Source organism: Brassica rapa, chromosome A03 (genome assembly GCF_000309985.2).
Source record: "Brassica rapa cultivar Chiifu-401-42 chromosome A03, CAAS_Brap_v3.01, whole genome shotgun sequence".
In the NCBI taxonomy this organism is placed as follows: domain Eukaryota; kingdom Viridiplantae; phylum Streptophyta; class Magnoliopsida; order Brassicales; family Brassicaceae; genus Brassica; species Brassica rapa.
Window position 1 is genome coordinate 35,079,876 of NC_024797.2, and position 72,089 is coordinate 35,151,964.

At 41.0% G+C, this 72,089-nt stretch overlaps 5 protein-coding genes and 2 non-coding genes across 8 annotated transcripts; 4 read left to right on the top strand and 3 right to left on the bottom strand.

Annotated features, from left to right (window-relative positions):
• Positions 1–8,694: 8,694 nt before the first annotated feature.
• LOC117132695 lies at positions 8,695–10,166 on the top strand. Its single transcript, XM_033287510.1, has 2 exons — positions 8,695–9,555; positions 9,666–10,166. Exons 1-2 carry the CDS (start codon positions 8,695–8,697, stop codon positions 10,164–10,166), a joined length of 1,362 nt encoding a protein of 453 aa, XP_033143401.1.
• On the top strand, positions 10,122–16,349 carry LOC117132853 (rho GTPase-activating protein gacO-like). Of its 2 annotated transcripts, XR_004456507.1 has the most exons (3): positions 10,122–11,140; positions 11,219–14,161; positions 14,232–16,349. XR_004456507.1 is itself a non-coding variant. In XM_033288231.1 (2 exons), exons 1-2 carry the CDS (start codon positions 10,173–10,175, stop codon positions 11,331–11,333), a joined length of 1,083 nt encoding a protein of 360 aa, XP_033144122.1. In that variant the 5' UTR covers positions 10,122–10,172; the 3' UTR covers positions 11,334–16,349. The 2 variants fall into 2 exon arrangements, 1 of the variants encoding a protein (XP_033144122.1); XM_033288231.1 differs by having other exon boundaries at positions 11,219–16,349.
• On the top strand, positions 13,994–17,110 carry LOC117132696. The gene is made up of 4 exons (XM_033287511.1): positions 13,994–14,161; positions 14,232–14,471; positions 15,183–15,944; positions 16,154–17,110. Exons 1-4 carry the CDS (start codon positions 13,994–13,996, stop codon positions 17,108–17,110), a joined length of 2,127 nt encoding a protein of 708 aa, XP_033143402.1.
• Positions 17,111–17,122: 12 nt separating this feature from the next.
• On the top strand, positions 17,123–18,453 carry LOC117132697. Its single transcript, XM_033287512.1, has 2 exons — positions 17,123–17,677; positions 17,791–18,453. The coding sequence occupies exons 1-2, from the start codon at positions 17,123–17,125 to the stop codon at positions 18,451–18,453; spliced, it is 1,218 nt and encodes a 405-aa protein (XP_033143403.1).
• A 16,621-nt stretch (positions 18,454–35,074) lies between these two features.
• Positions 35,075–37,647, bottom strand: LOC117132698. The gene is made up of 3 exons (XM_033287513.1): positions 36,727–37,647; positions 35,669–36,541; positions 35,075–35,545 (listed from the first exon to the last, which is right to left on the bottom strand). Exons 1-3 carry the CDS (start codon positions 37,645–37,647, stop codon positions 35,075–35,077), a joined length of 2,265 nt encoding a protein of 754 aa, XP_033143404.1.
• Positions 37,648–53,820: 16,173 nt separating this feature from the next.
• On the bottom strand, positions 53,821–53,928 carry LOC117133178. Its single transcript, XR_004457018.1, has one exon. It is a non-coding gene; the product is annotated as a small nucleolar RNA R71 (small nucleolar RNA).
• A 12,640-nt stretch (positions 53,929–66,568) lies between these two features.
• Positions 66,569–66,675, bottom strand: LOC117133176. Its single transcript, XR_004457017.1, has one exon. It is a non-coding gene; the product is annotated as a small nucleolar RNA R71 (small nucleolar RNA).
• Positions 66,676–72,089: the final 5,414 nt, after the last annotated feature.

The window sequence follows — 72,089 nt, forward strand, 5'->3', positions numbered from 1 at the left end:
TCGGTTACCCTTGGTGGTTTTCTGGGTTTAGTATACATATAATAAGTCTGAGTGAATGGCGGGTGTCGTGGAGATGATGTTTAAGATAAGATTCACATCGATGGAATGATAGGCCTTATATATGTATTTTTTTGTTAGTTATGGAATATATTTCCACTGCATACAAATGGATTTGATTTCTTGAGATATTATTAATATATGTTGGGGTGCGGGACTAGGCTCACTGAGTAAACTAGTTACTCATGACTCATTTGTGAAGCAGGTAACCAATAGGTGGGAGACCTAACTCTAGGAGGGGAAGGAACATCATTAGCCAGCAGTAGTTTTATTATCCTTGCAAAGGCGTTTTGATATTTCTTATTTATAAGATTTATTGACCGAAAACCTCGAGGTTAATTTATAACAAATTTTGTAAGATGCTTTTGAATGATATATAAAGAGTGTTTTTAAAGTACGGGTTCCATATGATATTAGTCCTTGTCCGGACGAACTAACTATCGGGTATTGCTTTTTCAGGTTGAAAAGCCTAGAGTGATATCTGATAGGAGCGTTGGTGTTCTTTGGTTATTGGTCTAGGGCGATCAGAAGTTTTCTGAGAACCTCGGATCGACCATCGAGGAACATCAACCGTGTCATTTCCGGTCAACTACGATCGGGGGTGTCATAAAGGTGGTATCAGAGCATGGTTATACGATGCTAGAATGGGACTTGTTTCAAATGTTTTTTGAGTCAAAATGAGTCGCAAGGATAACTAGGATATGCTGGCTTGTTCCTTTATTTTAGGATAGATAGTCATGGGTAGTTACCTAACCGTGATCTTTCATAGCAGAAGCACCGAGACAAGATTGAACGGGTGGACTGTGCTTACCGGTGTTACTATCTTTATGCTTGAGTTTGCTACCCTCATGGTGGGGTTCACTACCGCCCTGTTAAGAGTCTCAGTAACGTCATGCCTTCCTGTCATTCTTTTGAATTCTAGTGGGGGATGCCAATTCTTTAGAGAGAGATATGGGACATAGTTGATACATCGAATACATCTCCGGACTCGTGTGTTATCGATGTCAAGGTGGGCGTTGTTTGTGGTCCGATTCAGAGCGATGCGACTACACATGATCACCTAGATACACTTATTCTTCCAGCTTCTCAACTCTCCAGCTTATGCTGAGACGTACAAGAAACAGAGCCGTACAAGCCTGAATTGTTCAACATTTGTTTGGAGCTTAGCGTTGGAGGAAGAGATGGTTCAACTGTAGTACAAGACGATGGACACACATGCACCTTTCCGTTGGCAACAAGACATCTTAAAGCTTATGATGGAAAGAAGTAGTGGGACCATAAGATACTGAAGAAACACTAAACCGTTTGAGGTGTACTTTGGCTTGAGGCTGATTTGGGATGAAACACCCACAGCAAAACATTGACGTGGCCAATGTTCAGAGAATTGCATGAAGGATTTGGTAGCAAGCTATTTGGAGATGAACGCGATGAGTTGTTGGTCGAGAGTCAAGAATTACTTCAGAGAGGTGAGATCGAGTTGGACAGATCTCAAGAGTTCATAAAGTAGAATTTTCTACACAAGATATGGGACCGATTGAAGATTCAGTTTACGGAGTTGGTACAGTGGGATGTTTCCGCCAGGAGGTTCAGGTTGAGTTAATCATATACAACAATTTCAGCATCAAGATATGTGGTCGAGTGAATTTCATTCATCGATTATGGTTTGGAGAATAAGCCAAAGATCAGAAGGAAAATATTTGGGAACTTAGCCAAGAATTTTGTAGTAGATAAAAGACCATGGAGTCTCAGAGCTTCGAGGAGATGTTAGAGTATGACGCGAATACTAAAGAAGTTATTGCTGACGAAGTTCACAAAATTCTGCAGACCATTTAATTCCCAACCAGTGAAGATCGAAGATTATTTTAAATCAGTGGATTAAGTCGCTGGGATGATTTTGGGTGTACGTTTCATCAGATCAAGATTGAGGAGGCTGAGTTGTTATGGTGGTGACATGCCAGGACAGCATAGTCGGGATTGTCCAAGTGTGAGAAATTCTTGATTATTTGCATCAATGCGCTTCAGTGATTCCCTTGTGAAGAGTAAGGATGATTATTTTACCCTTGCCCATAAAGTTACCCGGTTCCTTTACCTATACCTAGGGTACCAGTAGTTGGACTTGTTCACGCTTCCTTACCATTAGTCTTGATCCAAGTGTTGGGCTATTTGGGTAGAGCCTACACTTTATGGTTGTCTGGACCGTCAAAACCTCTGAAAGGTTCAATCACAGGTTTGCTTCTTATCCCATTGTGTGTTGTGTGCATTTTTACAATTTTATGAATGATTGAAATTAAAAAAAACTTATGTGAATTGTGATCAAGGTGTCGTAAGAAACCTTGCCTATGGATGGAATTCTCCGCCCATATTGTGTTTGATTCGGGAACAACACATGGTTGTAGTTCCTGAGCGATGTCATAGTATTAGAGAGGATTCACTTTTATGAATTCAAGTCTACCGTTCTTATTTGGAAGTACGGGCTGCCAGTTATTATGGTATGCCTTCCCCATTCCATAGTACTTCCGTTAGAGCGGTATGTTTCTATCTAGAATGAGATTGGCTATCTAGTTACCGAGCTCAATTAGGATATTAAGGAAATAAGTCTTTTGAAGAGGACCAGTTATTGTTGGCCTACAATGGTATACTACTAAGTGTTCGAGTATCACTCAAATCAGTCTGGCGTGTTCAGGAACTTTTGGGAAAAGGTGAAGAAGTGTACTCTAGTAACTTGATCGTTTAAAAAGTAGAAGATGAAAAGGAGCAGAGTAGAAGACAGTCTGATAATCAGGGAAGATGAAGATGTGTTTAAGGCATTGAAAGGATGGTCGACATCTAAAAAAGTAACATGTTCAGTATTCTTGTTAAACATGAATTCACTGCAATAGCCTAGGGATTTCACCAAGTGGTTTATGTCGAGTTCTAGTAGTAGTTAGAAGATTATGAAGAGCATTTAAGATAGATCAGAAGTGTAAAAAATACTGTAAGTGAAATCATTCTTGGAATGGGTGAGTGTGTTTATTTGAGAGTAGCACCCCTGAATCATGTTAGCGTGATTGATCGTGCATGTTCTTGTTTGATTGTTGCACGGTTAATCAAGTTAACATTGACTAGACTGGAGATGTTACATTCACGTATGGCACATCACCTCACGTTCCAAATTTCATGTTGCTGTTATGGGGGAGAGCCAGATAGAAAAGGTTGAGAAGTAATAGTCTACGGATACAAGATTGTTAGAAAAAGTATGCAGATCGCAGTTGACAGGAATTGTGCAGAGTAAAGAATTTGGTTATCTTGAAAGTGGCTGCTCAGAAAAGAAAGGATCGGTTGGGGGAATCAAGGGATCGACATGAGTTGTTTTGATATGGGCAGATTAAGATAATTTCAGATCTAATATCCAGAACTCCTTTCAGAGACTGTTCAGTAAAGAGTGTACAACTACGTTTTTAGAATTCGGGGACGAATTCTTTTGAGGGGGGAAGAATTTAATAACCCTCACGAGCAGATAGAATATTGGTCGAGAAAATTCTTTAAGATTAGTTTGAAGATTGATCGATCAGAATTTAAATAAAAATAGACACGGTGAATTAATCTCTCGACGGGCTGTCTTTTGGTCGAAAAACCATCTCTTGATGGTTCTGGTCGAGTGTTAATTATTATTGTCGATTTTTATTCATGCTAGGAGAGTTTATTCGGAGCAGGACGAGATTCGAATGATGAAAAATATTTAGTCGAAACAGTCCGAAAAATATCGACAAAACTCTTAAAATTATTTCTGAACAGTCACATGCCTTGCACCTTCTAGCCTACTTGCTTTCTCAGTAATTAGGTCACATGACATGCACCTACTTGCTTACCTGCTTGCTCATTAGAAGTCACATGCTGGTCACAAGCTGTTTGCTTCAACTGCTTGCAGCTTTCTTCTTATAAGGGAGAGGTGAGCTGCTTGTGCTGAAGCTGGTTGCCACATGTTTCTCCAAACTACCACTTTGTGTAAAGAGAAAACCCTGAGCTGAAGCAACCCCATATGGTATAAAACATCTTCTTCTCTCCTCTGGACGTCCTGTTACTGCAAGAAAAACCAGAGAAAAATTCAGAGAGAAAGAGAGAAAAAGAGAGAAAAATCTGTGAGAAAAATTAGTTGAAACAATTCAGGAGAAAAAAATCAGGGAACAGAAGTGAGCTTGGACGACCCTTTCTCACCATTCTGTGACTTTATTCAGTGTGTTCTAGTGTGGTTAAGAGATAAAAGTTTGGTGCTCAAGAGTTTAGAATCACCCAAGTTCTTTAGCCTTGGATTTTATCGGTAAGAACATATGGGTTTGATGAGATCAGTTTTGATTGAGCTTCAGTTCTTGTTAGGTAACCAAAACGATTTGGTTTGTTTATGATCTTGAACCTATCATGGGTATCTTGTCCTGATCAGGTTAGACGTGTGTTCAGCTTGAAGTTTATATCAACCAAGTTCATCTTAAAGCTTGAGGAAATCGGTAAGCGATAGCTACTAGTTCAGAGAGGTTTTGTTTGGAACAAGGGGACTGATTTGTTAGGCTTCCTGTTCTGATTAGTTTTTAAACTTGTATGTGGATTGATTTTGGTTCAGTTATGTCTCTTAGATATTTTATTTAAAGGCTTAGCTGAACTGAATTATCCTTCAACCGAACTGAACTGCTTTGAACTAAGCTGAGTAGAGTTTCTGTTGAAATCAACCTGACTGATCATATTCTGAATCAGGAGTGAAATGGAGTCTTATTAGTTGAGCTAGAGTCTAGTCTTCCCTAGCCAATCACATGGAATCAAAGGTGAGTCTAGATAGATGAGTAATGAGTAGTGAATAAATATTTCTTGATTGAACGTACTGAATGTAGATGATTGATAGGCTTTGTCTCTTGATCAATATTAAATAGGTGAGGTGTTTACTTAGTGTAAACACTTAATAAATATTTATGAATGATCATAGAGATTTATTCCAAACCTTAGTACTTGTTCTCAAGTACTAATACATATGTATAGTATTGAATATGTAAGTATAAACATGTGAAGTCTTATTGTATACTCACTCTCCCGAAAGTTCCTGCATTACTGTGAATTGTTCCTGCGATACGGAACAAGATCACAAAGACACGATGATGGGGTTGCACCCTGGAGGCCGTGTAACTGCATGCAGCGTTAGATGTTTGATCTTGGAATGTCTCATGGAGATGATGGTTATATTTATTTCTCCGCTAGGCTCGGTTAGCCTTGGTGGTTTTCCGGGTTTAGTGTATATATATAATAAGTATGAGTGAATGGCGGGTGTCGTGGAGATGATGTTTAAGATAAGATTCACATCGATGGAATGATAGGCCTTATATATGTATTTTTTTATTAGTTATGGAATATATTTCCACTGCATACAAATGGATTTGATTGCTTGAGACATTATGAATATATGTTGGGGTGCGGGACTAGGCTCACTGAGTAAACTAGTTACTCATGACTCATTTGTGATGCAGGTAACCAATAGGTGGGAGACCTAACTCTAGGAGGGGAAGGAACAACATTAGCCATCGGTAGTTTTATTATCCTTGCAAAGACGTTTTGATATTTCTTATTTATAAGATTTATTGACCGAAAACCTCGAGGTTAATTTATAACAAATTTTGTAAGATGCTTTTGAATGATATATAAAGAGTGTTTTTAAAGTATGGGTTCCATATGATATTAGTCCTTGTCCGGACGAACTAACTATCGAGTATTGCTTTTCTGGGTTGAAAAGCCTAGAGTGATATCTGATAGGAGCGTTGGTGTTCTTTGGTTATTGGTCTAAGGCGATCAGAAGTTTTCTGAGAACCTCGGATCGACCATCGAGGAACATCAACCGTGTCATTTCCGGTCAACTACGATCGGGGGTGTCACACACAGGGTCATCAGTCAGCATACTACCCAAGGCGATAGTAGGCCATCTGGGTCTGAAGATCGAGCTTTTAAAAGATTCATTCACTTGTGGATTATTCTACGAGGAACTCAATAGGAATCATCAAAAACCTTGAAGTGCAAATTGGTAATGCACTTGTTCAAGTTGACTTCCATGTCCTAGAAAATAAGCAGAACATGAGTCCTTCTCTACTACTTGGGAGAGCCTTCGTGGCTACTGTAGGAACAGTTTCCAACATGCAGACTAATCAGTTGGGTATACCACTGATAAATTCGGGTATCTACTATGATCCAGTCATAATTGTCAAGTCACAGACGTCCAACACTGGAGTTGATTCAGGATTCATAGCAACTGGCTACTGCGAATTTGAAGTTGAATACGAGACAGAATACGAGGCAGCAATCGACAGCAGTACTCCACCATCGATCGAGAATGACATCCCACCGACGATCAATACCTACTCCAAGGAATCGATCGACACTAGTCCTGCGAATGAGTCTTTTGCTTTGCCAGCACACTGCTATCCAAGCTTTGACGTTGCTACCCAGCTGCAGACATCGACTGATTACTACTACGGTGATACGATCAGCGACTATTCTATTGGCAGTTGGGCAGATGATAGCCTTCATGAGAGCTTTGCAGTACACACTGAATTACTGGAGATGCAATCTGATGAGAATGACGAAGACAACCACCGAGAAAAGACTATTGAGTATTGTGGCCTAGAAATGGATGACTGAGCAGTTCTCCATACATCGCTTGCAGAGAAAAGGGCGACATCGATCGACAGCAACACCAAGCCATCGATCGACGATCATCAAACACCACCTCTTGAGGTAAAAGTCAAAGATAATACAGATTATGGTTATCTAACTCCGGATGAATTTGGTATTTTCAGGGATCCAGAAGACCAAGCGAGAGCAATGGGTGGACGCATTCTCCACATATCCAAGGAGGACATAGCTGAAATAATTGCCATGAATGGATCCAGTAACTTCTTCAACCTAAAGAACATATCAGAAGATCCACCATCGATCGACGACGCATCTGCACCATCGATCGACAGTTACTTCGAATCCAAACAAACCACACTTCATCAAAATAGGAAGAGGAAAGCTCGTTGGGAGAACACAAAGGTACCCATACCGACCGTGCCAGAGCAGAACAACTACAACAAAACAGAGATTGATGAGTTAGTAGCAGAGATCTACCGAGCTATCAGAACTTCAGATGATTATCATTCGAAGAGGCTTGATGACGTCTACTACCCGTTCGACAACAGTTACAACTGGTTGACCACACATACGGATGAGATGAAGCAAGACATAGACATGCTTCAGAAAAAAAACATGCAGTCGGCACAGGAAGATCAAAATTGATTGCCGCTCGCACTCAAACATTGACTCGATGCTCACATCCAAGTAACGATCGACGCTCGACTCGCACCACTCGGAGATAAGCTACAAACATTAACCTACCGGCTTGAGGGTGTATATTTCTTGACCACACGCCTGGACGCTTTGCAACAGGAGATGTACACGATTCAGAGACAACGCGATTCTCAAACAGAACCGTCACCATCGATTGACAGAAGGGCTCGACCATCGATCGACAGCTACTATGCAGAACTACGAAACAATCTGGTTACTGTAAAGTCATTACATGATAAACTTGATGAGATCACTTTCTCTCAAGATTTTCTGAAAGAAGATCTCTACCAAGAGTTGAAGGACATCTCAGAATCAACATAAGCCAGACTTGGGATACAACAACACATCATTGGGGATCTTCAGCATAGGATGAACGTAAGTTAGGTTGCTAGAGAAAGATTAAAGAATCAGCGGACCAGAGGAGATGAGGCCATAAGAAGCTTCATTGGCATTTTGTTCCAGATGAGCAAAGATGAAGAGGACACTTGCATACAACCAAGTGGTCACTTTAATCATTACTAGCCACAAACAACCTCCAAAGTCAAAATAAATGACTATAACAAAGCACTGAGTGGGAAGGCAACCCACTACTATGTAATTTCTTATAGAGAAAATGACTAGACTAATACAAAAAAGTGAGGTAATGACTAGACTAATACAAATCTTTTGAAAATGACTAGAGTGTTTTTAGAACCCTAGTAAATTACTGTTTAAGCCCTTTATTATTTTTTTAGTTGTGATTAATTTTAATTTGAAAATCCACATCAGAAGTAATGATACCACGTCACTTAACACGAAGGAAAATCAAACGACGATCATTAACTTCTCCGAGACTGTTCTTCCACTAAACCCTAACTGTTTTCGAAATCGTGTTCACTACAACTCTTCTCGGCAAAGCGGCTTCTCTGAAATAATCTCCGTAATCTTCTTCTCTAGTCTCCGTTTCTCTGAAATCGTGTGTCCGTAAGCTTCTTCTTCAGATTGGTTGTCTCCTCAAATCTCCGTAATCGTATTCTCTGGTATATTTCGAGGCTTTGCTCTGAGTTTTTCGAGTATTTGAGTGAGTATAATTAATGCTGTGAGTTAGATATATGTTTTGTCTGAGTTTGAGTTAGTATTCGTTACGGCTGATTTAGGATCCTTAACGACTGATTTATAGAAGGTAATTGTGACTGATTTAGTATTCTTTGAGACTGATTTATTTATGTAATGATGGCTGAGTTATGTTTTGTGGCTTGTTTATTTTATGTCTTTCTTCTGATTTATCACTGATATGTTATATATGTCTTTTTTGATCAGATGGATGTTTCCGAAGATCTAGCAAGGGATTACCCTCCAAGACATTACCCTGAAGGGGCTTCTATTTTTGAAAACAAAAGCATTAATACAAATAGCCATTTTTCTGAGATCCCTCGACTTAGACAAGCAATTGGAATAGACGTGTGGGATAATCTGAAGACGCATCATGTTGGATTGATTGCTAAACTGGCTGAGAGCAAATTGGTGTGGTCTGGTAAGACCGTACATTATCTACTTTGTAGACAGCTGCGAGTCTATAAGAAGGAGATTTGGTCTCTCGTTGTTGATCAACCTCTCAGGTTTAGCTTAATAGAATTTGGTGAGATCACGGGTTTAAACACAAATCCACTGCCAGAAGAAAGTTTTGAACCTGATCCAGAGAATTACAAAGCGTTGTGGGAGTTGTTGAAAGTACCGCTTGGGTACGGACCCAAGTTTGATGAACTTATAGAAGCTTTAACGGAGTGTCCATTCTGGAGTGCTGATCAGCGGAAATGGTATGGGCTATTGTTTCTTCAAGCCATTGGACTTTATGGCTTGCATCATAATTATAGAATACCCTTTGAAAGTGCAAAAAGAGTATTCGATGATGACGCCCTGATGACTTATCCTTGGGGTCGGACTGCCTATGAATTTCTTGTTGATTCTATCAAGTTGTTGCATCCACAAGGAGGGTCGTACACCCTTAGCGGCTTCAAGGACGTGTTATTGGTTTGGGCGTATGAATCTGTCACAGTGTTCGGAGAGCTTTATGGCAGAAAAGTGAATCCAGACGAAATTTCGCTTTTGCGATGGGGTGGAAGTCGTACTCGTGCAAGTCTTGCTACTACAATAGCTAAGGAGATGAATGATCATGGAACGGTAAGGTTTAAATCAGACAAATGAATCCTGTAATGTAATGTCTGAGTTATTGGATTATTTTATGGTGGAGTTATTAATTTTAATGACTGATTTATGTTTTTGTGTTGTAGGTGCGTGTGAGGAAAATGGTGATGATGGAGGGTCTAGAAGAGCTGTTTCCTCAGTGGAAGGATGAAGCAGATGACCCACAACTTGATAACCTAATTAAAGATATACATGTAGATAGGTTTGTTAGAGATTTTTATGTGCAATCGAATGAGAAGAACAAAAAAACGAAGGCTGGAGTTTCGTCAGAGGCTGAGCCACCCTCAAAGAAGCAGAAGAAAGGTAAGAAACAGAAGGAGGTGAAAATCAATGAGGGTGAAACTGCGGTTGTAGAGGAGAAGGAGAGTGCAAAGGAGAAGGGTCGTAGCGAAGCGGTTCTGCTGAACATAGTTGCTCATCTCGAGAAGTTGGACCGAAAATTTGACTCGAGATTAACAGAATACGACACCAAGTTTGAAGATTTTTCCCAAGGCCTTTTGGGTACCATTGGAGATACAGTGAAAACTACAGTTGAAGAGCGTCTGAGAGTTTTGGGGGTGTCCAATAGTAGTCAACCTGAAGGTTAACACGTGATGGTCTCAGAAGACAACCAACAGCCGGAGTCCAATAGTGGTCAACCTGATGGTCAAAACGTGATGGTCTCAGAAAACAACCGACAGCCGGACTCCAATAGTGGTCAACCTGTATCTAAGACCCCTATTGATAAACAGTCCGAAGACAGCCAACCGCAAAAGACCCCTGATAAAGGCCAATCTGAGAAGAATCTGGCAGATGATATTGCTAAAGCTGATGCGAAAGGTATGGGAGCAAAGCTGAATTCGAAGGTTGTCAGGGATAAGGCTGCTGGGGTGAAAAAGAACTTGGATTCGACGTTTGGTAATGCCGATGCAACAAATGCTGATTTGGTCTCTGATTCTCCTGGTAAGGAACCACCATTCGGACGCGGTTGCAGGGGCTTAGGGAAAAGAAATAACTTAGCGGCTGATTTGGACAGGAATGAAGCTGAGTTAAAGAAGAAGCAGAAGCAAGAAGAAGCTGAGTTGAAGAGGAAGAAGAAGCAAGAAGAGGCTGAGTTAAAGCAGAAGCAGAAGAAAGAAGAGGCTGAGTTAAAGAAGAAAGAGAAGCAAGAAGAGGCTGATTTAAAGAAGAAGAAGAAGAAGCAAGAAGAGACTGACTCAAAGAAGGATATTCCTACTTCAAAAAGGACTCGCAGTGGTACAATAAGAATACCCATTCCGACTAAACAAATTAAGAACACCAAGTATTCAGATGAACTGTGGCCGGAATCTGATGTGGAGGAAGATGAAAGGAAAAGGTGTGGAAGAATAAAGGAGTATCGGCTGAAAGCTGTTCAATTATCTCCAGATGGGTCTCAAATGAGTGCGGAATTTGGTCTTTCTGTACCATTTCCCCACATCGGAGACAATGTAACGACGTGCATGAGAAAAGGTTTTGAACCTTCACCTGCAATATATGATCCCCTAGGACCTGTTGATCCGGTTAAAAGGGATAATCTTTTGCAACACCTAAAGCCACACGAGTAAGGACTTTTGCACCATTTCGTTGATTTTAGCTAATAAAAAGATTTTGCAGAGACTGAGTTGTGTTAAATTATCAGGGAAATTCCACATGGAGAAGCTCACGAGGATATTGAGTTCTACAGAATCCTCATCACTCCAAGACCTTGGCCCATCAAAGAATATGGATGGCTGGTTCAAAATGTAAGTATGTAGCTGAGTTATATTTACTTTACGGCTAAGTTATAAGTATGGTACAGCTGAGTTATATATTATCTGTGCAGCATATTGCTTCTTATATTAGAGTCCTCATTCAAAGGTCCAAACAAGATCCCAGTCCATTCTGGTCCAAGCGCGTTGCCTTTATAGTCTCTTGGTTCCTTGAATCTTGGGTTCACGATTATAAGCAGTTCGAAGTCAAACCGGAAATGGTCAAATTCAAAGGAAGTGGTTACGAAGGGTTAGCAAACGGTTTGATCCCCACAGACATTCAGACAAAGTTGCGGTGGTTTACAGATGTAGATCACTTGTACAGAGTGATTAATACTGGCGGCAATCATTGGGTGGCTTTTCACGCGGATCTGCATAAAGAGAAGGTTGATTGCTATGATTCCATCGTTGGAGAGCAAACACTCGAAAGTGATCTGAGAATGCTAAATTTCTTTGGGCCGCTTACTCGTATGCTCCCTGCGATTCTGAATGCCCTTATTCCTGATGATATCCGAGTCCCTACCAAGAAAGAGTTTGTATTCAGACGAAGAACAAAACGTATTGTTCCACAAAACAACCTGAGAGGCGACTGTGGAGTGTATTCATTGAAGTTCGTCGAATGTCTAGCGCTTGGTGTAGCTTTTGATGGGATATCGGATGAAAATATTCAAGGTCTGAGAATGAAGATGGCAGCAGATGTCTTCAATGAAGGAAGTTGTTGTAGTTTGGTAGGGTCGTTTGGCGATGAATGAAGATGAGTTTTGTATGACTTATGGCTAGATATTTTGTACTTGACTTAAAGTTATGATTTGTTTATCGTAACTCAGCCACCTTGTTTAAATTACGCAGCCGTTACGTTAGATATAGCTCAGCCAAACCTCAAACCATACCCTAAAATAGGGAAATATTTAATAAGTCAGCCGATTCGTCTTCATAAAACAGCCGTTTAGGTAGATATAGCTCAGCCAAACCTCAAACCATACCCTAAGATAGGAAAATATTTAATAAGTCAGCCGATTCGTCTTCATAAAGCAGCCGTTAAGGTAGATAAAAGTCAGCCATACCTCAAACCATACCCTGAATTAAAATAATTGATATGTTTATACTTAAAAATGTTATAACATTCCCTAATAAGTGAATATATAATCAACCGAACGTCTCTTATTTATTTAATTAACGAGTTTAGAATCGATCATGATCTTGAGGTATATGTTGTCTTGCAGTTACTTAAACCCTTACATGTAGATATAGAGTGTGATCATAATACAACTTTCCTAAACTATATACAACGCATTTTAAGACTAAATTTATGTTATTTGTTATATTTATCATACCGTTATTCCAAATCCTAAACATAAAATCCCTAAATAAACAAAACTAAACTCTAAATACTAAACCCTAAACCCTAAATCCCAAATATTAATTCAGCTGTAATAGGCTATATAACTCGGCCGCCACGTTTGTTAAATGTTGTCGTTTGGCGGGAAATAAGATAAATGAATTTTGAGAAATTTCAATTCCCGCCGTTTCACGTTCTGTGTTTCTCTATATATAGTGCCCTCTTTAATACCCTTTCTTACGCATTTATCTCTCTAGAAAAAACCTAAACAATATCTCTCTATCCCCATCAAAAGCCATGCCGATTGTTCCTGAAAATTCAGAGAGGTTAGAGAACAGTGTTTTTGCGATACTAAGCTCTGCAAATCGTGAAAACCTCCCTGTTCTATACCCTGGTCCGTGTGACTTGCTTGACACAACCAGCCCTACATGGTTCATGCATGGCCGACATACTGTGACATTCCCGATCATTTTAAAGAACGCTGGTTTCTTCAACTCGTTGTAAGGCCCGACATTTGTTCATATATATTAATATATACCATTGGTCTGTAATCTTTGTATTTTTTGTTTGCCGTAGCGGACAAACACATGGGATCAAAGGCATCATTTGACAGTTTGGCGTAATTTTAATCTTGTGGCCAGAAGTCTATTTCGTTGTCAGATGCCCCTTTTGAGGTGGACTTGGTTGGAAGGAGGCGAGAAGCCAACTTGGATGCTAACCAGCGTTTGGCTTGATCTCTGCCACATGTTTGAAGAGTCTGGTCCAGATAATTTTGGTTCCTGAAAGTCTTTTCGTGTCTGTATTTTAAACTTCATTATTTCAGCCATAACTTGTTTCAATGATTCAGCCGCAACTAGTTTGAATGTAATCTCGGCCACACATTTTATATAATTCAGCCATAACTTATTTCAATAACTCAGCCGTAATTGTATTTTGAAACGCATTATTTCTGTTTGTGAATGTTATCTCGGCCACATATCTAATATAATTAAGGTATAACTCAGCGATCATTTTATTTAAATAAGTCAGGCATATCGTATTTAAATAACTCAGTCATCATTGTATTTAAATAACCCAGCATCGATTTAATTTTAAGTGGCGGTATATGGGAAGTTCCATCATTATGCGCGTGGGAAAATTTGGCTGCAATGATAATATCGAGACTCATTATTACGAGTTTTTATATATATGTTTCATTTACAATATCGAGACACTGATATTATATTGTATTTTATATATTTAATAGTATTATATCTGTGATGTCGAATCTCTTCTTACAAAGTAAAACAATTTTTAGTTTCCAAGGACTTTGAAATCTATTTTAACAATGTCTTCCTCATCCTTCACCTCAGGAAATTATTACAGACGACGTAGGAATACGGAAAGAGGAACGCCGAAAGAGTGTTGGTGTGGTGCACCATCTGACATTTTTACATCTGGAAGCGAAACAAATCCAGGAAGATTGTACTATTGCTGTGCAAAAGGATATCATAAGGTTAGTTCTGGTTCTTATTTCCCATGTTCGCAAACGTAATACTTAGATCTGGTTACATTGGTGAAAACAGAGTCATTTATTCAAATGGGCGGATGAGTGCTTGGTGGAAGAGGTTGAAGATATTAAGGCAGTGATAAATGGCATGAATATAGACATCTCGGAGTTGCGAGTTAACGTTGCTCGGTTGGCGAATGGAGTAAAGACAGAATCTGAGAGAAAAGGAGGCGAATGTTTGAGTGAGAGTCGGTGTTTGAGGAATGTGGTTGTTTGTGTGGCTGGAATGGCGATACTTTGCTACTACTACTTCTCTGTTTAGTCATGTTTTCTCACATAAGTCAGCTTTCGCGTATTATGTAACTCAGCCTTTATTAACTTTTAAGTTGTTTTAACTCAGTCGTATGTAACAAAACTATGCGTTTATTAATATATAACTCAGCCGTTAAATCAAATTGATAAAAGCGAGAATGTTTTGTTACCTCTGGTAAATGACATAAATAGTCTTTGGTTAGTTTTATTTACTTTTATGCTCATATAGTCTCATCAACCAGTAACATTGATTGACCTAACAATTAGAAAAAAAAAACATTGTCGGAAACGGAGAAGGAACCGCAAGGATACGAAATCGCCGTCGACATTGTGTTTACTTCCTCTTCCTAAAAATAACTATGAGATCTCCGTTATCGTTATCGTTATCGTTCGTTTGTACGAAATCGTCTTTGCCGCATTCATATCTACAAGTTCGTCTTTTCGGTAGGATGTCGTGACGTTAAATATTGATTTGGGGTTTTGTTTCGAGTGAGTTAGGGCTATGTTTCGAGTGAGTTAGGGTGTAGTTGTGATTAGGTTATTGTTGTGTTGTAGCTGAGTTATTGTTATGTTGTGGCAGAGTTATTGTTATGTTTTCCCTGAGTTATTGTTATGTTGTGTCTGAGTTATTTTAATGTTGTGGCAGAGTTATTGTTATATTCATTGAGTTATTGTTATATGTCGTGACTGAGTTAATGTTTGTTTATTTGTTCAGATGGATGTTTCTGATGTTAAATCACGGGGTTACCCTCCAAGACTTTATCATGTAGGGTCTTCTAACCTAGAAAATAAAGATATTAATCACAATTTCCGTTCACGAGATTTACCTCATATTATAGAAACACTAGGAGAAGATGTATGGAAAGCACTGGTGAACTCTCCCATTGGAGTAGTTGCTAGGCTAGTTGAACGCCGAAGCGTGTGGTCTGGTAGAACAGTACACTATCTACTATGTAGACAGCTGCGAGTACATAGGAAGGAGATATGGAGTCTGGTGGTTGATGAGCCTATCAGGTTTAGCTTGGTAGAATTTGGTGAGATAACTGGGTTAAACACTGGTCCATTGCCAACAAAAAGTTTTGAACCTGATCCTGATAAATACAAACCGTTTTGGGCGAAGCTGAAGGTGTCGCTTGGGAGGGGACCCACGTTGGATGAACTGAAGAACTCAATAGAGATCTGCCCGAGTTGGACATTTGAAGAGCGTAAATGGCTAGGGCTATTAGTTCTTCAACACATGGTACTTTATTGTTTGCATCAAAATTCTCGGGTGCCATTTGAAAGTGCCAAAAGAGTGTTTGACGATGAAGCCATGAAGTCGTATCCATGGGGTCAGACTGCATACGAAGTTCTCATTGACTCTATTAAAACGTTGGCTCCAGACAGGGGGTCATACACATTAAGCGGCCTAAAGGATGCGTTATTGATTTGGGCGTATGAATCCATCGTCTGCTTTGGCGAGTGTTTTGGGAGAGTGGTGAATAATGAAGACGTTCCACTTTTACGATGAGGTGGAAAGCGTACTCGTGCAAATTTCGAAAACTTGTTGTCTGCCGAGATAAAACAACATAGCCAGGTAAGGTGTAACGCTGCGTTTTGATTTCTTAAGTGGCTGATTTATTAGACTTAATGGCTGAGTGTTGTGTTTATTTGGTGGCTGAGTTATATTATGACCTGGTGTTACAGGTGCGTGTTAGGAGAATGGTTTCGAAGGAGTCAATCGAAGAGTTGTTGCCTGAATGGTCGTGTCAACCTGACGACCCACAACTCGTTAACTTGATAACAGACATACATGCAGGTAGATTTGTGAAAGGTTTTTGGGAAGTGCATGGAAATGCGGAGGGGAAGGGTAACGAGAAGAAGAAGAAAGCTGAGCCACCCACTAAGAAGCAGAATAAAGTTAAGACCAATGAGGGTGAAGCTGCTGCAACGAGAAAGAGTTCAAGCGAAGAGGAAGGTAATAAAGATTCGGGGAACAACGCGAGTCTGATGGCCATTGCGAGTACTCTGGATAAACTTTCCAGAAAATTTGATCTGATGGACGCGCGATTTAAAAAACCATTGGTGTACCAGAAGTCGATAGATGACATGGTGAAAGTTGCAGTGGAGGAGCGTATGAAAGTTATGGGGATAGGAAAAAATCCCCAAAACAAAGAAAACCTCTCAAACGTCGCCGCCGACCAACAACCTGAACCGTTGTCATCACCGCAGCCTAATACCCAGCAGAAGTCTGTCTGTAGTCCACTGTTAGCTGAAACCCCTGGAAAGGATATGAGACCTAGGAACAATTTGTCCAACGAGCTTGATAAGGAGAGAGGGATGAAAAAAACTTTGGCTAAGGAGTTTGGAACACATGCTGAAGATGAGGGTGCTAATGTTCTTAATTTCCTATATGTTTCTCCTGCAAAGGCAACTAAGGCTGAAGACTTACGTCGCCGCTCCACGCGCAACCGTACTATAAAGGATGAGGATGCAGATGATAAGAAAAAAGCTGTGCAAGCAGAGGCTGTGTTGAAGAAGAAGGAGAAAGCTGCCGCTAAGAGAAAAGCGGCTGCCTCAATGAAGCAAAAACAGCCTGAGTTAAAGAAACCAAAACAGGCTGAGTTAATGAATGAAGAACAGGCTGAGTTAAAGAATCAATAACAGGCTGAGTTAATGAATGAAGAACTGGCTGAGTTAAAGAATCAAGAAGCCGATAATGAGAAGAGAAAGAATATAACTACACCGCGTGCCAATGTAAAAAGATGCAAGGTTGAAGATTCTGTAGAGGACAGTGAATTTGCTGTAATGACTGACGAAGTTCTTGCGGAGGAGAATGAAATCTTGCCGGAGTCGCCTATGGCGAGTCAGGAATTGATTAGATCTGCTATAGTAAAGGAATATCGGGAGAAAACGGATAAATTATCTCCACAAGGGTTTGCATTGTCTGAAGGTTCTTCAAGACCAGTTTTTCCGTACATTGGAGACAATGGAACGACGTGCATGAGGAATAATGTTGAGCCTTCATCAGCAATATATGACCCTCTAGCACCTGTTGATCCGATTGTATTGGATAAACTTATGCAACACATCTCGAGAATTCCACCCAAACCACCAGCACCAGCAAAGAAAAGAGTTGTAAGATCCGCCGCTCGTGAGGGTGACTTCTACAGCATACTCATCCTTGAAAGACCATGGCCGCATAGCCAATATGGATGGTTGTTTGATGATGTAAGTCTATAATTACGACAGAGTTTTACATTATATTTCAGCTGATTTCTATCTTCTATTAAGGCTGGCTTATATATTTGTTTACGGCTGACTTGTTAATATTTATTGTGTAGCATATCTCTGCGTATATTAACGTCCTCATTAAGAGGTCCATGCGAGATCCCACCCCATTCTGGACCAAGCGAATTGCCTTCATTGATCATTGGTTCTTGAAGAAGTGGGTTGATGATTACAAGCAGTTCAAGATAAAACCTAATATGATGAAGTTCACATGGAATGGTTATGAAAATCTTGTACACGGTAAGCTTCCCTGTAACTTTCAAACAAACTTGAAGTGGTATGAACACGTGGATCACTTGTACGGATGTCTTCCAACCGGCGGAAATCACTGGGTGGCTTTTCACGTGGATCTGAAGAAGGTTAAGGTTGTTTGCTATGATTCAATCATTGGAGAGGTAACAGCCAAAAGTGCTTCAAAAATGCTTGAAGAGTTTAAACCGATAACGCTTATGCTTCCCGATATTTTGAATCAAAACATTCCTGCCAATCTCCGAACCCCGAGTAGGAAGAAGTTCGCATTCAGGAGGATGAGCAAAAGGTACACTCCACAAAACACCCAGATTGGCGATTGTGGGGTGTATGCGTTGAAGTTTGTGGAGTGTCTAGCGCTTGGTGTAAGTTTTGCTCGGATAAACGATAAAAATATTCAAGGTTTACGGTTGAAGATGGCGGCAGAGATCCTCGATGAAGGAGGAAACAGGGCGGAGAACAATTAGCTTTCCAAATGAATCTGTGTTTGTTATTTTCAATCAGACTTTCCAATTACCTTAAGTTGTTTAATGTTGTTTTATTTTATTAAGTCAGTCGTTACGTTTGATATAGCTCAGCCAAACCTCAAACCATACCCTGAATTAAAATAATTTATATGTTTATACTTAAAAATGTTATAACATTCCCTAATAAGTGAATATATAATCAACCGAACGTTGTATATACTTGAATTAACGAGTTTATATACACTTGAATTACAAGTTTAGAATCGATCATGATCTTGAGGTATATGTTGTCTTACAATTACTTAAAATCTTACATGTAGATATAGAGTGTGATCATAATACAACTCTCCTAAACTATATACAACGCATTTTAAGACTAAATTTATGTTATTTGTTATATTTATCACACCGTTATTCCAAATCCTAAACATAAAATCCCTAAATAAACAAACCTAAACTCTAAATACTAAACCCTAAACCCTAAATCCCAAATATTAAATCAGCCGTAATAGGCTATATAACTCGGCCGCCACGTTTGATAAATGTTGATGTTTGGCGGGGAATTTTTATTCTTTGAATTTGGCGACTATTCGCATTTCCATTGGGCTCTATATATGTCCAATTTCCCTTTTCATTCTCTTTCCAATATCATTCACTTTTATAAAAACCTAAACCATATGGATATGGAGATTGTTCCTGGCTGGTCATTAAAGTTCGCCAGCAGTGTGAATGCCATTCTAAGTTCTGCAGATCGGGAAAACCTCCCGGTTCTAAACCCTGGTCCAGGGGTCTACGTTGACAAAACCTCTGTTACGTGGTTTAGATTTTTACATGATCTTTCGCAGGCGATCCCAAATATTCTCCGAGAAGGATGGGTTCATGAGTGGCCGACATACCGCTTCATCCCCGCACATTTTAAGGAACGCTGGTTTCTTATACTCGCTGTAAGCACCGATTATGTATATATTTTCCATTAAACAGTAGTTATATGTTTAAAGGAACGCTGGGTTTCTAATATTCTGTTATCTTCTTCTTTTAGCGGAGAAACACTTGGGATCCGAGACATAATTTTTTAGTATGGACGCATTTCAATCTGGTGGCCAGAACGATGTTTCGATCTCAAATGCGATGGTTGAAAAGGTGTTGGGCGCAGGGTGGCGATAAGCCTGAGTGGATGATAACTAGAGTTTGGCTTGCTCTTGTCGACATGTTTGAAGAGTTTGGACCTGATAATTTCGGTTTTTGAATGAGATTTTGTTTATTTTCTTAAAAATTCGACCACATTAGTATAAAAACTTCGCACTAATTCAGCCTTATCAGAGTTGTATAGATGCTTTCCAAAGGACATGAATTATAGTATAAAAACTTCGCACTAATTCAAACGTAACTCAGCCTAAGTAAAAATGAACTCAGCCCCCGTTAACACTAATTCAAACGTAACTCAGCCTTATTAATCAATAACTCAGCCCCTGTTAACACTAACTCAGCCGTTATGCATATCAGAGTCGTAGGGATGTAAAGTTTCGTATTTAACACGCCTTTGTAAATATGTATTATATTATTCATTCTTCTCGAATTTTCGTTATACTCAGCATCAGAATTATTTTAAAAGTTGCGGTTCATATTCCAGTATCGAAAATCGTGAACATTATTATGCGTGTGGGAATTTTTGGCTGCCATGATAATATCGAGATTCATTATTAGTATGTCTTTACATATAGGGATATATATTGTGTGATTATCCGAACTAATAAATCAAAATTAATATTAGTCGCTTCAATCAATTATGCCGACCTTTATTAGGCGTGTGAAAATAACTCAAGGTTCAAATCGAGACCATTATACTATCGAGACAATAAAATTTTCGTTAATGGAGTTTCTTGTTAGGTTGGTTTAATTCAGTCCTATGTAAACGATAACCTGACCGAAACCGTAAATCAGTATGTTTTAATAAAATCATTTAATAACCGGAAAATTAAGTTAACTAAACCGTTAAAACAAATAATTCAGTATTCAAATAGCATTTACCTAGCCTAAGAAACAATTAACTCAGCCTCAGAAACAATTAATTCAGCCTCTAAATAGATTTTACGTTGCCTTAGACCATCTCCAATGTATTCCCCTATTTTTACCTCTAAAATAGAGCACCTCTAAAATAGAGATGAGTTTCTCTCCAATGTATTTCTCTATTTTTGCCTCTATAAAGGAATATTCTCAAAAGATTCTATTTTAATTTTACAAAAGATACATTTTGTTTATAAAAATTGATAACTAACCCTATTTATGTTTAACTTTTAAAACATTTTCATAAACTTATGAATTTTTTTAAACTAAAGTTTTGTTAAAAAAACTATTATGTAAATAAAAAATGTTATTATACTCCTACAAAAGTTGTATTTCTCTATAAATATAATTATTTTGGTTACAACTATAAGAATTTGAAAGTTAAAGGACTATTTTGAAAATAAAAAAGTATGACTCTATAATAGAGGAATGCTATTTTTTCCTCTATAAATAGAGGAAAAAATAGCAATCTCTATTTTAGAGGTGAAAATAGAGATGGGATGGAGCACTTTTACCTCTATTATAGCATATAGAGGTGAAAATAGCTTGGGGTTGGAGATGCTCTTAGGAACCATTAACTCAGTCTTCAAATATATTTAACTTAGCCAACGAAACAATTAACTCAGCCTTTAAATAGCATTTAATAAAATATCAGAAAATAACATATATATTGGAATAACAAATAATATAAAAAGATAAGTTCTGATACATTACATCTTCACCATTTTCTTGTGTCCCTATAAAGGCTAACCGGTTCAAAATCACGTAAGAATAAGCCGATCTCTTTGAGCCACAAACAGTGGGGACACATGTTGTCATCCTTAGTGACATCAATGTGCCACAAGCAGGGACAGTCTCGCTCCACAGGATTTCCGCATTGGCAACTGTAGAACTTTGGAAGAATATGTGATATGAACAGGGCCATTCTTTCTTTGAACTCGGGTGTGTGCCACAAACCCCAACACCATTTGACAGATCGCACTAGTTTCCCGATCCTGTCAAGTGATTCTATTGGAATACGAGATAAATACTTCCCTTCACCCCAAAAGATTGCTCGAGTCATTGCGTGTGTATACACAGCACGCTCATAACCTGCATCTGCTGCACGCTTCATGAGAGAAAACCCTTCTTCTTTAAGGTCGAAGGTGTAGAAAAACTGTACACCCTTTATATAAAGCGTGCTTGGATTTCCCTCAGCGTAGCAAGCTTTCAACAACTCAGAAGGCATATTGAGTGCCCAGGGAACGGATAAGACATCGAGGAAATGGTAAACCCCACGCCTCTCTGCTAAGGCCTTCATCGAACTCGACGATGCTTTGAGGCCAAAGAGATCTTGGATGGAGTTACGGGCCGCACGCTCAACCACTACCGCCTGAATTTCTTCAGGCAATTCAAGAAGAGGGAAAAATTCCATCTACACTAACTCAGCCTATAATTGATTTAGAGAGATAGAGAAAATGTGTAATAATTGACTATTGAGAGTCCGATTGTTCTCAGTACCTTATTTATAATTCAGCCAACTCAAGCCGAAACATGATTCGCGACGGTTGGGATTTCATGTGAATTTTAATAAATCAAAATTAATATTAGGCGTGAAATAAATTTAACTCAGCTGTAAAAAGAATTAATTCAGCCTTCAAATAGCATTTACCTAGCCTAAGAAACAATTAACTCAGCCTTGGAAACAATTAACTCAGCCTAATCAAATATCAGAAAATAACATTATTATGCGTGTGAGAATTTTTGGCTGCCATGATAATATCGAGACTCATTATTAGTATGTCTTTACATATAGGGATACAGCAAGCACTCATGTATTATAACTAACAATAATAAGAATTATCTAAGATCTAAAAAATATTTTAAAATAAAAAAGATAATTCTTATATATTGTGTGGTTATCCGAACTAATAAATAAAAATTAATATTAGTCGCTTCAATCAATTATGCCATGATAATATCGAGACTCATTATTAGTATGTCTTTACATATAGGGATACAACAAGCATTCATGTATTATAACTAACAGTAATAATAATTATCTAAAATCTAAAAAATATTTTAAAATAAAAAAGATAATTCTTATATATTGTGTGGTTATCCGAACTAATAAATCAAAATTAATATTAGTCGCTTCAATCAATTATGCCGCCCTTTATTAGGCGTGTGAAAATAAGTCAAGGTTCAAACAAATATCGAGACCTTTATACTATCGAGACAATAAAATTTTCGTTAATGAAGTTTCTTGTTAGGTTGGTTTAATTCAGTCCTATGTAAACGATAACCTGACCGAAACCGTAAATCAGTCTTTTGATAAGTCAGTATATTTTAATAAAATCATTTAATAACCGGAAAATTAAATTAACTCAGCCGTGAAAACAAATAATTCAGTCTTCAAATAGCATTTACCTAGCCTCATAACGTGGATAAAGGGCACGCTTGGCATTTAAAAAATGCCAGTAAAAAATGCCAGTAATAAACAATTAACTCAGTCCTTAATTAGATTTTACTTAGCCTTAAGAACCATTAACTCAGCCTTCAAATAGCATTTACCTAGCCTAAGAAACAATTAACTCAGCCTTTGAAACAATTAACTCAGCCCTTAGAAACAATTAACTCGTAGTCAAAGAGATGCTTTCCAAAGGACATGAATTATCTCGTAGTCGAAGAGATGCTTTCCAAACGACTCCAATAGATCATTTTTTATCTATAAATACAAAGCGCACAATGCCACAAATCCAAACCCTCGTTAAGTGATCAAGTGGCAATGGAAGGATCGAAAAGATCGATGAAACGTCCTATGGAGGATGTCTATGGCGCGAATGCTGTTGAAGGTTATAACAAAGGGAAAATTGAAACGACGGAGCATTACAGGGCGCTTCTCCGCTTGGCCAAGGAACAAAGGCAATCTGAATCTGAATGGAACGACGCCTCCAGCAAAGTAAATTCTATTGCTGCGCGCATAGAATTGCTTGATGCCATTATCAAGGCCGAAGGCAAATTTGACCTCGTGGCTGAGTTGGAGACACTTACCGCTCAGCATTGTGACGCCGAAGCAGAGTTGGGAGCTGTGAAGGTCATCGACCCTGACTGGTGTAAGCTTCATGAAAATGGATGCTGGATGATTAATCTCATGTCATCAACTTCTCTTTTATTTTAATGTTTTTTAAGACCGGATTTTATGTACTATGTAACACACATCATGTTTTATTTTCTACCTATTCATATAACTCAGTCGTGACATAAATTAACACAAATCAGTTTTTATGCATCAATAACTCAGCAAGACGGTTCATTTATCCAGACCAGTGTAAATCGAGGCCATTATTATGCGCATGATCAAATTCAGTTGCCATGAGTTTTTCGATGTTTTCCTCGATTCTAATTGGCCAGTAAGATATAATTCAGCCAACTCAGTCGAAACATGATTCGCGACGGTTGGGATTTCACGTGAATTTTAATAAATCAAATTTAATATTAGGCGTGAAATAAAATTAACTCAGCTGTAAAAAGAATTAATTCAGCCTTCAAATAGCATGTACCTAGCCTAAGAAACAATTAACTCAGTCTTGGAAACAATTAACTCAGCCTTTAAATAGCATTTAATCAAATATCAGAAAATAACATTATTATGGGTGTGAGAATTTTTGGCTGCCATGATAATATCGAGACTCATTATTAGTATGTCTTTACATATAGGGATACGGAAAGCACTCATGTATTATAACTAACAATAACTCAGCAACACGGTTCATTTATCCAGACCAGTGTAAATCGAGACCATTATTATGCGCGTGATCAAATTCAGTTGCCATGAGTTTTTCGATGTTTTCCTCGACTCTAATTGGCCAGTAAGATATAATTCAGCCAACTCAGTCGAAACATGATTCGCGACGGTTGGGATTTCACGTGAATTTTAATAAATCAAAATTAATTTTAGGTGTGTGTGGGAACCGAAATTCACACTGTTGATTTCCGTTTAAATAAGGAAACTAAGAAAACCCTAATTTCCCAGAGGACCCGGATATCTGTTAATTACCACACGTCAAGCAATCAGAACACGAGAATGACAACGATAAAAAATAAGAAATCGAAAAGAGAGCAAAGTAGATCTTTATTCCGAATCTGCGTATGAGCGTTACAACAAGGTATAAGCCTGGGCTCGAGAGCTGTCGGCGAGATTCCTAGTTCTAGCAACCCTAAGACGGCTAAACCTAATTAAGTCGCAGCTCGAAATAACAAAAACGGAAAATTGCCTAAATTGCACTAAGTGCTAAGTTTGCTCTGAAAAAAGTTCTTCCTCTGCTCCTCGCCTAGGACTCCTTATATACTAGCTCCAAGGTCGGTTTACGCTTTTACTCTTCTGCCCTTAAGCCGTCATAGCATAAAAAATGGATATATTCCATTTTTCCCGATCTTCACAATTATCTTCAAAACTTCTGTATTTATCCGCGAAAACTTGACATTTATCCTTCCTCGTGGGCCAAGCGTGAACCATGCTGTGGTTCACGGGCTTTTGGTTAGGAAAAATCGTAGGATGGGCCTCGAGTCGTGTTTTAGGTCCCTTTGGGCCGTCTTCCGACTCGACACGTTTACTACGAGTTTTCCGCGGTTTCTAATCCGCGAAGTTTGATCAATGAATTAGAATAGCGGGAAACATGGACTGAGCTTGCTACGGTCTTCGAGAGATACCATTCGAAGGTTTGACGAGAATGCAAGGACTGGTGTCGTATCGATGTTCGGAAAGGTTCAATCGCTACACAGCGGCCGAACTTTGGCTCGAGCCCGGTAGCTACGTAGCGACCGAGCTTGGCTTGGGTTTGGTTGCTGCATAGTGACTGGACGGCGTGTGTGCGCGGTGGCCGAGCTTGGCTTGTTCGGTTTGAATCCCAAAGGATACTTCTTCGTAAAAACTTCGTATTGGTTATTTTTACGAAAATTACATCTCTTCTTTTACTATCTCTTTCGGAAATACGAACTCCGAGGATTTTCGGGTGGTAATTCCATCGTAACCGTTTTTGACCCCAACAGTTAGCCCCTCAGCCCGTTAGGATCATGCATCGTAGGATCCTAGCGTGCGGTTAGGCATGTTTGGCAAGTTAGGCGTGATGGATGGAATTAATATCCGAAAATCCGAGCTTGAATAGTAAATCCTCATGTCTTATAATAAGGGAGGTAACTTGTTCCATAATTTTTTCACTTTCTTGTCTTTCTCTAAGATCTTTCTTAAGAAACAAAAAACTTTCTATCTTTCTCCCCACCCTTTTCCTCTATTCACTCAAGAGAAGTGTAAAGATGTCGAGCAAGAAAAAGATTGCGAAAAAAGGGTCTTCGTTCGCGAGTCCTTATGAAGAGCTCGTCGTTCCGAAGATGGAGTTCGCGCCTCACTCGGTGCATCCTGCCGAGAACGAGGCATGGTTGGTTGCTCATTATGGCTCGTTGACCCCTCCCAAGGAGAAGCCGTTCCCGGTCCTGGTCCATCGTGGAGTCGAGGAAGAGGATGCAAGCAGGACTACGGACGAGTTTCTCGCGATGATGCGATCGTTCTACCATATCCCGGATGCTGTGGAGTTCCAGGTTCCCCGCCGCGGGGAATGTGCTAACAGCCCCCCGGAGGGTTACTTTACTTGCTATGAGGCGTTCGTAGTGCGTTGTCGCCTATGGTTCCCCATCCCCGAAATTCTTGTCCGAGTGTTGGATCGTTTCGAAGTTGCGATAAGTCAGTGGACTCCCCTTGCCATTCAGCATCTTATTGGGATCCTCATCCTAAGCTACGAGCATGGCCTTTCCCTTTCCGTCGATCATTATGAAGCGCTTTTGAGGCTTCAACTTGTCAGAGATACGGACAAGCATAGGTTGGTCCCTCGGAAATTTATGTCAGTGGTTAAGAAGTTTATTTCGAACTTCAACTCGTGGAAGAAGTTCTTTTTCTTTGTTCGTATAGACGCTGCATCCGTCGAAGAGAGTTGCATTCCACTGTTCCGGAGGTTTCCGAATGATCGTCCCTTCATCAACCCTTTTGCTCCGTTCCCCGAGGACATCATTTCGGTGAGGGATCTTCTCAGGAATGGTCCCTTCTTCTGGACTTCTTTTACGCCGAAGAGGGTTCGGAAGGCACTGAGATTCGTGCAACCCGGTCCTGATTTGGATGCGGACACGGGAAGCGACTCCGAACCTGACGACCAGAATCCGTCGAAGCTCCAACAGCTGTGTCGGAGTCGAGCTCTTGGAAGGGAAAAGATGTCGATCTTGGCGACATAGAGTTTTCGATGGATGATTCTATGCTTCCAGGATGGGATCCGAACCTTGCTTACGGCGACGGGAGCGGTTCGAGCGAGGCCCCTATTCCGGATTTCGATGACTTCTTTGCTGGACTGCCACCGGGTTTCGATGCTCCTCCTCCTACGAAAGAATCGGCGAGGCCGAGAGTCGTTGCGGAGGGATCTCGCATCATCAATGGGGTTAGTTTTTGAGGATTTCCTGGTGATTGTCCTGTGTATATATGTTTATAACATGTCAATCGATTTTGCAGGGCCTGAGCCTGCTGGGCTCGGCCATTGAGGCGGGCCATAGAGAAGCCACGGTCTACCGCTTCAAAGCGGAGAAAGCGGAGCGGGATCTCGCTCGCGTGCAAGGCGAGATGCTGGAGCGAGAGGCGCAACTTACTCGTGATCATGCGCGGGCTGTTCGTAAAGCGGAGAGGAAAGGCAAAAGAGAAATCGTCGAGGTGATGAAGACTCGCGCATCTCAATTCCAGGTTGAGTATGGGAACCTCAAGAATGCCTTTACCTTGGTGGGTGACTTTCGCGAGTGCCGCGGTTTGGTCGGAAGTCTTTGGAGGACGCGAGCCGATGACTATGTGTTTGAAGAGGAAATGAGCTTGATGAAGAGTGGGATGAGTGAACAAGCCCATGCTGAGGCGCTTATCCCTCCGATTGACGAGAGGATTCAAGGGTTCTGGGATTCCATCCCGGTTTCTCCTGATACCGAGGAGGTTCCGACCGGGTTTCCCGATGGTGGCGAGGAAGTGGATCGTCCCGCGGATGCGTTCGGTGCTTCGTTGTCCGGGGACTTTGACTTTGGATTATGAGGGATGGATCAGTTATCCTTTTATCTGTTTTCGGCCGAGTGTGGCCCTTTGAATTTGGATTTTGTTTAGGCCTAGATGGCCGTATTTGTATTTACCGGGACTGGCCGTTGGTGGCTTTGAATCCCTTTCCGCTTTACGCGGTTTATTTATATGACGAATGTTTTGTTTTGAGTTTTCCTAAGTTGGGTTGAAGTAAATATGAGTTGTCGCCTCGTATTTAGTTCTGATTAGTCGTTCAATCTGTTGGTTCGTTCGTGATTTTCGTAAAAATTTACTTATCTTTACGATGTTCGAGAACATTGAGATATGAACGGAGAGACATGGTTTAGGATCTCGTATCTTTTAGATATCATGCCTTGAGATGTTTGAGACCAGAGCGTTGGGTTTAGGGCAAGACCTAGGTTTACTTTCGGTTAAGGTTTGTGCGGTGACTAGCCGGCTATCGTTTTTCCTGTTGCGATTTCTTCCTGACTCGCACCGATTTAAAGTCCGCGATATGTTCTCGGCTTATATGACTTGTATGGTACGAATCGAGCATCTTCTCAGTTTCAACTGGAAGTGCTAAACCAAAATTTCGGATTTTTGTTGTAGCGCGCTTTTGTCCTTGTGCTGGACGTTTTTAAACATCAAAAGAGTGATCGAATTGCGTTTGTTTAAGACGGCTGGCGTGTTCGTCCGGGCCAATCAACGAACGGGGTGTAAGGTTTTTGGTGGTTGCGTTAGCATTATCCTCGATTTTTAACTTTTGCGACGTCTCGCAGTTATTTCGAGGATTATACGTGTATTTTTGCGTGTTTGAAAGATGATAATCTTTACGATTTTTGGGCCGGAAGGGGCCGTAGATAAGAGTCTTAACGTTTTCAGGCGTGTCCTGAAAGTTTCTTTTGTGTCTTACTGAAGCGTAAACGTTTTCGATAAAAAGGACAACGTATATTGTAGTAAAAGTTTTTGAAGTTTCTAAAAACTCGATTACAATAATGAAGATTTTTCTAAGTGGGAGTATACGAGTATACGCACCCACTCCCCCCCCCCTTTTTAGAGAGAGGGATAGCTGAACTCGTCTTTTGATGAGCTGCCTACGTACCCCTTTCGAGGATCAAGCCATCTCGTAGTTCTGTTTCATGCCGCAAGTGTTCTTACTCGGCGGTAGATGTCGCGATGTCCACCTTGACCGTGTCAATCGTGGCTGGGTCGACGCTATTTTCCGGATGTTCCGGTTGAGTTGTCGCGTGGGCTTCGGATTTATGTCGAGCTTTGACGTCCGATGCGTTTGCGTCGATAGATGATTTTACTTCGTCTTCTCCCGGGGCGCTTTTGGCTGAAGATCGATCTATCTTCGCGCGTTTGCCGTTTGCAGAAGCCGTGATTTGCCTTAACTTATGCTCCGCGAGGAAGCATAGTCGCGACTGTTTTTGGCATCCCCAGATGGCCGCGACTCCGCTCGGCGTTGGGAACTTGAGACCCAGGTGGTAGGTTGACGGAACTGCCTGCATGGCGTTGAGCCATGGGGTTCCCATGATCACGTTGTAGATAGCGGGATGATCGACTACCGCGAATTCGACGATTTTCGTGATCTCCTTGGCCATGACTGGCAATTGGATTGATCCGAGAGTCATCGACACTTCGCCTGAAAAACCCGTGAGCGGTTTTGGTGTCGGAATTACTTCTCCGAGTTCGATACTCATCCGCTTGAGTGTCGCGGAAGATTACGTTGACCGTGCTTCCCGTGTCGACGAGTACCCTTCCGACTTCTAAATCTCGTATGACGAGATCTATGACGAGCGGGTCGCAGTGAGGTTGGTCGATACCGCCGGCTTCTTCCTCTGTGAAGGTGATCGAGCAACTTTGGCCGTCTTGAGGAGACCATGTAGGCCAATTTGCACTTGACTCTGCCTTCCGTTGGTAAGCCTTGATGGCCGACACGGTATCGCCGCAGTATTGTGATCCTCCGATGATCATATTGACTCTGCGACGATTGTTATCGTTCCCATTGTCATCCGGCCTCCTACCGCGTTTATCCCCAGGTTGGTTTCGTTGAGGGGATTTTTCAGCGGGCGGATTTCTATCCGTCCTTGGAGGCCGATCAGAATCGAGGATGAGATCCTTGACGCTAGTTACTTCCGAAAGCTCTCCAGCGAGTAGCTTCGCGGCCAGTCTTGCTCCCAAGACTTTGCAGTTGGTCGTGGAGTGTCCTCGGGATTTGTGGAACTCGCAGAAGGTGTTTTTGTCATACCCTTGATTGCGAGTCCATGTGTTGCCCGTGGTCCGGCCTTGATCCGAATTGATCGCATAGTTATGCGCCCCTTGGAGATCTTCCCCCTCGTGATGGACGTACTTGTAGTTACGAGAGTTCTTCTTTTTCCCCTTCGGATCTGCGTCTTTCGAGGATGGTCTTGCCGGCTTATGTTTTTGCGATAAGACTTTACTTTCTTCCACGACTATGATGTAGTCCGTTGCTTTGTGGAGGGCGTCCTGGATCGTTCGCGGTTTGTCGAGAGTTATCCATTTTCTGAATTTTGACTTGTACCAGAGCGTCTTTCTCAGCGCGTCGATGGCCACTTTGTCGCTTATCCCACTAACCCTGGACATTATCAGCTTGAACCGACTGATAAACTCGCGGAGGGGTTCGTCTTCCCTCTGGGAGAGACTCCAGAGGTCAACATCGGAGGTTTCTCTGTCTATGAATACAGAGTACTGTTTGAGGAATTCCGATGCGAGCTGTTGAAAACTCCCGATGGTGTTGCGACGAAGGCGTGCGAACCATTCGAGCGCTGCTCCTTCAAGATTTTCGACGAACAGGCGGCAATAGCCGACATCTTTTTCGCCGTCCTTCAGTCTTGCTCTTCCCATCGCAATGTGGAAAGCCTGAAGGTGCGCTTTTGGATCGGCCGTACCATCGTACTTCGGTACTTTGATATTTCCCGGATCGGACACCCTCATGTCCGAAATGCGACTGGCCTTTCGAGCTCCTTCTAGCAGTCGATCGATCTCGGGGGCAGCACTAGTAGCATGATGGATTTGAGACTTTACGGCTCTCACTTCTGCCGCAGTCTTAGTGATGTAGTCGCGAAGATCGCGGATATCCGATGTCTTGTCCGTAGATTTCCGAGCCTGTCGGCGTTTACTGCGAGTCAGCTCGGTTTGCCTTTCGGCCAGCTCCTCTTGTTCGTTCCAATAGGCGACTTCTTCTTCTTCCGTCATTGGTTTTTCGAACGGGGAGCCTTCCCGAGCGGATCGGCTTCTGGTCCTTCTTGGATGTCTGTCGACATCCTCGTCGGTGTCGTTGGAGACATCGCTAGGATCTAGGTCAATGTGTTCGGCTTCGTTATCCTCCGAATCCTTTGCAGGGGGCGGAAGATTTTCAGGGTTCCCCTTTTCGACGGGAGATTTCTCGCTAGGGTTTTGACCGGAAGGTCGTTTCCGCGCGAGTCCTGCTCTATTGAGTGGGGGGGCGAAGTCGAGCCTCTTCCCGCGGATTTTGGTGGTTCCGCGGGGACGGATAGCTTGGGTCCTTGCCGTTAAGGTTTCAACCTGTTTAGTCTAGGTGTTCACGAGCTTATCCTGTTCTTCCGACCTTTTCTCATAGGTGGCGAACAACTTTTTGAACTCCTCGAGCGTCGCGGCGTTGGCTTGCGCGTTGGCCGCGGATACGTCCGCTACTGGAGTGTGGAGATCGGTGTCGCTGCCTCCGTTAAGAGGAGTTTGCATGTTATCCGCGTCGTTGGTTGACATGTCTGACTGTGTGTGGCTTTTGCGGGTTAGATTGATCCGTAAGGCCCCCTCCTTCTAGCGCCAAACTGTGGGAACCGAAATTCACACTGTCGATTTCCGTTTAAATAAGGAAACTAGGAAAACCCTAATTACCACACGTCAAGCAATCAGAACACGAGAATGACAACGATAATGTATAAGAAATCGAAAAGAGAGCAAAGAAGATCTTATTTCGAATTTGCGTATGAGCGTTTACAACAAGGTATAAGCCTGGGCTCGAGAACTGTCGGCGAGATTCCTAGTTCTAGCAACCCTAAGACGGCTAAACCTAATTGAGTCGCAGCTCGAAATAACAAAAACGGAAAATTGCCTAAATTGCTCTAAGTGCTAAGTTTGCTCTGAAAAAATTCTCCCCCATGCTCCTCGCCTAGGACTCCTTATATACTAGCTCCAAGATCGGTTTACGCTTTTACTCTTCTGCCCTTAAGCCGTCATAGTATAAAAAATGGAGATATTCCATTTTTTCCGATCTTCACAATTATCTTCAAAACTTCCGTATTTATCCGCGGAAACTTGAAATTTATCCTTCCTCGTGGGCCAAGCGTGAACCATGCTGTGGTTCACGGGCTTTTGGTTAGGAAAAATCGTAGGATGGGCCTCGAGTCGTGTTTTAGGTCCCTTTGTGCCGTCTTCCGACTCGACACGTTTACTACGAGTTTTCCGCGGTTTCTAATCCGCGAAGTTTGATCGATGAATTAGAATAGCGGGAAACATGGACTGAGCTTGCTACGGTCTTCGGGAGATAGCATTCGAAGGTTTGACGAGAATGCAAGGACTGGTGTCGTATCGATGTTCGGAAAGGTTCAATCGCTACACAGTGACCGAACTTTGGCTCGAGCCCGGTCGCTACGTGGCGACCGAGCGAGACGAGTGCTCGGTCGCTACGTAGCGAGACGAGTGCTCGGTCGCTACGTAGCGACCGAGCTTTGGCTTGAGCTCGGTCGCTACGTAGCGACCGTGCGGGACGATCGCTCGGTCGCTACGTAGCGACCGAGCTTTGGCTCGAGCTCGGTCGCTACGTAGCGACCGAGCAGGACGAGCATTCGGTCGCTACATAGCGACCGAGCTTGGCTCGGGTTTGGTTGCTGCATAGCGACCGGACGGCGTGTGTGCGCGGTGACCGAGCTTGGCTTGTTCGGTTTGAATCCCAAAGGATACTTCTTCGTAAAAACTTCGTATTGGTTATTTTTACGAAAATTACATCTCTTCTTTTACTGTCTCTTTCGGAAATACGATCTCAGAGGATTTTCGGGTGGTAATTCCGTCGTAACCATTTTTGACCCCAACAGCGTGTGAAAATAAGTCAAGGTTCTAACAAATATCGAGACCTTTATACTATCGAGACAATAAAATTTTCTTTAATGGAGTTTCTTGTTAGGTTGGTTTAATTAAGTCCTATGTTTTAATCAAATCATTTAATAACCGTGAAATTAAATTAAGAGAAAACGACTAGAATAGCACTAAACCAATTTTTTGTTCACAAAGTAGCACTCAAGGCTCAAAGTCACAAAAATAGGTTTCATTAAAGAGGTAAATATACATTTATACCCCTTGGGTTAATTAATCCAAACTTTAGGGTTTAGAGTTAAGGGGTGGGGTTTTGGAATTAGGATTTAAAATTTTATAAAAAATAAATACTAAAATAAAAAATAAAAATTTTAAAAACAGTTTCAAAAAGTATTTTTAAATTATAAAAAGAAAATATGAAAAAAAATAAAAAAAAAATTCAAAAAAAAAAATTTTATAAAAATTTCGAATCTGAAAACATATAATCTGAAACTATAAAAAAAAATATTTTTTTTTTATTTTTTTATTTTTATTTATTTTTGTTTGTTTATTTAATTTTAAACCAAGGGTATTAGGGATATTTTACCCTTTAATGAATGTCATTTTTGTGACTTTCTCCTTCTAGTGCTATTTTTGAGACATAAACTTCAAAAGGTGCTATTATTGACAATTGCCCATAAATTAACTAAGCTGTAAAAACAAATAATTCAGTCTTCAAATACCATTTACCTAGCCTAAGAAACAATTAACTCAGCCTTGGAAACAATTAACTCAGCCCTTAAATAGATTTTACTTAGCCTTACAAAAATTAACTCAGCCTCCAAATAGATTTTACGTTGCCTTAAGAACCATTAACTCAGTCTTCAAGTATATTTAACTTAGCCAACGAAATAATTAACTCAGCCTATACATAGCATTTAATCAAATATTAGAAAACAACAATTTAGCCATAGAATATTAGTCTCGGCATACAACATACTGGAATAGCAAATAACATAAAAGATATTCGATACATTACATCTTCACCACTTCCTTGTGTCCCTTAACAGGCTTATCGGTTCAAAATCACGTAAGAACAAGCCGATCTCTTTGATCCAGAAACAGCGGTTACACATGTTATCATCCTTAGTGACATCAATGTGCCACAAGCAGTGACATTGTCGCTGCACAAGATTTGCACATTGGCATCTGTAGAACGATGACATAAAAAAGCAAATGAACAGGACCTTATGGTCGCGAAAATAGTCACCATGCCACAAACCCCAACCCCATTTAACAGAGCGCACTAGTTTACTGCTCCTGTCAACAGATTCAAATGGAATACCATCAAAATACTTCCCTTTACCCTCAAAGATTGCTCGAGTCATTGCGTGTGTATACACATCACGCTCATATCCAGCATCTGCTGCACGCTTCATGAGAGAAAGCCCTTCTTCATGAAGGTCCAAGGAGTAGAAAAACTGTACACCTTTTATATTAAAGCGTGCTTGGATTTCCCTCATCGTAGCAAGCTTTCAACAACTCAGAAGGCATATTGAGTCCCCAGGGAATGGATAAAACATCGAGGAAATGGTAAAACCCCACACCGCTCTGCTAACGCCTTCATCGACCTCGAGGATGCTTTGAGGCCATAGAGATCTTGGATGGAGTTATGGGCCGCACGTTCAACCACTACCGCCTGAATTTCTTCAGGCAATTCAAGAAGAGGGAAAAATTCCATTTACTCTCTCAGGGGTGAAATTGATTTAGATAGACAGAGAAAATGTGTAAAAATATAGAGTTTAAACTCTTATTTATTGGCAGTGTGAAACTCAATCGTCTGACGACCTTTCTTTTTTTTTTGGCGGGAATTTTTAAAGAATAAACATGAAAATCAACAAATCAGCCGTAATACAAAAACATTAAAACCATAAACTAAGCCGTAATACAAAAACATGAAAATCCCTACAACACTTGCTTACATCGGACAAGTTTTCGCATAATGATATAAGAAAAATAGGATCAAATCATCCTATTTCATACTACTAATTCAAACTAACTCAGCCGTTAAAAAGGTAACTCAGCCTTAGTAAACAAAAACTCAGCCCATGTTAACACTAACCCAGCCGTTACGCATATCAGAGTCGTTGAGATGCTTTCCAAAGGACATGAAAAATAACAGCCCGGCCATAAGTATTAACTATTAAAATCAACAACCCAGACGTAAGAAAAACATGAAAATCAACAAATCAGCCGTAATACAAAAACATTAAAACCATAAACTAAGCCGTAATACAAAAACATGAAAATCCCTACAACAACCCAGACGTAATAAAAACATGAAAATAAACAAATCAGCCGTAATACAAAAACATTAAAACCATAAACTAAGCCGTAATACAAAAACATGAAAATCCCTACAACACTTGCTTACATCGGACAAGTTTTCGCATTATGACCACTCTGTCTACATCGAGAACATGTGTGCTCTTTCCTAGGACGTTTGTTTGATAGTGCAACTTCTAAAGCAGATTTCATCCTATTCTTCTTCGGTCTGCCTGGTGGTTGACGTACAGTCGGGGGCAAGCAGCGTTGGTTAGCCACGAGTTCTGGAACAGGTTGCGCTGAATCAACCGGCATGACCGATTCAGCGTATGCGCTAACCAAATAATTGCTGGTATAGTAAGGACTGCACAAGGATATATGAGAAACATTCATGTACTCCGCCGCTGCGATTGCATGTACACATGGTAATTTCTCAAGTTCGAAACGGCGACATGTGCACTTTCGCTCTACCAAATTAACAACATGCAAAGACTCGCCGGAAGATCCATATTTAACTTCAGTGTGATGATCATCAATCCTCTGTACCGCCAAATCTTTGGCGGCAGTTACACGATCCTATTAAAAAATATATAATTAATGTGAAACGACTGACTAGTACATCTTAAGGGCTGACTTAAGAGCTGTAAAGACTGACTTATGAATTTAAAGGCGGACTAATTTTTTTAATGGCTTACTTACATGTAGTAGTTTCTCCACACCACGAGTAAGCGTGGTTCGCTGCGATCTGGCATCCTCTCTTCGTTCAGCAAACCATCTCATCATCATAACCCATATCGATTCTAATATCCGAACAATGTTAAGACCTCTAGCATTCGACAATGCTCTGTTCATTGATTCCGCTATGTTCGTAGTCATCAAATTGTACCTCTCGCCTGGGAAATGAACACGCGTCCACAGTCGGACATCAGTCCTTTGGAGGTAGCCGTGGAGTGCTGGATTAATCGCTTCAATCTCCTCGAAAATCTGAGTAAAGTCAGACATCCCAAAACATCTCGCCGCTTTCTTCACCAGACGAAATGCATCTTTTCCTTTGTACCGTCCCAGTATATTCTTATATAGATGGTACGTGCAAATTCCACGAGAAGCAAGCGGATACACATTTGTAATTGCTTTCCCAATCGAGTTATGCCTATCCGAGATTATCGCAAGACCCTCGTCGTCAGGAATCAAAAGTTTTAGTTGCGTAAAAAACCAATGCCAGGAATCATCATTTTCAGTGTCAACCACTGCGAAGGCTATTGGAAAAATCTGAAAGTTACCATCCTGAGCTAGTGCTGGGAGAAGCGTCCCTTTGTATCTACCATTAAGAAACGTACCGTCGACAACCACAACTTTGCGCATGAAAGGAAACCCATTTACGCTCGCATCAAACGCAAGAAACACATACATGAATTTTCCATTCTCATCGATTTGAAGACGTGCAACTGTACTCGGATTTTCCCTTATTATCATGTATAAGTAAGAAGGCAAGCGTTCAAACCCACTCTCAGGTGTTCCCTGAACGATTTCCCTTGCAAATTTCAGCGTCCGGTAAGATTTCCAATATTTCATCTGTTCACATGAAAAACAATACACATAACTCAGCCACATCATACAATTAAGTCAGTCACAACGTAAAACTAATTCAACACTATTTTAATATAACTCGGCCGCATTGTGTAAATATATCAGCCGCTACGAAACACATATTACTCAGCTGTTTCGTAAACATAACTCAGTTACACCAAAGTAATTACCTTTACACCAAACTGCTTAGTGATAGCTATTCCAACACTCGTAGCGCGAACGGCCGGACCAACGTCGCCGAGAAAGTTCTTGTACAACTCTCCTAAAATATCTGGTGTTGCATTTCGACATCGATTAGAACGCTCAGTTGTAGAACATGTATGATTCGATTCGTAAATACAAACATAGAACGCCGGGGATTCCCCTTTGGTAGAAGCACGAACCCTCCAGATACATCCATCAACCCAACACTTAACAATGAATAATGTTCGGGTTGATATGTCTACATCATAATCAAATCGATCTTTCACTGTAACAAGTTTCAGTCGTCTCTCCAAATCGGCTTTACTCTCGTATCGTTGCCCTACCGCAAGATTTAACGACGACATCTCCAACCTTAGAAGAACCTCCTCACTCTCTTTAGACCCGCTCATCGAGAAGTTCTGATATATCTTCTTGGGAGGTATCGTTGGTGACTCTTCGTCTTCTAAAGGAGACGCACCGTATGAGCTGAAGTTATCATCTTCAGATGACGCACCGTCCGAGTCGTCGAACATATCAAATCGGCTATCAAATTCATCGTCTTCTTCGTTTTCTTTGCCTGTTTCATCTTCTCCGCCTACGTTCTGATTTTCTCCTTCCACAATACTAGAGCAATCAATCTCATTGTCCTCTTCTTCCTTCTCCGAACTGCAACCATCGAAACTCCCACTGTAATTATCGTCTCTGGACTCAACTTCTGACGCTTCTACTTCTGACGCTTCTAGTTCTGAGCTAAAACTGAAGTTTGTTTTAGTCTTCTCTCTTGCTCTGTCGTCCTTGTTCTCCGTAATCTCAACACAAAGACGTAGTTGTTCGATTTTCTTTAGGGCTACAAAACCTTGCAACTGCCGAGTATTGGACACGTACACTGGTGGAGTGTCGTGCGCCATTGTTTTCAATGATTTATTTGAGAACATGTAGCTTAGCTGAATATGATCACTCATTTCATTCAATCCGTAATCATCGAGAACAGACTTTGCGAAAGCTTCATGTGTAGAGTTCTCATATAAATGGAGAACTCTACACCCTCTACTATCAGCGTTAAATACATATTTGTTTTTCTTAATCCAGTTACCGGAAACAATAATAACCAGATCCATAACCAACTGAGATAGATGAAGAAGAGAAATAACGGGTATGAAAGGGGAGGAGAGGAATATGAACAGGCTGATTAAAACCTAGTTTTGAAGTTCTTTCGTTACTGATGACATGGCAAATCCGAATTGATGACATGGCAGCTGACATGGAAATTCGGTTTTTCAGCCACCAAAATAATATATAACTCAGACACCCTAAGTCAGTCCACATGTAGTAAGTAAGTCTGCCGAAACGTGGATACTAGTTCAGTAATTAATCTTTTTCGATAACCCAGCTGTAAATAGGATGAAATACAATAAGCCAACCATATCGTTTAACAACTCAGCCGTAAAACAATATTATTCTAGTAATTAATATTTCGCTAATAACTCAACCACAATATAGCTGAGTTTCATGTTAAACCATCCAGTTTCGGCTGATTTAAGATAACCCAGCCGTCAAACATCCCATAACCCAGCCATTCGGTGTTCATTAACTCAGCTGTGGGTATATAACTGAGTCGTGTCTTTACTATGACTCAACCAAATTTTCCAGAAATCAATCCATCGATGATTAAGTCAGTCGTAACGTCAGTACGTAAGTCAGCCGTTGTCCAATAACTCAACTAGATTCATATAACTCAACCCTTACGCGTGGTTTACTTATTGTCTTAAATCAGCCTTTTTTACTAAGTCAACTATTTTATTATAAGTCAGCCGAAACTTATACATATACCAGCCGTAACGAAAGACGTATTCTTTTACGGCTGACTTAATGAAAACACGGAAGCGTATTCCTACGTGTCGCCGGATTTTTGCTTACGTGGCGTTAAAAAGTAATGGCATTCTCGTAAATACGTTTTTTCTCATAACGTGGATAAAGGGCACGCTTGGCATTTAAAAAATGCCAGTAATAAAAAAAAGATTTGTATGGTTCTGGTCATAAGTCCTAAAATATACAATATCTGAGTCAACTTCCCTTTCTTATAGTTTTAATATTTCCAAGTTATTTATTTTTGGTTTTACCTTTATTGCAGGTTTAAAAAAACAGAAAAACCAAAAAGAGACCCAAGGAGCGGTTACTTGTCATCGACCGATGAGACCAGGTCGACATCGATCGACAATGCGACACCAGAAATGATTGACGGACACATCAACATGTCGATCGACATCAACATCAGTGATCAGGTATATTGTTTCCCTTGTTATATTCATTACTTATGATTTATATTCTCACCAAACTCCGACTACATATACACTAAGGACAGTGTAATTTAAGTCTGGATGGAGGTTTACTAATATTCTATATACCTATGAGTTTTAAAAAAAGTTCCTTACTCATCTAACCACTCTATAGTACCATTCTTAGAATTATTTACTACCGAATGTACTATAGATGCTAAAGTGGATCAGCCTGCCAGTTATTCGCTCTTGCGGAGAATGTTTGAAAGAACCAAAACTGACCTCCAACCTAATTGATAGATAGACCATGGATTTGACACACTTTTACCCATGGTTTATTAGTGTTTTAACTACTATTTATTATATTATAGAGTCTATTTAGTATATTTATATGATCATGAGTGATTTGGAGGAAAATGATGATTTTGGAGCATCTTGGAGATATTTGGAGTTATAACCCGAGATAACCATCAAGCACGACCATCGGTCGACATTGAAGAGGAATAATCGATCGATGTTCACATCGCGACATCGATCGACAGCGAAGCGCGCATAAAGCATGTTTGGTCTCAGCCGACATAGAGCCCAAGTCTTCACCAATTTACAAGATTACCCCTGACGAGCTTTAACCTAATTATATAAGCTTTGCCAACATGTTAGAGACAGAGTGTGCTTTCTTGTTTTACTATTTTTACAGCAAAGGTTTTCTAGAATTTTTAGTAGATTGGAGAGAAGATCCCAAGAGATTTGGTATTGGAACTCCACTGATAGCTATCTGTTTATTTATGCAGTTTTTATACCTTATTGTTGTTATGAATTTCCTAGCAGTCTGAGTAGTTCTCTTTGTTAGATTTAAAGTTTAAATAGGTTTGGAGGGATTAGCCCCAACTATAGATTGCTAAGTTGTGATATTCATCTTTAGGATTGTCATTAATGCTTGTTTCTAGATTAGCTACCTAGAACTTGCTCTAGGAGTTGTAGACAAAAGCGATAGCTTTCATCTCACCCTGAATCCATCCTAACTGAGTTAAGATTGCTAGAGTAAGACGAGAGCTGATCTAGGAAGCTTAGTGAGCATATTCAACCCGCACATTAATGCTTGACCAAAAGCATCAATTGATATTCTAATCGAATAATCAGTTGACGTTTCAACAAGTGTATCGATCGATATTCCTATAGAATTATCGATCGACACTGGTCAACAGAAAAACCTAGAAAGCGAGAGTCTAATGGTTTATTATTAAGTGTTGAGCTCTATAATATCATGCATAGAACTTATTAGGCATCTGTAGGATTATAATCCTGACTACCTAAATAAAAGCCTTAAGTCTAGCTACTTTCATCTAAGTACCAAAACCCCAATCAATCAATCGAGCAATCACCATGCTCACAAACCTATCTTTTACATTTAATCATAATCAACCTAGCTTAATCAACTTAATTAGATTTATTAGGTTTCCCTGAGAATTCGATCCTTAAGAAGTGAACCTCTTATTTGAGAGAGTAATTGATATACCATGGATTTGACCCATTTTCACCCATGGTATATAAGTATTTTACTGTCTATATACTATATATTCTATCCTATTAGGTATGTTTTCAGGTTCAGAAGTATCTTGGAGTAAAGTGATAATTATGGAGCATTTAGGAGCTTAAATTAGATTTCATCCGAGCTGACCATTAGAGGTCGATACGAAGCAGAGACAATCGATCGATGCACATCCAGTGTCGTCAATCGATTCAGAAGAGACGCCTCGACGATTGAAGATTATGATAGATCGATGTACATCCTGTACCATCGATCGATGCCGAGATGCGGACGCGCGACCTAGTTGCAGACGACTTTAAACCCACGACATCAATAAATTACAAGAATACCCCTGACGAGTGTTTAACCTAATAGATTATATATTTGCCTAAGTGTTTAGAGGCAAGAGAGCTTTCAGCCACCTTTTGTGTTTTCTTATTTTTAGAAAAGAGTTTTAGGAGAGAAGATCATAGAGAGATTTGTGATTGGAACTCCATTTGATTTATCTATTCTATTCTATGCAGTTTTCATTTACATTTTGTGTCATGAAATGCTTAGCTATGTCTGAGTAGTTCACCTGTTAGATTCATGGTTCAAATAGGTTATAGGGATTAGCCCCAACTATAGATTGCTAAGTTGTGGTATTTATTGATAGATTGATCTTAATACTTGTTCTAGATTAGCTACCTAGAATATTGAATCTAAGAATCTGCATGAGTCAATCAATCTTGACCATCCAGTCCTGAATCTAATCTGTCAGACTAGACGATAGAAAAAAGGCTACCACTGAACCAGGAAGCTAGTGTTCATTATCAACTTGCGCCTAGGGCTTAACTAGAAGCATCGATCGCTGTCTTGTGACAATCGATCGATCTTGCGAAAGGTGTGTCGATCGATGTCCCTATAGGACCATCGATCGACACTTTCTTGTGGTCAATAAACGACAGTTGAGATCCAAGATCTAGTTAGTTAACCTGTGAAACATTGCCATTGCTGATCACTGTGTTAAGGGGTTGAGTTCTAATATATCATGCAAGCAATTGATAGGCATCTATAGGATTATAATCTCCAACACCTGAATAGAAACCCTGCATCTAATATCTTTCCAATAAGTTACACCCTAAACCATCTTGTTAGTCGAGCAATAGACTTGCTCATTTAGGATCGCTATTTACTTTTAAACCAATAAACAACAAAACCTTAGAATTAATAATCATCTAGATTTAATAGGTTCCCTAGCTCCTTGTGGATTCGATCATTAAGTACTACAATTGAACCTGTTATTTGAGAGAGTAATTCACTCCTTAGGGTAATTTGAGTGGTATCAGTAATTCACTCATTATGGTAATTTGACTGAGATAACTAATTGAGCTTAACTTGCTTGTCTTGGGGCTTGGTATACATTGGATCGGAATCCTCCTGCAAGTTTTCAAGGTAAAAGTCTGTGTGTCTCTAATTCCACTCTCTCTCCCCTTCAGTTGTAAAAAGGATTAGAACAAGATTTGGTGGCCAAAACCATTAAAGCTTGATTAATCAAATTCGAGAAAATGATAAAGGTCAAAAAGAAGTGAACATGATCTGGTGACTAAAACCATTAGATTTTGATTCATGGAAGCATGTCCAAATATCTCAGTCAATTAAAAAATAAAATGATTCCCTTTAAAAAAAGGGAGACTTTGACTAAGAAGAAATGAGAAGAGAGGGAGGAAAGGAATTGGATAAGACTACTTGTGTGTTCAGATACTTGCTTGAGTTGATTCCATGTGTTCAGTGATCGATACTTCCAAGGTAAAGCCTACACCTTTTGCTAAGTTGCTGGATGAATGGAATTGGTTGCTATACTAGGATGTTGCTTAAAAAGTATTTATAAAGTTAAGATTGATTTGATGTGGTAGCAGTATTGTTGATGTGATGATAGTAAGTTCTTAAACTATGTGAGTCCCTGCTGTTTCAAAAACATCTTTCACAGAGACTGCTTGTTGTTTTGCTTGAGGACAAGTAAAATAGTAAGTCTGATATACCATGGATTTTATCCATTTTTAGCCATGGTATATCGGTTTTTTTTTTAATACATTATAGTTATTTTGGAGTTTTTTTAGTATGTTTTCAGGTTTTGGAGTAATTTGGAGGAAAATGGTGATTTTAGTACATTTTGGAGATAAAATGACAAAGACCCGTAGCTGACCATCGACCAGACTATCGATCGATGGGCGAAGACAATAATTGATCGACACACACTCTGTGTTGTAGATTGACAGCAAAGCGCGCGGAAGCCAGATTGGGTTTCAGCCGCTTAACGCCCAAGTCCCAAAAAAATTACCATATTACCCTTGACTAGTTTTAACATAATATTTATGTGTTCTGCCATTGTTCTATGCAACACACACTTTCTTACTTACATACATCAAAACAGTTAGAGTCTTAGGTTTGAAGAGAATATCCAAGAACTCATTCAGAGGTTTGTGATTGGAATTCCAGTTTTCTACTATATTCTATTTATGCACTTTTCATATATTATTGTTATGAATTGCTTAGCTATGTATGAGTAGTTCTCTTTGTTAGATTTGGAGTTCAGATATTCATGAGGGATTTGCCCAAAATATAGAATTGCTGAGTGTTAGAATATGAATCAATTAAACTGGTCTTAATGCATGTGTTTTATAATAGCTAACTAGGACCTTGCCTATAGATATTAGGGCGCAAGCAGAAGCTTGGTTCTCTGTCTTAATTAGTTTAGATTGTGTTAAGATTGCTATAAACAAGCAGAAGCTTATTTAGTTAAACCTAGTGAACACGTCAAACCCATGCTTTAACGCTCCATGGAAGGTTCATCGATCGACAACTTATTAGTTGTATCGATCGACGGACTGAAAGGTGTATCGATCGACACCCCATTATTGGAATCGATCGACACTTTCTCAGGACCAACAAGCGACAGCTGAGGTCCTAGATCCAAGGATAGATAGTCTAAAAATACGAAAGTTGATCAACTATTCTTATTGTTTGAGTTCTAGAATGTCCATTATATACTAAGTATCTATATCTCTATAATCCTGATTGTCTGAATAGAAACTCTAAGTCTAACGCTTTCCATATTTGTTTTAAAACTCCAATCAATCAATAGAACAATTACTTGTTCACCCCTGCTATTCACTGTTTTAAACCTATTTGCCTAGCTTAACTACATAATTAGATAGATCTATTGTGTGCCGTAACTCCATGTGAATTCGATCCCTAAGTGCTACAACTCAACCTCTTATTTGAGAGAGTAAATTACTCTTTAGGATAATTTGAGTGATATCAACAAACTTAAATATAAAACGGCTACACCCGGCCAGGGCATACATAGACTTAAGACATAACATAAAGATAGGATAGGGAACACACTCCCTCTCAAAACAACGCATGTGCTTTGAGGTCAAAAGGAACCGGACACATGACTAGACATTTCCGACCCTCGCTCAGATGCTGCATCTAAGCATCCGACATGGCGGGATCGTCTACTATCGGTTTCTGGTCATACTCGACTCCCAGACCAAACTGCAACTCATGATTCATCATTGCTGCCAGGATTCTTTCCGAAGAAAAATGTCCCCAATGGAACGGAACGCCCCGAAGAATGTCCCTGACAGCGAGCAAGTAAGCCAGAAACAGAGGGATAGGATCGTGAGCTGCAAAAAAAAAACCAAGTTAGCAATCCACAAGAATAAAATCATGAGAAACTAACCAACTAAACTACCTCTCCTTCCCCACGAGCACCTGAAGGACTCTGATAGCGATGAAAAAAGAGCAAGTTCGATCCAATCCCGAAGGAAAGAGCTATGAGGATGGGACTATGACAACGCGATCATTCCAGCTTGGCCATCCGCCGAACTGGACTGGTCCAGCTCGGCGGATGGTCGAGCTTGTCGCGTGTTCGATCCAGCTCGGCTATCCGCCGAACTGGACTGGTCCAGTTTGTCGGATGACCGAGCTGTTCACGTGTTTGATCCAGCTCGGCGGATGGCTGAGCTGGTCGTGTTGTCGATCCCGCTTGGGCATCCGCCGAGTTGGACTGGTTTAGCTCATCGGATGGCCCAGATGGTCGCGTGGTCGATCCAGCTCTGCCATCCGCCGAACTGGACTGGTCCAGCTTGGCAGATGGCCGAGATGGTCGCGTGTTCGATTCAGCTCGGCGGATGGCCGAGCTTGTCGCGTGTTCAATCCAGCTCGGCGTATGGCCGAGCTGGTAGCGTGTTCGATCCAGCTCGGCGGATGGCTGATCTGGTCGTTTGGTGGATCCAGGTCGGCCATCCGCCAAGCTGGACGGTGTGCTACAGGATGCTGATTGAACTCAGACCAGTGGCATTGGAAAGCTACCTCAAAGCTCTATATTGTATCAAAATATGGGCTCAACCAAACCGTGGTAAAATCTTCGTCCATAGCTAAACATCTGACGCGTCTGTGCAGTTATGCACCTCAAAAGGTCTGAACGAACAAGTTTGAGTCCTTTTTTGTTTCCGTGATCCATTTCTATCAAGTCTTTTGCTCTGGAACTTTTGTCGAGAGTGTGTCGAGAAAGCTTTCGTACAGAAACGCAATTTTTTGGGACGTTTATTTCGAGATAACCGTTTTTGACCCCAACAATGTTTGCTTCTTATTATCGATAAAATAACTATTGAACGTCGTACAACCTTTTCAATAAAAGTTATACGAAATTCACAAATCGAGAAATATTTTCCGGGGAATTTTAGACATTGATTCTGTCATGACCGATTTTGACCCCAACAACAAGCATTAACGACCTAATCGATTAAGTTCAACTAGATTCCTATGCCAATTCTCGTATGCGTGTATCTAATGCAGCAGAGTTTTGGTTCCATTAATTGATTGCACTTTCGTGCCTCTCAACTATCCTATGATTCTAGGTTCAAACAATTAGTCACACTGTCGTGCTATTCTAACTCTTCCAGATCCTAGTATTACAAATCACCCTGGTGTAGAGATCTATAGATAATATAGCAATCCTATTTTATTATCAGTTTGACATTAAGATCATGAAATCCCTAAACGTAACAAGATGATTACTCATACATAGAAGCAATAACACAAATCATAGTCTGAATAAGATAATTGATATACCTTGGATTTGATCCATTTTTATCCATGGTATATAAATGTTTTACTATATATATATCTATGTTTTCTACTCTTCTAGGTATGTTTTCAGGTTCAGGTGCATTTCGGAGTAAAGCTATGACTTTGGAGCATTTTGGAGCCTAAAAGACATTTCACCCGAGCTGACCACTTAGAGGTCGACGAGAGCAAAAATAATCGATCGATATCTGTCTTCCAGAACATGCCACTTCCTACACACCCACAAGACTGGCACCAGAACTCTACACCAAAGAAGAAATCGATGAAATGGTGTTTGGTATTTGTGGAGCTCAAGAGAAACTGGGAGAGGAGCTCAAAACATTGGTAGAAGATACACATCAGCCTTTGGATAGAGGCTACAATGAGCTTTTCAGATGTATGGCAGAAATGAGGACAAAAATTGAGAGTTTACGTCAGCAACTTGAGAAGGAAGCTACGACCTCAGCATCGATCGACGCACCACATGAAACATAGATCGACGTCAGTCTTCCTACAGCTCAGATCCCTGCAGAACCGCAATGTTCAATAAAACACAGGGATGAATGGGAAGTCGCATACATCGACACAAGGATAAACGACGTTTACTGCCCTCTCAACAACAACGTGGACTGGCTAAGCACTAAAATCGAACTACTACAGCAAGATCTGGACACCATTCGCAAGAAGGACCAACAACCAGCCACATCGATCGACATGTGTACCTTCACATTGCTCGACGCCAAAGTCTCAGCCATGAATGAGAGGCTGAGGACTTACGAGGATATGCATGACCGTTTTATATCACCAGTCATGATAGATTTAAACAAACTGTCTTGTCAATTACTTGATGCCCAAAAGGATATTGAGAACATTACTAATCAAAGTTTTTTGCAGGCAAAATCAGCATCGATCGACAGGCTACGAGGGCCTTGGATCGATGGCAAGAAACCTGTGGAGTTACTTCCTTACACAGCAGCAGAGGTTGACAAGATCACATCCAAGATCTACACTGCTCAAGACACCATGGAGGAACGACTTGACAAACGCTGCGATGACATCTACTTTCTATTCGACAACAAATTCAGTGGACTAGACAACCACGCAGAAAGGCAACAGAAAGAAGTCAAAGCCATTCAGAGGCAACTCGCAGCTCAACATCAGATATCAGCATCGATCGACAGGACACCAGCAAAATCGATCGACGGCAACTCGCCTAGATCGACCAACGAACACATAATCGCATCGATCGACGCCGAGTCTACACCAATCGGCGAGTAGCTGATACACAAGACGGTAGAGTCAATGCAAAAGGAACTGACAGAACTTTCAGCATACGCCTATGACAACATAGGCTGGCACCAGGTCAGCATTGACAACATTCAAGAAAGGCTACAGAACATCTCCAAAGTACTTGAGAAGATGGATGACAAATGGACAAGAAATGATGAGGCCACAAGAAGTTTCATTGCATCTTGGTCCAGAATGCGCAGAGATGACGTGGATCCTTGCTTTCCAACAAGCAGCTGCTTCTCCACACAATAGCCGATCACTACCACAGTCAAGCTAAATAACTATAACAAAGCGCTGAGTGGGAGGCAACCCACTATTAGGTATGTTACTTTGGTTTTATTAGCTAGCATTTAATTTCTTTCATTTTATTTCTTTCAGATTTGGGAGACCCAAGTAGGAGGACCTGAATATCGACCGACGACGAGACGTCGACATCGTTCGACATAGGCAACAACACGACGATCGATGTAACACGTACCTATCGATCGATATCTAATCCGATCAAATGTATCTTCCCTACTTGTTACATTTCGTACATCATAAACTATTCACCATAACTCCGGCTGAGTTACACTGGGACAGTGTAATTTAAGTCTGGGGGGGGGGAGATTTACTGATATAATTTATTTTATTCTTATGTAAAAAGGAATTTCAAATAATTTATGCTTAGCTATTGAAAATAGGGACTATAATCCTATATTGATTTAAACATGAATATCTAACCAATCTTTAGCACCATTTTAGATTTACTGATTGCATATAGCACTAAAGATGCTAAAGCGGATCAACCTATCAACTACACACTTACCTTGAACCGTATGAAGTAACCAAAGCTGATTTCCAACACTAAACCTGACATAACCGCTTGTCTTGGGGCTTGCTATACATGGGATCAGATTCTTCAGATTGGTCTGGAAGGTAACACCTGGTTTAGATTATTTATCACATTTTCTCTCTCTAAATTTCGACCCTAGATTAGTTAGTGAGTATCTAAAAAATAAAAAATAAATAAATAAAAATAAATAAAAAAATAAATAAAAAAATAAAATAAAAAAATAAAAAAATATAAATAAGATTTATTGTTTAATTAGGATGAGTCTGAACAGGACTTGGTGGCTAAAATCATTAAGGCTTGATTCATAAAGACTCAAATAAAGAGTTCGAAACGGGACTTGGAGGCGGCAATCTTCATATCTCGCTTTCGCAAAGAACTCTTGGATATAGGTCAAAAAGAAGTGAACAGAACTTGGTGGCAACCACCATTAAATTTTGATTCATGGAAGCCTGTCCAATCTTGGTCACTGATCCTGCAATGGAAGCAGACTTTAACTCAAGAGAGAAATTTAGAGAGAGAGAAACTAGGAACTAACTTTTACCTGTAGCTCCAGATACCTGTCTGAAATCCTTGCATCATGTGATCGATACTCCCAAGGTAAAGCATTCACTTTATATTTATGCTAAGAAATGAAATCAGTAGAGGGGATGTCAGACGTGAATTGATGAGTTGTGTTAAGTTAGAAATGGTTGCTAAGCTAGGATATTGCATAGAGTGCTTTTGTGATTAGGTTTCTCAAATAGTTTAGCTTGGCGTGAAGGATGTATTCACTCAGATAGCCAAGGATGTTGTAGGTCAAGGATTAGACCATGACACTTTAACATTTAAGGTCATGTTAGTTTATGATCGTCCTTAAAGGGGATGGCAAATATTGGTTTGGATTTTTAGTGGAAGGCGTAATTGACCGAGGGCCAAAGAGCGCTTGTCGAGATTGATAGGCCAAGTTCGTCGGGGTTATCCATGTTAATATGGCTGATAGTGGTAGAAAATGATTCTCCGCTCTAGGTTTTAGTTATACGACGACGAATATTTAGTATAATGTGACCTATAGTCTTATGAAAATCGAGTCTTTTTTTTATGAGGAAGACGAATCCCAAGAGGTTTGCTACATAACCAGTGTGGAGTCAGCGGCGGAATGACTGCTATCTCGGATGTGACCGACGGAAAAGAAAAGCAGAAGCCAGCGAGCCGCTGGGTTCTTCATAAAGCCTGTTATGTTAACTTTAGAAAGTTTCTTCGTAAGAGTTGGTCTGATTGTACGAAGGATTTTTCGCGTAAGTAACGGAGACCGGTTTTACGAAGGTTGTAAGTCGGTGATATGTATACATATGTCAAGGTAGCGGTGTTTGTGCAGGTTTTACGATAAATGTTTCTACAGGGATTTTAATCTTAGGTGAAAGTTGCTTGGAGTTACTCATGGAGTGTTACCGAAGTTTATTACAAAACGATCTAGTCGCAAAACGTTTTTCATAGGTTTTTTGAGAGGATTCTCATGACACATTCGTTTATGGAACGAATTGGTCAACCAGAAGTGGATCTAGTTAACCGTCGGGAGGAAATTTCCTTTTGATGTGCACGATGCTACATCTATTCTCAAGTTCTCTTCGTCGCAAATGTTTTCGATGCTTTTCCGTGACTCACTTGGTACAACGGAAACTGAAAGAAATGCTTTGGTGATTGAAGATTTCTCGAAGAAATTTTCAAACGAATCTGGCTTTCTAAAGTCGGAAAGGGCTTCAATACTTTGGCTAATCGTCGAATTTCAGTTTGATATTGGTATAGGTTTTCTCTACGCATGGTTGCGACAAGAAATGATGTATAGTTTTTGAGATTATGTTCACGATCGTCTGGATATGTTGCTAGCGTTTAGACGAATTTTAGATTGTCGTTTGCCTATTTAGGACGATTTGCTTTGACGAAATCATTTTCTTGACGATTTGCAAAACTTTTCGAAGTTTGGGAGTATACAAGTATAGTATACGTACCTACTCCCTTTTTTTTTTTACCAAAGAAAACGGTTGAACTGATACTTTGAAGGGTTTTGTATGTTTCTTCTTCTGAGGTTTGGAATGATCGATAATCCGAGACGATTTAAAGACGACACTTGGACTGTGATTTGGTTGTTTCCACGTTGACGACTTGGAATATGTCGGTTCCGAAAAAATTGATAGTAACGAATCGGTTTTAAGACGACGTTTATGACTCTAGTTTTTTCTCTCTTTAGGAAGTGATTTTGATATGCGTGGCGATCGTTTCTTGATTTTCAGAGAGTTTAGATCGGTTTGCAAGATCTGGCTGAACAGTTATGGAACGATATATCGAGACAGGAAAAATCACCTAAGACTTAGTTCGCTAGACTATCCACCTAGGTTTTACGTTCCCTAAAGTTCTATGGCAGTCTCAAAGGCGTTTTTATTTCTTAGTAATTTCCTACAAAAATTCCAAGTCTGATTTCAAAAATTTCAAGTCGGAAATACCTTAGTTCTCTCGAAGATGCAGTTTTGTCTCTTCTCAGTTTTGCTTGCTCATTTCCTCTTCTCGTGTATGTTCGCCATTTTCGATATTGGTGTTTATCCTTTGAAACTTGACATTTATCTTCCGAACTTGACTGTTACATTCTCCTTAGATACGACGTCAATTTTATAAAAGGTTCAACGTAGTCGTATAATTGAGACGACTAAGGTGTTAAGTTAACCGTTGCCGTTTTATACGATCAATCTGAATCCATGCGAGAAAACAAGTCCTTGCGGTTTTTTCTTTTACTATTGTAAAGTTTCAATGGTAACTCCAATCAAGACAAAACAAGAGACGTTTCAATCGAGATTTGCAGGAGAACACAAAGATGGAGGTAAGGGCGAGTAGGATCAAGCGAAGGAGTTTAGACGAGTCTTACTTGTTTTCGTCGTAAAATGTCAACAGAAACTCCGATTGAGACGAAACGAAAAGTGTTTCGATGAGGATTCAAAAAAGAACCTAAGGAGGACCTTTATGTTGCCTGACAGGTCGCTATGTAGCGAGTGAAGGTCTGACAGGTCGCTACGTAGCGAGTGGAAGCAAGCCAAGAAGAGTCCTACTTGTTTTAGTCGTAAAATCTCAACGGAAACTCCGATTGAGACGAAACGAAAAGCGTTTTGGATGAGGATTCATAAGAGAACCCAAAAGAGGATCTTTCTGAGGCCTGACAGGTCGTTATGTAGCGAGTGAAGGTCTTACAGATCGCTACGTAGCGAGTGGAAGCAAGCCAAGAAGAGTCCTACTTGTTTTCGTCGTAAAATCTCAACGGAAACTCTGATTGAGACGAAACAAAAAGCATTTCGATGAGGATTCAAAAGATAACCCAAAGGAGGACCTATCTGAAGCCTGACAGGTCACTATGTAGCGAGTGAAGGTCTGACAGGTCGCTACGTAGCGAGTGGAAGCAAGCCAAGAAGAGTCCTACTTGTTTTCGTCGCAAAATCTCAAATGAAACTCCGATTGAGACAAAACGAAAAGCGTTTCAATGAGGATTCAAACAAGAACGCAAAGGAGGACCTTTCTGAGACCTTACAGGTCGCTATGTAGCGAATGGAAAGTTGGATTGAGCTCGGTCGCTACGTAGCGACCGAGCTGTGTGCGTGCTCGGTCGCTACGTAGAGACCGAGCTGTGTGCGTGCTCGGTCGCTACGTATAGACCGAGTTGTGTTCGTGCTCGGTCGCTACGTAGCGACCGAGCTGAGTGGGTTCTCGGTCGCTACGTAGCGACCGAGCTGTGTGTGTGCTCGGTTGCTACATAGCGACCGAGCTTGGCTGAAGCTTGGTCGCTACGTAGCGATCAAGCCTTGTGCGTGCTCGGTCACTACGTAGCGACCGAGCCTTGCTAGAGCTCGATCGCTACGTAGCGACCGAGCTTTGTAATCAATTTTCTGCACTTCCTTTTTCCGCTGTTAACCGAGGGGTTTTTTGCGGTTTTTTGGAGAACAAGTTTTACCCTTCCGATATGTTTTCGGAAAACTTGTTTTGGTAAAACCCTTACGCATTGAGATTTCTTTTGTTCGGTAATGAGCCAAACTTACGGAGTTTAATAAGATTTATCGTTTCCCTTTATGTTTAGAAGGAGAAATCTCGAGCTCCTTTCATTGCACTTCTTGCAGCGAAAAGTCGCAGAAAGGTTTTCGTTTTTGTCAAGAACTGTGGCGTTTGCGTAGGCGTTGGTCATAGGCGCAGTTGCGGCTGGGGTTGTCTTACCAGCGTAAATAAGGAAAGTGGGAACCGAAATTTGCACTGTCAATTTCTGTTTAAATAAGGAAAGTAGGAAAGCCTTAATTTCCCAGAGGTTCCGGATATATGCTACTGCCACACGCCAAGCAATCAGAACACGAAATAAAGACGATAAAATATAAGAAATTGAAGAAAGAGAGCAAAGTAGATCTTATTCCAATTCGCGTTTGAGCGTTACAACAAGGTAAGAGCCTGGGCTACGAGAGCTGTCGGCGAGATTCCTAGTTCTAGCAACTCTAAGACGGCTAAACCTAATTGAGTCGCAGCTCGAATAACAAAAACGGAAAATTGCCTAAACTGCTCTAAGTACAAAATTTGCTGTGAAAAAGTTCTTTTTCTTGTGCCTCTCGCCTAGTACTCCTTATATACTCGCTCCTAGGTCGGTTTACGCTTTTCCCTTCCTGCCCCTAAGCCGGCATAGCCCAAAATTTGGATATTCCAATTTTCCTGGTCTTCGTGATTATCTTCGGAAACTTCAGACTTATCCGCGGAAACTTGACATTTGTCCTTTCATTACGAACCAAGCTTAAACCGTCATACAGCTTATGGGCCTTTGGTTAAGAAATCGTAAGTGGGCTTCGAGCTGCGTTTTAGGCCTTCTTGAGCCGTCTTTGACTCGAAACGTTTATTACGGTTTCTTCGATAAAAACAAACTTCCCGCGGTTTTTATCGTAAAGTTTGACTGATGACTTCGAGTGACGAGAAACATAGAATGGTTTACCCATGGCCTGCGGGAGATAGCATTAAAGAGTAGACGAGAATACACGGATTCATGTTGTATCGACGTTTTGGGAGAGCTCGGTCGATACGTGCTCGGTCGATACGTGCTTGGTCGATACGTGCTCGGTCGATACGTGCTCGGTCGATACGTGCTCGGTTGATACGTGCTCGGTCTATACGTGCTCGGTCGATACGTGCTCTGTCGTTACGTGCTCGGTCGATACGTGCTCGGTCGATACATGTTCAGTCGATACGTGCTCGGGCGATATGTGCTTGGTCGATACGTGCTCGGTTAATACGTGCTCGTTCGCTACGTGCTCGGTCGCTATGTAGCGACCTAGCTTGGCTGGAGCTTGGTCACTACGTAGTGACCGAGCCATATTCGTGCCCGGTCGCTACGTAACAACCGAGCTTGGCTTGTGCGTGGTCCGATGGCCATACTTGAGCTTGTCTGTGGCCGATTTGGATACATGTCCATTGCCTTCGGATAATCGGTATTTAGTGGTTCGATTGAGATTTGAACAAGATTTTACCGCAAGGCTCTTCGTAAAGATTTCTTTACGAAGATTACATTTCGTAAAAACGTTCATGCTGATTTTTACGGACTTTCAAACATTGATTCCGTCGTGACCGATTTTGACCCCAACACGGATGCTACAGGAGCTGCTCAACCTATAGAAGAGGCTGCTCAACCAAGGGCACTGGCTGACTACAATCGTCCAGACGAGTACTACGCCAACAGATCAGCTATTCAACTTCCAGAAATTCAAAAGCAGAACTTCGAGCTGCAGCCTCAGTACTACACACTCATGTCGCAGCTATCCTACTCCGGGTTACCACACATGCATCCTATGGACCATCTGGAGAGGTTCGAGGATCTTATCGCTGCTTTTTGTATGGATGGAGTCCTTGAGGACTACCTATTGTGCAAGCCCTTCAAGTACACTCTTACTGGAGAAGCGATGCACTGGCTTAAGCGGCTACCCACAAGATCTCTAACATCCTGGGCCGACATTAAGAATGTTTTCTTGCGAAACTTCTTCGATGAGCCACGCGCTGAAGACTTGAGGAGAAAAATCGCTACATTCGCACAAAAGACTGGAGAGTCTTTCAAAGATGTGTGGATCAGATTCAAGTTCTTCCAGCCAGACTGTCCACACCACGGATTCAACGAAGTGCAACTGTTGAGCACTTTCTTCAGAGGTATCGCCTTGAGGTATCAGATGGCTCTTGATACAGCTAGCGAGGGAAACTTCAACACCAGGAATCCGGTAGAAGCTATGAGACTGATAGAAAATCTAGCAAACAGCAGCAGCACCAAGAACACTGACTTTGAAAAGAAGAAGTCTGTTGCATCTCTAGGGAAGGGGCAGATGGACGAAGTTAGAGCAAAGTTAGATGTGATTCATGAGCTTCTTAGGAAGCAGGTCTGCTCAGATGAAGAAGAAGAGGCTATAGACATTGAAGGAGAAGAAGATGTGAACTACATTGGAGGTACTGGATTTCAGAGCTCTGGAAACCAGGGTGGAAACAGAAACTTCTATGGCAATGGTCAGAGGAGTAACCAGAGTTCACAGTTTCAGAAACCTTTCAGCAACAACAACAGAGGCTATGGAAACTAATTCTACCAGAACCCACCACCACAGACTCAAGAAAGCAAGATTGAAGCAATGTTTGACATAGTTCTGGAAGGACAGCAATAACTCACTGTGGATTTCAATGGGAAGATAGATTCAGCCTACAACAGTCTGAACACCAGAATTGAGACCTTAGGGACTCGGGTAAGGAAGCTTGAAATGCAAGTGGTTCAGACTGCAGACACTGTAAAGAGGCAAGAAGCCTTGGCTAGAGAGGCAGGAGTTGAGAAAGCAAAACACCACGTGAATGCCATCTTAGATGATGATTTCTGGCAAGTGGTGAAGCATGAGAAGCTTGGAGAAGGAGACTTCGAAGTTGAAAGCTCCATGAGTTTCGGCGGATCTCAATGGTGTCGACCGATGTCAATGGATGCACATCGATCAACAGACCATGACGAAGATCGATCGATAGAACACTCTAAAATTCGATCGACGTCATCTGCTGAATCGACTGCAGAGTGTAGTGCAGTTCGAATCATGACTTATGAGGAATTCGCAGAAAACATCCTCACCCACCCTCCCTTTTCTATATTGACCGCATGAGCCAACCATCGATCGACCCCCCTCACCTACCGAGTTCGATTACCATCCATTGATAGTAACCGAATCAACGCACTCAGACCACCACCTAAACCTTTAGCAAACCCACCAGAACCTACAACCAACCCTTCAGACATTACACCAGAGCCTATGCAAGTTGATGAGACAACTGAAGGAAGAAGGTTAAGGAAAAGGAAGGAGAAGATTCCTAAGAACCTTAAGAGGGAAGCTAATGAGAAGGAAATGGATGGTTTCACTAAGAGAGTCCTCAAAATCCCAGTGGAAAAATCTTTTCATGAAGTTTATTACACACACTGGTTGTGGATGTTCTTCAGGGAGACTAAGGAAACTGAGGAGGACATTAGGAGAATGTTTCATCATGTTTGGGAAAAGATGAAACTAAGGATCACATTGAAGAAGAAGTGTGATCCTGGAAAGTTTGCAATACCATGTGTGGTGAAGGGTATTGAATTTCCCCATGCACTTTGTGACACAGGAGCATCAGCCAGCATACTACCTAAGGTTATGGCAGACCAGCTGGGTCTGAAAATAGAGCCTTCAACATAATCTTTCACCTTCGTGGACCTTTCAGAAAGAAGCTCAGGAGGCATCATAAGAGACCTTAAGGTACAGATTGGTAATGCCCTTGTCCCAGTAGATTTTCATGTCCTGGACATCAAGCTAAACTGGAACTCTTCACTTTTGCTTGGAAGAGCTTTCCTGGCTATAGTAGGAGCTGTATGTGACATGAACACCAACAGATTGTGTCTGACACTGATAGATCCAGACGTCCACTATAACCTAGTTCGAATTGTAAGACAACATGTCAACCTCGTAGAGATTGGAAATGATCTTGGCTACATTGCACCATGCCATTGTGGAGTAGAGTACAAAACCGAGTACTAAGAATCGATCGACACTCACACTGTCTCATCGATCGATTCCAATGAATCACCGACGACCGATGAACGCTATCCCACGTCGCTCGACGGGAAGCAACCGGTAGACCACTTCACATTACTAGATCAGTGTTATCCACACTTTGCCTTTCAACAACCCAACAAGAGAGGACAAAACGACTATTCCATAGGCAGTTGGGAAGACAATGGATCTTATGAAAGTTTTGCAGTAGAGACTGTAATTCCTTCACCCAATGAGAATCCCACTGAGGAGTATGATGAGGATTACTGGAAGGAAAGAGCTATTGAGATTGCTATGCATGTTGACAGATATTCATGCCATTCTTTCAACAACACGTCTCCACCATCGATCGACAGAGTCTACTTAGCATCGGTCGATACCCACCCTCATCCAGTAAAACGATCTTGTGCATCGATCGATACCATACCTGGTACATCGATCGATACTAAAGCCGCCGCCTTTGAAAAGGAAAAAGGAAATATTCTAATTCCAAGTAGATTTACCAATACCGATATAAGGGCCAACACAACAGAAATTGGTTCACACCAATCGTGCGGACCAGTTGGCCAAGCATCGATTGCTCCTACATCGCTCGACAGGGTAACACCAACGTCGCTCGATACGGCACCTTGACCATCGATCGACAGATGTTATGAATTTGGACATCGCTCTTATGACACCTATGGAGTCAGAAAGTTCAAATTGGAACATAAGGACGAATATATAGTCTATAGAGATGAGTCTGGATATGCGAGGAGTGTAGCTGGTGAGATGATCCCTGTTAGCAAGGACAACATCAGAAAAATTCTGGAGAGAGCATCCCTATTTGAAGAGAGTCACATATGTCTTCCAGAACATGCCACTTCCTTCACACCTACAAGACTGGCACCAGAGATCTACACCAAAGATGAGATAAATGAGATTGTGACTGGTATTTGTGGAGCTCAGGAAAAGCTAGGAGATGAACTCAAGACATTGGTAGATGACACCTACAAACCTTTTGACAGAGGTTCCAATGAACTTTTCAGAAGTATGGCAGAGATGAGGACATAGATTGAGAGTATGCAGCACAACCTTGAGAAGGAAGCTACGACATCACCATCGATCGACGTCAAGCCACAGACATCCCAGATTCCTGCAGAACCGGAAAGTTTGGCAGAGAAGAAGGATGAATGGGAGATCGCATACATCAACAAGAGGATTAACGACGTATACAACCCTCTCAACAACAACGTGGACTGGTTGAGCACGAGAATTGATCTGCTACAGCAAGAGCTGGATACCATTCGCATGAAGGATCCACAACCAGCCACATGGACCGATAACTGCAACATCACATCGATCGACACAAGGTTCGCAGCCATGGATGATAGGTTAAAATCTTATGAGGATATGCATGACCGTTTCACCTCACCTATCTTGCGATACTTGGACACCTTGGTAAGCTTAATGATCAACATGATTTTCAGGAAGAAGGCTCATCATCGATCGATAGGTTCTGCAGGACATCACTCGACAGCAAGAAACCTACAAAACATCTTCCCTACACAAGCAGAAGTTGATCAGATCACATCAAAGCTTTACAGAGCTATATACAACATGGAGGAACGATTTGAGAAGCGATGTGATGACATCTACTTTCCATTCGACGTTAAACTTAGTGGACTGGATAGCCAAGCAGACTGGTTACAAAAGGAAGTCAAAACCATTCAGAGGCAACTCGCATCTCAACACAAGATATCAGCATCGATCGACATAACACACTACAAATCGATCGACAGTACTACACCAACAACGATCGATAGACACTTGGTCGCATCGATCGATACCACATCTTCACCAGACGACGAGCAACTGATACAAAACCAAGTGTAGTCAATGCATAAGGAACTAAACGAGCTATCAGCATACGCCTACAGAAAGATAGGATGGCATCAGTCTAGCATTGAGGATATCCATGAAAGGCTACATAACATCTCAAATGCAATACAGAAGATGGATGAGAGATGGACCAGAAACGATGAGGCCACAAGAAGTTTCATTGCAGTTTGGTCCAGAATGTGCAGAGATGAGGTGGATGCTTGTTTCCCAAAAAGTAGTTGTCTTTCCACCAACTATCCACATACCTCCACAGTCAAGCTAAATGACTATAACAAAGCGCTGAGTCGGAGGCAACCCACAATTACATAATTTTAATTGGTTTTCTTAGTTATTAGTATTTACTTCTGTTTTAATTCTTTCAGATTCATTGCAAGACCCAAGTAGGATGATTGTCAACATATCGACCGTGGACAAGACGTCGACATCGATCGACCTACAATCACATACGACGATCGATGCATGCCGATGCACATTGATCGATTCCCACTCCGGTCAGGTTTATCTTCCTAACTTGTTACATCTGTACTTATGATTTATTTCCACCATAACTCCGACTATGTTACACTGGGACAGTGTAATTTAAGTTTGGGGAGAGGTTTACTGATATAATTTATTCTGATTCTTATAAAAGTATTTTAATAAACTTATGCTTAGCTATGTTAAAATTATGGGGACAATGATCTTATTATTGATTTATACTTGAATATCTAACTACTCTTTAGCACCATTCTAGATTTACTGATTGCAGATAGTACAAAGATGCTAAAGTGGATCAACCTGTCAACTATACACACTTGCCTTGATTGTTTGAAGGAACCAAAGCTGACCGTCAACACTAAACCTGACATAATCGCTTGTCTTGGGGCTTGGTATACATGGGATCGGATTCTCCAGACAAGCCTGGAAGGTAACGCCTTATGTAGATTTATTTATCACAATTTTTTCTCTCTATTTCGACAGTAGAGTAGTTAGTTAGTTATCAAAAAAAAAATTATTGCTTTTTAGGACTTAGGATCTAGTTAGGAGGAATTGAACAGGACTTGGTGGCTAAAACCATTAAGGCTTGTTTCATAAAGATTCCAATAAAAGAATTCGAACGGGACTTGGAGGAGGCAATCTTCAAGGCTCGCTTCACAAAGAATTCTTGGATATAGGTCAAAAAGAAGTGAACAGGGCTTGGTGGCAACCACCATTAAGACTTGATTCACCACACCATTGTGGAGCAGAGTACGAAACCGAGTACTCGGAATCGATCGACACTCAAACTGTCTCATCGACAAATTCCAATGAATCACCAACGACCGATGAACGCTATCCCACGTCGCTCGACGGGAAGCAACCATTAGACCACTTCAAGTTACCAGATCAGTGTTATGCAGACTTTACCTTTCAACAACCCAACAAGGGAGAACAAGACGACTATTCCATAGGCAGTTGGGCAGAGAGTGGAATCCATGAAAGTTTTCCAGTAGAGACTGTAATTCCTTCACCCAATGAGAATCCTACTGAGGAGTATGATGAGGATTACTGGAAGGAAAGAGCTATTGAGATAGCTATGCAGGATGACAGATATTCACGCCATTCCTTCAACAACACGTCTCCACCATCGATCGATAGAGTCTATCGATACCATACTTGGTACATCGATCGATACTAAAGCCGCCGCCTTTGAAAATGAAAAAGTAAATATTCTAATTCCAAGTAGGTTTACCAATACCTATATAAGGAGTTTTGCACCCCATATTACTTCTCACAACACAGAAGCAAAAAAAATGAATGCTCCTATAAATCGATCAGAAGAAACATCCAGAAAGAGCATTCAATCTAGAAACCCTAATTCTCTATTTACTAAAAAGAATATGAGCTTTGATTATGATTTTATAACTCATGATGAATTTGGTATTTTCAGGGACTCAGATGGCCATGCAAGAGCTATGGATGGTATGGATGGAAGGATTCTACAAGTATCCAGAGAGGAAATAGCAGATATTCTTCAAGTGGCCAATGGACCACAAAACCTGTTTATGCAGCAACGCAGCATTCCAGACAACAGATCAGCTGTTCCAGACGAAAATCCAGGGGCCAACACAACAGAAATTGGTTTGCACCAATCGTGCAGACCAGTTGGCCAAGCATCGACCGATATGGTTGCTCCTACATCGCTCGACAGGGTAACACCAATGTCACTCGATACGGCACTTTCACCATCGATCGACAGACGTTACGAATTTGGACATCGCGCTTATGATACCTATGGAGCCAGAAAGTTCAAATGGGAACAGAAGGACGAATATGAAGTCTACAGAGATGAGTTTGGATATGCGAGGAGTGTAGCTAGTGAGATGATCCCTGTTACCAAGTACAACATCAGAAAATTCTGGAGAGAGCATCCCTATTTGAAGAGAGTCACATATGTCTTCCAGAATATGCCACTTCCTTCACACCTACAAGACTAGCACCAGAGATCTACACCAAAGATGAGATAAATGAGATGGTGACTGGTATTTGTGGAGCTCAGAAAAAGCTAGGAGATGAACTCAGACATTGGTCGATGACACCTACAAACCTTTGAACGGAGGTTACAATGAACTTTTCAGAAGTATGGCAGAGATGAGGACAGAGATTGAGAGTATGCAGCACAATCTTGAGAAGGAAGCTACGACATCACCATCGATCGACGCCAACATAGCAACATCGATCAACGTCAAGGCACAGACATCCAAGATTCCTGCAGAACCGGAAAGTTTGGCAGAGAAGAAGGATGAATGGGAGATCGCATACATCAACACGAGGATTAACGACGTATACAACCCTCTCAACAACAACGTGGACTGGTTGAGCACGATAATTGATCTGCTACAACAAGAGCTAGATACCATTCGCATGAAGGATCCAGAACCAGCTACATGGATCGATAACTTCAAAATCACATCGATCGACACAAGGTTCGCAGCCATGGAGGATAGGTTAAAATCTTATGAGGATACACATGACCGTTTCACCTCACCTATCATGCGATACTTGGACACCTTGTCTACACAGATGATGAATGTGCAGAGGGACATTGGTAAGCTTAATGATCAACATGATTTTCAGGAAGAAGGTTCAACATCGATCGATAGGGTCTGCAGGACATCGCACGACAGCAAGAAACCTACAGAACATTTTCCCTACACAGCAGCAGAAGTTGATCATATCACATCAAAGCTTTACAGAGCTATAGACAACATGGAGGAATGATTTGAGAAGCGATGTGATGACATCTACTTTCTATTCGACGTTAAACTCAGTGGACTGGATAGCCAAGCAGAATGGTTACAAAAGGAAGTCAAAGCCATTCAGAGGTAACACGCGTCTCAACACCAGATATCAGCATCGATCGACAAAACACACTACAAATTGATCGACAATATTGCACCAGCAACAATCGATAGACACTTGGTCGCATCGATCGATACTACATCTACGCCAGACGACGAGCAACTAATACAAAACAAAGTATAGTCAATGCATAAGGAACTGAACGAGCTATCAGCATACGTCTACAGCAACATAGGATGGCATCATTCCAGCATTGAGGACATCCAAGAAAAGCTACAAAACATCTCAAATGCAATACAGAAGATGGATGAGAGATGGACCAGAAACGATGAGGCCACAAGAAGTTTGATTGCAGTTTGGTCCAGAATGTGCAGAGATTATGTGGATGCTTGTTTCCCAACAAGTAGCTGTCTTTCCACCAACTAGCCACATACCTCCACAGTCAAGCTAAATGACTATAACAAAGCGCTGAGTCGGAGGCAACCCACTATTAGGTAGTTTTAATTGGTTTTCTTAGTTATTAGTATTTACTTTCGTTTTCATTCTTTCAGATTTATTGCAAGACCCAAGTAGGATGATTTTCAACATATCAACCGTGGACGAGACGTCGACATCGATGCATGCCGATGCACATCGATCGATTCCCACTCCGGTCAGGTTTATCTTCCTAAATTGTTACATTTGTACTTAGAATTTATTTCTACCATAACTCCGACTATGTTACACTGGGACAATGTAAATTAAGTCTGGGTTGAGGTTTACTAATATAATTTAGTCTGATTCTTATAAAAGTATTTAAATTATGCTTAGCTATGTTAAAGGGACTATGATCTTATTATTGATTTATACTTAAATGTCAAACCACTCTTTAGCACCATTCTAGATTTACTGATTGCAGATAGTACTAAGATGCTAAAGTGGATTAACATGTCAACTATACACACTTGCCTTGATTGTTTGAAGGAACCAAACCTGACCGCCAACCTTAAACCTGACATAATCGCTTGTCTTGGGGCTTGGTATACATGGGTTCGGATTCTTCAGACAAACCTGGAAGGTAACGTCTTATGTAGATTTATTTATCAAAATTTTCTCTCTCTATTTCGACCCTAGAGTAGTTAGTTAGTTATCAAAAATAAAAATTATTGCTTTATTAGGACTTAAGATCTAGTTAGGAGGAATCTGAACAAGACTTGGTGGCTAAAACCACTAAGGCTTGCTTCATAAAGATTCCAATAAAAGAATTCGAACGGGACTTAGAGGCGGCAATCTTCAAGGCTCGCTTCACAAAGAATTCTTGTATATAGAACAAAAATAAATGAACAAGACTTGGTGGCAACCACCATTAAGTCTTGATTCATGAAAGTTTGTCCAATCTTGGTCACTGATCCTGCAAGTGAAGCAGACTTTGACTCAAGAGAGAAATTAGAGAGAGATAAATTAGGAACTAACTTATACCTGCAGTTACATATAATTGTCTGAAATCCTTGTATAATATGATCGATACTCCCAAGGTAAAGCATACACTTTTATATTTATGCTAAGAAATGAGGTTACTAGAGGGGAATGTCAGACATGATTTGCTGAGTTGTAGACTAGTTGAATTTGGTTGCTAAGCTAGGATATAGCATAATATGCTTTTGTGATTAGGACTATTTACATGTGGTTTGCGAAATTGTAGAGGTGATGATTTTTATGTTTTAAATCTTTAAGTCCCTGCTGTTTTCAACCCTGTTTCAGACAGACTGGCTGTTTTTTTTGCTTGAGGACAAGCAAAAGGGTAAGTCTGGGGAAGTTGATATACCATGGATTTGACGCATTTTCATCCATGGTATATAAGTTATTTATTATCTATATACTATATATTCTATCCTATTAGGTATGTTTTCAGGTTCAGAAGTATCTTGGAGTAAAGTGATGATTATGGAGAATTTAGGAGCTTAAAAGAGATTTCATCCGAGCTGACCATCAGAGGTCGATACGAAGAAGAATAAATCGATCGATGTACATCATGTACCATCGATCGATGTCGAGACGCGGATCGCACGACTTGGTTCCTGCCGACTTTAAACCCAATACTTCACCAAATTACAAGATTACCCCTGACGAGTTTTAAACCTATAGTTATATACTTGCCTAAGTGTTAGGAGGCAGGAGAGACACAAAGTTTTAGAGCTTTAGCCACCATTGTATTCTTAGGAGAGAAAATCATAGAGATTTGTGATTGGAACTCTATTGATTCATCTATTCTATTCCATGCAGTTTTTATCTATATTTTGTGTTATGAATTACTTAGCTATGTCTGAGTAGTTTACTTGTTAGATTCATGGTTCAAATAGGTTAGAGGGATTAGCCCCAACTATAGAATTGCTAAGTTGTGGTATTCATTGATATATTTTTTTTACTGCTTGTTTTAGCCTTGCTAACTAGAACATGAACCTAGGAATTTGCATGAGTCAAACATCCTTGACCATCCTGTCCTGAATCTAGTCTATCACACTAGGACTGCTAGAAAAAGGCTAACCGCTGATCTAGGAAGCTAGTGAGTATTATCAACATGTGCCTAGGGCTTAGCTAGAAGTGTCGATCGATATTGTCTTCTGACAATCGATCGACATTGTGAAAGGTGTATCGATCGATATCCCTATAGGATCATTGATCGACACTTTCTTGTGATCAGAAGACTAACCGTTGAGATCCAAGATCTAGTTAGTTAACTAGTGAAAAATTGCTATCGCTGATCATTGTGATTAAGGAGTTGAGCTCTAATATATCATGCATGTAACTGTTAGGCATCTATAGGATTATAATCTCCAACACCTGAATAGAAACTCTGCGTCTAATACCTTTCCAAAATGTTACACCCCCAATCATCTTGTTAGTCGAGCAATAGACTTTCTCAATTAGGATTGCTATTTACTTTTAAACCCATAAAACAACAAAACTTAGAATTAATAATTAAACTATATTTAATAGGTTCCCTAGCTCCTTGTGGATTTGATCACTAAGTACTATAATTGAACCTCTTATTTGAGAGAGTAATTCACTCCTTAGGGTAATTTGAGTGATATCAAAGGCGTTAGCGCTTCATCGATCTCGAACCAACCCTCAGTCGTTAATCGAGGTAGAGACCGACTCAGACATGGATGAACCTTCACTCCTTAGGGTAATTTGAGTGATATCAGGAGTATCGATCAAAGGACACATGGACTCTTACTCTAGCAGGTATCTGAGTAAACAAGTAGTCTTATTCTGATTTCTTTTCTCCCTATATCTCTCTTCTCTGAATCTTTTTATCTCAAATCCAACGAACAATGATGATGTGTGATATACCTTGGATTTGACCCATTTTTATCCATGGTATATAAGTATTTTACTATATATATCTATGTTTTCTACTCTTCTAGGTATGTTTACAGGTTCAGGTGCATTTCGGAGTAAAGCTATGACTTTGGAGCATTTTGGAGCTTAAAGGACATTTCACCCGAGCTGACCACGTAGAGGTCGACGAGAGGAAGAACAATCGATTGATGCGCATCAGTGCTGACGATCGATATCAGGAGGTGCCTCGACAAATGAAGATTAATATTGATCGATGTACACAAGTACCATCGATCGATGTCGAGACACCAGACACGCGACATTTTGGATTCAGCAGACTTAAAAGCCAAGGCCAAGGCAAATTACCAAAATGCCCTGACGAGTTTTTAACCTAGTAGAATATATACTGCCTAAGTGTTTTGACGGCAGAAGAGCTTTTCTAGACCTAGTTTTGTTACAAGTTTCATTTGGGAGAGAAGATCACTTGTGATTGGAACTCCTTGTTTTCATTTCTTTTCATCTATACTATGAGTTTATATTCCTTTATTGTTATGAATTGCTTTGCTATGTCTGAGCAGTTCAATTATTAGATCCAGGGTTCATATATGTTTGTGGGATTAGCCCCAAACTATAGATCTGCCTTGTTGTGATATTCATGATAGATTTGTATTTATTGCTTGTTTTAGCCTTGCTAACTAGAACTTGATCATAGGATTGCATACTCAAGCACCCTTGTTATCCCATCCTGACATCTATCTATCGTATTAGGACTGCTAGAGAGGGCTAACCGCCAATTTAGTATCTTAATAGGGCATATCATACTCGAACATAGGTCTGGCTAGAACCCGTCGATCGATGTCCTCAACTGACTATCGATCGACGTTGGCAAAGGTGTATCGGTCGACATCTTAATAGACCATCGATCGACACTCTCTCGTCGTCGACATACTAACCATTGAGACACGAGATCTAGTCTGTTAACCAGTGAGACATGCGACAGCTGATCACTGAGTTAAGCGATTGAGCTCTAATATATCATACATGCAACAGTTAGGCATCTATAGGTATTATAATCTCCAGTACCTGAATAGTGGCCCTGCATCTAATAAAATGTCCAACCAAGTTACATTTATTATTTACTCGCTTGTTACTATTGCTATTTCATTTAAACATTTGCAACATTTAGAATTAATAAACACTAGATTTAATTGTTCTCTAGCTCCTTGTGGATTCGATCCCTAAGTACTACATCTGAACCTCTTGATAAGAGTAACACTCCTTAGGGTAATTTGAGTGGTATCAAATTTGGTGCCGTTGCCGGGGAGCTTTGATCGCCATTAGATTTAGTTTTATTGATTCTTATTCTTTTCTCTACCCCCATTCTAATAATATTTTTCTTGTTTTTTCAGGTGCATGCCCAGCGGTACCAGAAGCAACAAGGAGAAAGACTTGCTGTTCTCAGACGATCCTGCTCATTTGGAACGCACCATCCGTAGAGATCAACGTTCCACATCGCTCGACGCAACAACTTCGTCGCCGATCGATACGCACAACCAACCGTCGACCGACACTAGACTATCATCGTCGATCGATCCCAATAGTTCGACAATGATCGATACTACACCGCGTACGTCGATCGATACCGAGTCGTCAAAAATGGTAAACATTATTATTCTAACACACGACGAGAACGGAAACCTGTATGACTAGGCTGGTCATCTGCGTAATGCAACATGTCATAAAATAGATGCTCAGGGGACTGTAATCCCTGATGCTGATGCTACAGGAGCTGCTCAACCTGTAGACGAGGACGCTCGATCGAAACCACTGGCCGACTACAATCGCGCAGATGAGTACTATTCCAACAGATCAGCTATTCGACTTCCGTATATCCAGAAGCAGAATTTCGAGCTGAAGCCTCAATACTACACTCTCGTGTCGCAGATACCCAACTCTGGATTACCGCACGAGCATCCTATGGACCATCTGGAACGGTTCGAGGATCTAATCGCTGCTATTCAGATGGAAGGAGTCCCCGAAGATTACCTGCTGTGCAAGCTCTTCGGATACATGCTGAATGGAGAAGCGATGCACTGGCTTAGGCAGCAACCCACAGGATCTTTAACATCCTGGACCGATTTCAAGAATGCTTTCTTACGAAACTTCTTCGATGAGGCGCGCGCTGAAGAACTTCGAAACAAAATTTCCACAATCTCGCAGAAGGCTGGAGAGTCCTTCAAAGATGCGTGGATTAGATTTAGGTTCTTCCAACGAGACTGTCCACACCACGGATTTAACGAAGTGCGGCTGCTAAGCACTTTCTTCCGAGGTCTCGCCTTACAGTATCAAATGGCTCTTGATACGGCGAGTGAAGGAAACTTCACTACACGGAATCCGTTGGATGCTGTGGGACTTATCGAAAACCTTGCTAACAGCAGCAGCACCAAAAACACTGACTCTGAACGGAAGAAGTCTGTAGCCTCTACCGGGAAGGAACAGCTGGACGAAGTAAGAGCTAAGTTAGATGTGGTGCACGAGCTTCTTAGGAAGCAAGTCTGTTCAGCTGAAGGAGAAGTAGCAGATACGGAAGGAGAAGAAAATGTGAACTACATCGGAGGTACCGGATTCCAGAAATTTGGAAACCAGGGCGGAAACATAAACTTCTTTGGAAATGGCCAAAGAAGTAACCAAAGTTCACAATTTCAAAAACCCTTCAACAACAGCAAAAGCTACTCGAACTCTTATTACCAAAATCCACCACCCCAGACTCAGGAAAGCAAGATCGAAGAAATGCTTGATCGAGTACTGTTGGGACAACAACAAATCATCATGGATTTCAACGGTAAAATAGACTCCGCCAACAACGATCTGAACACCAAAATCGAGACCTTAGGGACTCAGGTGAGAAAACTTGAAACGCAAGTAATTCAGACGGGCGAGACTATAAAGAGGCAAGAAGCTTTCGCTAGAGAGGCAGGAGCCGACAAAGAGAAACACCACGTAAATGCAATCATAGATGATGATTTCTGGCAAGTGGTGAGAAATGAAAAGCTTGAGGAAGGAGACTTCAAAATCGAAAGCTCCATGAGTCTCGGCGGATCCCAATGGTGTCGACCGATGTCGATGAACTCGCATCGATCAACATACCATGATGAAGATCGATGGACGGATTACTCCAGTCATCGATCGACGTCGTCTGCTGAATCGACTGAATGCAATGCGGTTCGAATTCTAACTCATGAAGAATTCGCAGCTAAGCATCCTCACCCACCCTCCCCTTTCTATGATAAAATCGATCGATCGGTTAAGCCAACCATCGATCGACAGAGTGAGTCCGACGTCGATCGTCACAACACACCTCCCATCGATCGACAGGCACCTCTGACATACCGAGTGCGGTTACCCTCAATCGATAATGATTACATCAATGCACTCAGACCACCACCTAAACCATTAGCTAACCCACCCGAACCAAAACCCAACCCTTTAAATAGTTCACCAGAATCAGTTCAAGAAGAACAAGAAGCTGAAGGGAGAAGGTTAAGGAAAAGAAAGGAGAAGATTCCTAAAAACCTTAAGAGGGAAGCTAACGATAAAGAGATGGATGGCTTCACTAAAAGAGTCCTCAGAATCCCAATCGAAAAACCTTTTGATGAAGCTTACTTCACACACCGGTTGTGGATGTTCTTCAGAGAAACAAAGGTAACTGAGGAGGACATTAGGAGAATGTTTCATCAAGTCAGAGAGAAGATGAAACACATGATCACATTGACGAAGAAGAGTGATCCTGGGAAGTTTGCAATACCATGCGTAGTCAAGGGTGTTGAATTTCCCCATTCAATGTGTGACACAGGAGCATCAGTTAGTATCCTCCCTAGGATCATGGCAGACCAGCTTGGTTTAACCATCGAACCTTCAACGGAATCCTTCACCTTCGTGGATCTTTCAGAGAAACGATCAGGAGGTATCATAAGAGATCTGGAGGTACAGATTGGTAATGCCCTTGTCCCTGTAGATTTTCATGTCCTAGACATCGAGCTTAACTGGAACTCTTTACTTCTGCTTGGAAGATCTTTCCTAGCTACAGTAGGAGCTGTATGTGACATGAACAAAAACAAATTGTGTCTAACGCTCATAGACCCAAACATCCACTATGACCCCATCCGACCTAAGAGAAAGGTCACTAATTCTGTGGATTATGGGAAAAAACTTGGCTTCATTGGCGCATGCCATTGTGGAGCAGAGTATGAATCGGAGTAAGAAACAGAGTACTCGGAATCGATCGACACCCCAACCTTTCCATCGATCGATTCCAATGAGTCAACGGTGACCGATGACCGCAACAACACGTCACTCGACGTAATGCACCCAGTTGACCATTTCGCTTCACCTAATCATTGTTACCAACACTTTGCCTTCCAACCTCCAAGCAAGAGAGGACATGATGATTATTCCATAGGCAGTTGGGCAGACAGTGGTTTCCATGAAAGTTTTGCAGTTGACACTGTAATTACTTCACCTAATAAGGAACATACAGAGGAATACGATGAGGATTATTGGAAAGAACGTGCAATAGAAATGTCTTTGCAGGATGAAAGACTTGAAACACATAAGTTCACAAACACGTTTCCAACATCGTTCGACGATGTGCACTCCACATCGGTCGATACCCACCCTTGTCCAGCAAAACAACCGCTCACATCGATCGACACTCACACAGAAAAATCGACCGATATTCGTGCCGCAGCAAAAATTCAGGAGCAAGAGAATATTCCCTCCCCAACTAGGTTTATAGATACCTATATAAATTGTTTTGCAACCCCGAAACCACCTCCACACACCACAGCAAACACACAAGCAAAAAAGATGAACACTCTTCCTTCTACATCAACAGAAAAATCTATGAAGAGCAATCATCTTAAGAACACAAGTTCTGCAGAAATTACTCTTCCATCGATCGATGCAACTGTATCTACATCGATCGATACTACTCTAAACCCTAATCTTTCTATTTCTAAATTGAATAATTATGCAAACATTGATTACGGTTTTCTAACACCTGATGAATTGGGTATTTTCAGGGACACAGATGGCAACGCACGTGCAATAGATGGAAGGATCTTACAAGTGTCCAGAGAGGACATAGCAGACGTCCTTCAAGTAGCCAATGGACCTGACAACCTATTCTCACAGCAACGTGGCACTCCAGACGTCATTCAAACAGATCCTAACAACCACGTAGGAGTCGCCACAACAGAGATCAATCCATATCTATCACGCCAACCAAAAGGGCAAGCATCGATCGACAGGGTAACACCAACGTTGATCGATAGAGATGATTCGAGATCGATCGACAGACGCTATGAATTTCGGAACCGCACTTTTGACATGTACGGAGCCAGAAAATTCACTTGGGAACAAAGGGACGAGTATGGAGTTTACAGAGATGAGTGTGGACACGCATGAGGCGTAGCTGGTGAGATGACACCTGTCACAAAGGACGACATCAGGAAATTACTTGAAAGAGCATCTCATTTTGAAGAGAGCCACATCTGTCTTCCAGAACATGCCACATCCTTCACACTCACAAGACTGGCACCAGAACTCTACACCAAAGATGAAATCAATGAGATGGTGTTTGGTATTTGTGGAGCTCAGGAAAAACTGGGAGAGGAGCTCAAATCATTGGTAGAAAATACACATCAGCCTTTGGATAGAGGCTACAATGAGGTTTTCAGAAGTATGGCAGAAATGAGGACAGAAATTGAGAGCTTACGTCAACAACTTGAGAAGGAAGCTACGACCTCAGCATCGATCGACGCACCACATGCAACATCGATCGACGCACCACATGTAACATCGATCGACGTCAGTCTTCCTACAGCCCAGATCCCTACAGAACCGCAATGTTCAACACAACACAGGGATGAATGGGATGTCTCATACATCGACACGAGGATAAACGACGTATACTGCCCTCTCAACAACAACGTGGACTGGCTAAGCACTAAAATCGAGCTACTACAGCAAGATCTGGACACCATTCGCAAGAAGGACCAACAACCAGCCACATCGATCGACATGTGTACCTTCACATCTCTCGACGCTAAAGTCTCAGCCATGAAAGAGAGGCTGAGGACTTACGAGGACATGCATGACCGCTTTATATCACCAGTCATGATAGATTCAAACAAATTGTCTAGTCAATTACTTTATGCCCAAAAGGATATTGAGAACATTACTAATCAAAATTTTTTGCATGCAAAATCAGCATCGATTGACAGGCTACAAGGGCCTTGGATCGATGGCAAGAAACCTGTGGAGTTACTTCCTTACACAGCAGCAGAGGTTGACAAGATCACATCCAAGATCTACACTGCTCTAGACACCATGGAGGAACGACTTGACAAACGCTGCGATGACATCTACTTTCCATTCGACAACAAAATCAGTGGACTAGACAGCCACGCAGAATGGCTACAGAAAGAAGTCAAAGCCATTCAGAGGCAACTCGCAGCTCAACACCAAATATCAGCATCGATCGACAGGACAATAGCGAAATCGATCGATGGCAACTCGCCGAGATCGACTAACGAACACATAATCGCATCGATCGACGCCGAGTCTACACAAATCGGCGAGCTGCTGATACACAAGACGATAGAGTCAATGCACAAGGAACTGCCAGAAGAATCCGATCCCATGTATACCAAGCCCCAAGAAAAGCGGTTATGTCAGCTTAAGTGTTGGAAATCAGCTTTGGTTACTTCATACGGTTCAAGGCAAGTGTGTAGTTGATAGGTTGATCTGCTTTAGCATCTTTGGTGCTATCTGCAATCAGTAAATCTAAAATGGTGCTAAAGATTGGTTAGATATTCAAGTTTAGATCAATATAAGATTATAGTCCTTATTTTCAATAGCTAAGCATAATTTATTAAAATTCCTTTTTATATAAGAATAAAATAAATTATATCAGTAAATCTCCCCCCCAGACTTAAATTACACTGTCCCAGTGTAACTCAGCCGGAGTTATGATGAAATAGTTCATGATGTACGAAATGTAAGAAGTAGGGAAGATACATCTGACCGGATTAGATATCTATCGATGTGTAAGTGTTACATCGATCGTCGTGTGGTTGTATATGTCGAGCGATGTCGACGTCTCGTCGTCGGTCGATATTCAGGTCCTCCTACTTGGGTCTCCTAAATCTGAAAGAAATAAAACGAAAGTAAATAAATGCTAGCTAATAAAACCTAAATAAAATATCTAATAGTGGGTTGCCTCCCACTCAGCGCTTGGTTATAGTCATTTAGCTTGACTGTGGTAGTGATTGGCTATTGGGTGGAGAAACAGCTGCTTGTTGGAAAACAAGCACCCACGTCATCTCTTCATATTCTGGACGAAGATGCAATGAAACTTCTTGTGGCCTCATCATTTCTTGTCCATTTGTCATCCATCTTCTCAAGTACATTGGAGATGTTCTGTAGCCTTTCTTGAACGTTGTCAATGCTGACCTGGTGCCAGCCTATATTGTCATAGGCGTATGCTGAAAGTTCAGACAGGTCTGGAAGGTAACGCCTTGTGTAGATTATTTATCACATTTTCTCTCTCTAAATTTTGACCCTAGAATAGTTAGTCATTTCTATTTAAAGAATATATATATATATAAAATAAAAAATAATAAGATCTATTGTTTACTTGGATGAG

Excerpts from the sequence above, each read along its gene's own strand:
- LOC117132695 (XM_033287510.1), top strand. The coding sequence starts at position 8,695 with ATGGATGTTTCCGAAGATCTAGCAAGGGATTACCCTCCAAGACATTAC. Across the intron at positions 9,556-9,665 it reads AGATGAATGATCATGGAACG|GTGCGTGTGAGGAAAATGGT; the intron begins GTAAGGTTTAAA and ends TTTGTGTTGTAG.
- LOC117132853 (XM_033288231.1), top strand. The coding sequence starts at position 10,173 with ATGGTCTCAGAAGACAACCAACAGCCGGAGTCCAATAGTGGTCAACCT. Across the intron at positions 11,141-11,218 it reads CAACACCTAAAGCCACACGA|GGAAATTCCACATGGAGAAG; the intron begins GTAAGGACTTTT and ends TTAAATTATCAG.
- LOC117132696 (XM_033287511.1), top strand. The coding sequence starts at position 13,994 with ATGTCTTCCTCATCCTTCACCTCAGGAAATTATTACAGACGACGTAGG. Across the intron at positions 14,162-14,231 it reads GTGCAAAAGGATATCATAAG|AGTCATTTATTCAAATGGGC; the intron begins GTTAGTTCTGGT and ends TGGTGAAAACAG. Across the intron at positions 14,472-15,182 it reads TTTGCTACTACTACTTCTCT|ATGGATGTTTCTGATGTTAA; the intron begins GTTTAGTCATGT and ends TTATTTGTTCAG.
- LOC117132697 (XM_033287512.1), top strand. The coding sequence starts at position 17,123 with ATGAATGAAGAACTGGCTGAGTTAAAGAATCAAGAAGCCGATAATGAG. Across the intron at positions 17,678-17,790 it reads ATGGATGGTTGTTTGATGAT|CATATCTCTGCGTATATTAA; the intron begins GTAAGTCTATAA and ends TTTATTGTGTAG.
- LOC117132698 (XM_033287513.1), bottom strand. The coding sequence starts at position 37,647 with ATGGCGCACGACACTCCACCAGTGTACGTGTCCAATACTCGGCAGTTG. Across the intron at positions 36,542-36,726 it reads CTAAGCAGTTTGGTGTAAAG|ATGAAATATTGGAAATCTTA; the intron begins GTAATTACTTTG and ends TCATGTGAACAG. Across the intron at positions 35,546-35,668 it reads GTGTGGAGAAACTACTACAT|GATCGTGTAACTGCCGCCAA; the intron begins GTAAGTAAGCCA and ends ATTTTTTAATAG.